The sequence below is a fragment of the Rutidosis leptorrhynchoides genome, chromosome 8, assembly GCF_046630445.1.
Source record: "Rutidosis leptorrhynchoides isolate AG116_Rl617_1_P2 chromosome 8, CSIRO_AGI_Rlap_v1, whole genome shotgun sequence".
NCBI lineage: Eukaryota > Viridiplantae > Streptophyta > Magnoliopsida > Asterales > Asteraceae > Rutidosis > Rutidosis leptorrhynchoides.
This window is the reverse complement of record NC_092340.1, coordinates 7980058-8052146: the sequence shown is the minus strand read 5'-3', so window position 1 is coordinate 8052146 and position 72089 is coordinate 7980058. Positions and strand designations below refer to the sequence as shown.

General features: G+C 36.1%; 3 protein-coding genes and 1 non-coding gene across 4 annotated transcripts; 2 read left to right on the top strand and 2 right to left on the bottom strand.

Moving 5' to 3' along the window:
* Positions 1-18939: 18939 nt before the first annotated feature.
* On the bottom strand, positions 18940-19046 carry LOC139865268 (small nucleolar RNA R71). Its single transcript, XR_011764791.1, has one exon. It is a non-coding gene; the product is annotated as a small nucleolar RNA R71 (small nucleolar RNA).
* A 25186-nt stretch (positions 19047-44232) lies between these two features.
* Positions 44233-45309, top strand: LOC139863132 (uncharacterized). The gene is made up of 2 exons (XM_071851782.1): positions 44233-44430; positions 44533-45309. Exons 1-2 carry the CDS (start codon positions 44233-44235, stop codon positions 45307-45309), a joined length of 975 nt encoding a protein of 324 aa, XP_071707883.1.
* A 51-nt stretch (positions 45310-45360) lies between these two features.
* LOC139863131 (uncharacterized) lies at positions 45361-46388 on the top strand. Its single transcript, XM_071851781.1, has 2 exons — positions 45361-45443; positions 45740-46388. Exons 1-2 carry the CDS (start codon positions 45361-45363, stop codon positions 46386-46388), a joined length of 732 nt encoding a protein of 243 aa, XP_071707882.1.
* A 22335-nt stretch (positions 46389-68723) lies between these two features.
* On the bottom strand, positions 68724-69705 carry LOC139863130 (uncharacterized). Its single transcript, XM_071851780.1, has 3 exons — positions 69465-69705; positions 69088-69272; positions 68724-68894 (listed from the first exon to the last, which is right to left on the bottom strand). The coding sequence occupies exons 1-3, from the start codon at positions 69703-69705 to the stop codon at positions 68724-68726; spliced, it is 597 nt and encodes a 198-aa protein (XP_071707881.1).
* Between the last annotated feature and the right edge of the window lie 2384 nt (positions 69706-72089).

Sequence of the window (72089 nt, the reverse complement as noted above, 5' to 3'; positions counted from 1 at the left end):
TCCATGAAAATTTTGAATTATCCCCCGATGCGCCACAAAAAAATTTACGTCTCAAACCTTCGAGTAGATTAATGACACAAGACGAAGCACGGAATATGGAGAAGGCATATAGCGGAAGACTACGAAGCACCAATTTGATTAGGGTTAGATGACCACCAAATGACATTGTTCTTGCTTTCCAATCCGCTAACCTAGATCGAAACTTTTATATGAAAGGATCCCAATCAACACGTTTTTTCATTTTTCGACCGATAGGAAGCCTGAAATATGTGAAAGGGAACGAACCGCAACTCGACAATTAATGCAATTTGCCATTTGTTCAATTTTTTTTTTTTTTTTTTTTTTTTTGGACTCCAATTCCAAAGAGACAACTTTTTGAAAAATTTACCTTCAAACCTAAAAAGACTTCAAAACTTTTTAGGAGCTTGAAAAGATTACTAACATTTCTTTTACTCCATTTGCCGAAAAAGATCGTGTCGTCGGCATATTGAAGGTGCGATATCATTACTTTGTCACTCCCAATCTCTAAGCCTTTATAAAGACTTACCTCTATTGCTCGTTTTGTTAATAAATTCAAACCTTCCGCTACCATTATGAATAAATATGGAGATAGCGGATCGCCTTGACGAACCCCTCTTTGAAGACCAAACTCTTTTGTCGTAGATCCATTAACTGAGACTGATACCGAAACCGATTCTAGACACGCTTTGATCCAATTTCTCCATTTAACTCCAAAACCCATCTTTTCCATGACACAAAAGAGGAATTCCCAACGTATGCTATCAAACACTTTCTTAAAATCGACCTCGAAGATTAGACTTTTTCTTTTACGCGTTTTCATCTCATCAACCACTTCATTTGCCACGAGCACACTATCAAGAATAAATCTACCCTTAATAAATGCACTTTGTTCCATCCAGACTACTTTTTCAATGACTTTTTGTAACCTAGTTGCAAGCACCTTGTAGATTATTTTATAATAACTTCCGATGAGGCTGATGGGCCGATAATCTCCTAAACTCAAGGAATCATTTGTCTTAGGTAACAATGTTAGAAACGAAGCATTACACCCTTTAGATATACATTCATTTACCCAAAACCACTCAATGGCCTTCTTGAGGTCATCCTTTATGAGCCAAAAAAATTACTTAAATAAGCTCATATTAAACCCGTCAGGCCCTGGCGCTTTATTAGATTCACACCCTTTAATTGCTTTCCATATTTCCTCTTCTGAAAATGATGATTCCAACGCTTGAGCGTCCTCTAAACTATTCGAATTAAACTGTAATGTGGATATGGAGTTAAGGTTAGGCCTTCGATCATTTTGCTACTCGAACAGTTTGCTATAAAAATTGAAGACTGCCTTTTTTTTATAGATTCCGGATGTTCATCCTAAATCCCATCAATATGCAATCCCCTGATATTATTTCGGTTCAGCCCTCTTTTAATGGATGCATGGAAGAACGCAATATTCTCATCCGCGTCCGTTATCCATTTTGTTATTGCTTTCTGACGTGGCATGACACACTTTTCATTTTCAATTTGTATCCACTTCACACGAGCATTTATCCAGGAAACTCTTTCTTCATCAGTTAGATTTCCATTGTCTGCCTTTTCTTCAAAATTCATTACCACATTTTTCCAAGATTCCAAATCACAATCAATTGTACCTTATTTCTGCTTGCTCCAATTTCTGAGTGAAGCTTTAACAATTTTTTAACTTATCCCGAAATACACAATCTAGCCTTGAATTTATTACCGATTCATTCCACGCGTCCGTTATTGTAACGACCCGACTTCTTCGACTTATATTATTACTTGTTACTTTTACGAAACTGCGTATTTGTGCGTACTAAGTTAGATTAACTACTGGGATCATTAATTTTGTTAATTACTTTCGTTGATGCCTTTCAACATGTTTTTAAGTACTAGGTTACTTAACGTGATCCTTGATTTCATTTACGACCATTAGTGTCACTTATTGATTAAAACGAGCTACGAACTTGGTACACGATAAACTTTTGCCATGATTGGGATATTATGGCTACGTAAACGTAATTGTTGCTTATTAATGACAATTACTTAGTTTTATGGTTCCTTAATTATGCTTAGGTGTTTACTTGGGCTTACTAGTACCTTAATGGACTTAGCACCTTAATGGACTTCCATGGCCCAACCTACTCAACTTAGTGGACCATTTAATGGGTTAATTAGCCCATGAAATTAATAATTAAGTCTACGAAGTAATGAGACAATTATCATGCATGCTTGTGTACTAATACTAGTATTATGTCTCAAACCACCTAACATGTACAACCACCACCATGTACCACCATCCAATAGCAAGCCATGGTCCCCCCCCCCCCCCCCCCCCTTCTTGCTCCCTTGGCCGTCGGCCACCCCCTACACACACACCATCACTTTATTTTTTTTTAAGGCTTATTACATTCTCATTCACTTCATTTCAAACACACACACTTATCCTCTCAATTTTCTCTCTACTTTCTCTCATCATTTCTTGAAGAAAACTTAAAGGTTTGAATCTTTTTCTCTTCCTTTTTTTCTTCCCAAAACCGTAAATCACCATCATCATTATCTATTTTTAGATTTTGGTTTTTATAACTTCAATCCTCATGTGATCTTGCATTCTTTGATCTCTTTTATGATAAAGAAGCAAGAACAAGGATCAAAGTTTTGTAGCTTTTGATTCTACATGAACTTATTATAACTTTTAAGATCAAGTTACTTTATGATCTTCTTTATATTCAAGTATTGGAACTTTTTAAGTTCATTTCATGAAGATTCAAGTTTATGACTTGATATCTTTTTACATAAAGGATCCTTACTTGAACTTGTTTACTTTTAACTTTAAATCTATTATTATTGTTATGGAATTTGATTTGTTTAAGTTACTTAGTCAAAGATTACTTGTTAACTTTGATCTCATAAATCTTGTAACCAAAGTCTAACTTTGATGGTTCAAGAACAAGAAAGTTTAGGACATCAAAGTTTAGGCTTACTAGTTTATAACTTTCACACATGTAAGATTGATCTAAGATATATAACTTATGGTCACCTAACTTGTTAAAACAAGAATTTATTTATTTATGCTCACTTTACTTTACAAAATCTAAGTTTCATAGCTTATGGTTGTGTAAAGTGGAAAGTCTAAGTGTTTTGACTTAGGGTTTCACCAAGAACACGGGATCTAGACTTTTTAGTCTAAGATCTTTAATGAATAGTTAAGATCTAAGCTCTCTAGCTTAAGGTCTCGCTTATTTAGTTTAATTCAAAGTGTATAGCTTAATAAGACTTGTAATTGTGTTGAAACTAAGAAAAGTGATGCAACTTTGGTTCATCACCTTGCTCAAACTCTCACATGAGTTATGTTTTGATTCTTAGTCTTGATCATTTTGTGTTGATGGTAGAACCTTGGTCATAGTGATGCAAACACATCAACGAGTTGTACACTTGAAGCTATAAGCATCAAGGATGAGAACCGTGATGAGCATCAAGCACCAAGAACCCTACCGGAGCATTGTTTACTGTTTTCTGGATCTGATCAGTCACCTGGGCTACTGGAAAAGTTTATTTTCTGTTAGTTCGGTTCGAGTAGATGATTTTCTGTTTAGACCTCGTCTTAATCCGATATACGGTTTAGGATTTATAGCCTTCCGAAAGTCACTAAGCCCTTGTAACGTTGTGCTGAAATTTATGACCTACTCGCACTTAAACCGTCGCCACGGTCAAACGAAGACGAGTTAGGTTCTGAAAATTGGTCAGCGGTTAGAGGACTCATATACGGAGCCTTGGCCACTGGTCTCATGTCATTTCAGTTTGTATAGAGGTCATAGAAGCTGAACGAAATCAGTCTTTGTTTCGATCTCTATTCTTGATTTAAATCTTACTTTACTTTTTACGTATGATGTTGATGATGATGACACTTATGATTTAACTTACGTACTTTTAAACCCTTTTGGGACAACTTACTGACTTAGTAACTTTTGACTTAGGTTGAGGACCTTTCGGACCGACTTACTTGCTTACTTACCTTGTATCGACTTTTACCCCATTTTCACTGTGAGTTATAGCTTCCCTTTTTACTTTACTATTTTTGGGACTGAGAATACATGCGGTTTTTATGTTTTACTTACTAGGCACGAGTACTTAAACTTATATATGTGTGGGTGATATAACGGCATAAACTTTCCCCTTAGCTAGGTAACGTTTAGTCATTGGTTTTTGAACCTGTGAACGCGAATCTTAGATATGGATCCATAGGGTTTGACATCCCCACTCGGGCTAGTCGCGCTAGCATTTAACGGGTGTTTAATACTTCGAGAACATACGCACTCGCCAAGTGTACTATTAGGGTGTGATATTTACATTAAGTTAGTTACCAAGTGCCCACGGTTAAGCATATACTTTTCATACTGTTTTGAATACGAAATCTCGTGACCTACATTACATTACTGTTACAATTAAACTATAGCTCACCAACATTCGTGTTGACTTTTTAAGCATGTTATTTCTCAGGTGCTTAGATGTTTGATGCTTCCGCTGTATTAGTCTCGCTGTGTACACTCCCGCTGCTTTGATTAGAGATGTCTCTGCATGAAACTTTTACCTTGCATTCACAAACTATGTTACTTTTGAACAATGAATTTGTAATGACCCTTGGGTCTCTTACTTATGTTAATTGCTTTCTATTCACAGAAGTACACTATCTTTTGTAAAACGTTATCTTTTCATGAATGCACACTTGTTTTAAAACAGCATATAGTATTGTAACCGTGTGATGATCCTGTTGATGATGATCCGTACACGTTGATTTTGTACGGGGCGTCACAGTTATAATCTTCTCTACTTCTTGGTGCTCAAACCATACGTTAAATATCTTGAATGGTTTGGGTCCAAAATCGATGTTTTTATCACGAAGAACTATTGGACAATGATCTGAAGTATGTCTATCAAGTGCAATGGTAGATATATCTCCCCATGTTCCAAGAAGATCATCTGATACAAGCAAACGATCCAACTTACTCAACTTTCGTCCATCATCACTAATTCTCGTAAACCGTTTTCCAACTAAAGGAATTTCAATTAGCTTTGATGCTTCGATGAATTTGTTGAAGGTTTTAGCTCGTCTTTCTTTTAATTTGCTATTTTGTCTCTCACAATCGATACGAACCTCATTAAAATCGCCCCGATCACCCATTCAACACCCGAAAAATTAAGCAGTTCTTCTAAACTTTCCCATAACTCTCTTTTTTGTGGGTCTTTATGTGGACCGTATACGTTAACCACTACAGTTTCTTTTTCTTTCCCCTTTTATTTACCTTATATGGCCATGAAATGCTTCTTTTCGATTGCATCATCGACATTGAAGATACTTGGGTCCTAGATTATTAACATCCCACCTGATTTCCTCACTTTTGGTTTTTGAATATATTTCAGATTAGGCGAAACCCATATAAGTTCCACCCATTTATCCATTACTCCATTGCACTTTGATTCTTGAACCAACATGATGTCAGGCTGTTCAGACAACCTTAATTTCCTAAACCACCCTATCTTCCCTTCTTTCTTACCATCAGAATTGTAATCTGCCCTGAAACCCCTAATATTAATAGACATAATCTTCATAAAGACAAACAAAATTACGATATTAGCAGGAGGTTGATTATTGGGTTTTTTCATCCCAACACAATCCCATCTTTTCCTTGAACACATCTATGCCAATGCTTGTTGAAGAGTTCAAAGATGTGCCTTTTGTATCCTTTCTGTCTTTGAGTGACATCGAGTTTGAAAGTTTGTTTTTGGATTTTTGATAGTTGTGTGAAGAGGTATCGTTGCACTATCTATTGTGTTTCGATATCCCTCTGGTCGATCATTTGTAGTGAAGGAATCGTGATGAAGTTTTCCAATTAAACATTGAATTTTGTACTTGATCTTTTAGCTCTGTTTTTTTTCTTCTTTGTACCAGTTTGTTGTTGTACCCTTCGATCTACTAAAAGAAGAAATTTTTAATGGGGGTGTTTCAACTATTAAGTTTTCGATTGGCTTTCTTTCTGTGTTAAAAAGGTTGGCTACACAAATTGGACTGATAGGATTTACTTCCGGAGTGTTGTTTTGGGATATGGGCTCATTTTGTTTTGTGTTGTTGTGAGTTGGGTTTAAAAGAGTTGGGCTATCGATAGTTTGGTTTATGGTGTTAGAGTTTATGCTAATGTGGTAAAGGTTAGTGAAAAGTTGGGTAGGACTAATGTGATTTGGGTCATGGTTTGAGATAGGTTTAGTTGAATTATAGTTTTGGTTTTTTGATTTTGGTTTAATGGGTTGGATGGGTTTTGGCTGGTGTCGAAGTTGTTTGATTGTGGGTTGTTGCGGTTATTGGGCCGATTATTGGTCATGGGTATTTCATGAGCTTGGGTGACATTTATTCGGTTATTCATCAAGTAAGACGGTTTTAATTGACTTGTACCGTTTTCAAATTTTGCCTGGGTCCCATCAAAATCTTTTGGGTTTCCAATCGAAGTTTCCTTTGGTGTATATTTTATATCTTTTTTGAGCCTGACGCCACATGCCTCTGACTTTGTGTCATCTTCTACCTTTGAACTAGAGCTAACATGATTATTGTTGTTTTTTTAGGAACACCCATTGAAATTGTATGTAGTTCCAACGCATTTGGACCCCCGATCTTCTGCCATAGTCGCCGTACTTTTTTTGGCCAGAAATTCAGTTTTCGGTATGGATTCGTCGTCAGAACTTACATCTATGTTCGAACCTTCGTTGGATTCCCAGCAACTATTCTCATCATCATCTCCCATATATAGTTCCACAACATCCTGGATTTCCTCAGTGACTCTAACATAGAATATGGTGGAGTATGCTTTAACTCTTACTATGCCTTGGGAACCTTAACAAGGGCTTTTCCAGCGATTAAGTTCTGATTATTTTCATTTATGTTGCAATTTTTTGTTTCATACCCGGGACCCCACTATTCAGCTATCATCTTGAAAGTGCTCTCTTTCCAACCTGCTATTGGAACACCATAAATACTTAACCAGCATAGCCGTTCTGGTGATAAACCCAAGTAAACCCAATTGACCCTTAAATCCCCCTTCTTTGATGTCAAGCATAGACCGAACCTGACCCGATTAATCTACGCCTGATCAGTCATTTTTCATATGTATCTTTAGAGAGCAGCTACCCCAACTCCGAATTTCACCTACAAAACCCTAATTTCATCATCCATTGGTGTTTAAGGGTGGATTCAAGGAAGTTAGCTCAAGATTCATCTTAGATTTACTCTAGATCTTCATCTTTTAAATTTTAGGTTGTAATCTCTACTTTTCTTTATTTACTATGCTTATTATTAGTTTGTTCTTAGCCATGATTGGCTAATTCTCACGTGTTTGCTTATCTATGAATCTCTAATGCTAGTGTTTGCCCCAAAATCAATTGAATAATGTTGTTTGAATGAATTACATGATCATGTGTTATTGTGTTAGCTAAAGATCCATTGTTATGAGTTTGTTTTAGGCTTTACTTTGATTACATATGTGAGTAGCTCTCTTAGTGATTTGAGAAGTGAATCAATATGTGCTTCAACACCTTGAGTGATTTAGACAACTAGCTTAGGAATTGTAAGTGATTGTGTTCCTGATCTAGGTTGGTTTTCAATTAGCCTTTAGTTAACATGGTAGTGCCGATCATCTTAAGTGATTTCGATAGTTGGGGGTTTTAAGTGATTTCAACCCAAGCATAATCTCAATAACCAAATCATGCTTAACTTGATCTTAGAATACAATGCTTATGTGAATTCGCGGAGTATTATTTGATTTAAGGTTTAGTAGTCATGCCAAACATTTAATAGTTCAACAACTAGTGCGATAACAATTTGGGCATAAAGGGGCAATCCAAGCATAAATAGGATAAGATAAGTGAACACTTCTTAATCAATTTGATTTAAGTCTTGATACTTCGTTACTTGTTTCTTGCTACTAGTTTACTCGTTAAGTTTAAGCTTGTTTAATTGTGCAAGTTTTAGTTGTTAAGTAAAATCAATCAAAACCGCCAATTAAAAAAACCCAGGACAATCGATAGTTTCAAATATTCGACTTACACCGCTCTCTTAGGACGAACTTGATAAGAATACTTACATTGAAGTCCTATAATAACCGGGTTCTAAGTGCTCGTTAGTTTTGTGTGCTTATTTGTAATGTTTGAATCATATATAAATTTTGAGGGTAAAAGATGTATCGTTGCACAACACCATCACCCTTTCTTAGCGCCGCTGTCGGGTAGCGGTTAGCTTAGTTGGATATTTGGTTTAAGCTTTTGATTGTTCGATCCTTTAATAGGGATTTATCCTTGCGAAAGTTACTTGTCACGTTTTTATATATTATATTTGTTTGGAAAACCTCTTGTGTTTGTGTTGTGATTGAAGGATAGGTACCTTTGGTGTATGAAAACAAGGTCTCACAAGGATCAAGAGTTCACACAACCATTCCCCGATCCGAAAAAACACATGTGTCACACCCCCTAAAATGGATCAGGGGTAATTATGACCAATCATATCATAACACAGTTGTATAAACGAGAACGACTCTATATGAGACTTTTTAAATAAAACCTTTGTTAATAAAACAGCGGAAGCAGTAATACATGTTTACATTATTATTAAAACGTAAAATAAATGTTTATGAACTAAAATATAATATGCGATGTGGACTCCATGCAAGCATCAAATCTATCATCACAAAGTTGCAAACAGCTAGCTCAATCATCACCTGAGACAAAAACATGCTTAAAGTGTCAACCAAAAAGGTTGAGTGAAATTCACAGGTTTATAAATAATATCCAAAGATTTAGACTACAAGATTTAGTTTAAAGTTGATTGATATAAAAATATCAATCTAAAAGTGTTGCTGCATTTTGTAATATCGCTACTAAACAAGTTTACCCTATGACACCTTGTACTGTCAGTGTCGTGGAATCATTATTATGTAACCAAAGACCAACGGTCTAATGGTTAGAGACGTTACTCTCAATAGGCTTACTCACAATAATTAAGTTTGCATTTATACGTAGCAATTAACGATATTACGGTAGGGATTTAGCATGAATCAAAGCAAGACAGCATAGTTAACAGTTGAGTACTTGTGTCTAAGCGTAAAACAGTTTAAAAGCAAGCATGTGTCTCACCCCAAAAGTTATAAAACATTTATGAAACAGTAAAAAGTGGGGCTATGAAGTTCACCTTAGTAGCACAAAAGAGTATTCCACGAAAGAATAGAACGGAAGGACGTGACCGAGATCTAAACCTAGAGATAGAACGTATGATCAGACATTGCCTAACAGACAATAGTATATAGTACTATATTGATAGTAATGGATCACTAAAGAATTTCCATTTTCGGAAGGTTACTATTTATGGAAAGTTTCCACTTATAGTAATTTTCCAATTTTAGAAAGTTCGGGTTAATCTTTAGCAAGACGTTGTATAACTTTACTTAAACTTCGTTGCTATCAAATAAGTCAGGAATGACCAGATGTAACCGGGGGCCCAGGACTCTTGACCAGAATCTAAGTCATGGCATTCGAGATCCACAAGCTTACCCATAAATGGCAACCTAGACATCATTCACTTACGACCGTGAGTAGTGAGGAAGTTCACATGAATTGTACATTATCTTTGATTAACCTTCACTTTAGGTTTATATGTTATTATATGTGTTATATTATATTTATTAATGTATTAACAATTTGATTATCTTATATTATATACTATAAGTTATTATTATTAAATTAGTATAGTTATAAAATAAGTATTTATTAATAATGTATTGTTATTAACTTACATTATAAGCATTATACTTTATTATATAGTATACTTAGTTATTAACCGTAAGTTATAATAATAATAATATTAATTTAGTATATGTAATATACTTATGTTAATCGAAAATCATACTAATATATGTTAATTCGAATATTAATTCATTAAATATTATATTTATAATTTTTGTAAACTTAGTTAATTATACAATTCAGTAGGATATTTTATAAAAATAATTTTATCAAGTTTTTATATTTATTTCTCACTTTTCTTTATATATATACTCGGTTTATATTAATCAAATTTAATTAGATAATAAATATTAAATCGACCTAAATAAATAATTTTATATTTTTTACAGGTTCTATATTATGTAAAAATGTTATAAAAATTATTCAATCAAATTTTATATCAAAATATTATGTATTTAATGTTTTCTAATTATTTAACCATTGTAATCGGCCTATAATTAAATAAATAGGAAAAATAATTTAAAATTAATTTTTATATATTTTTTTAAAGTATCTAGTGATGCTACTAATCATATAAAAATTTTATAAAAATATTTAATACACGTTTGTATTTATTTTGTATTTTCTTTATTATTTCTCTCAGTTTAGAATAATGCAAAAGTAAATTCTTTTTAAATACTAATCATCCCATTTATTTAATTTTTATAATTTTCACTTGTTTATAAAAGTATAATAATCTCAAAAAAAATTATAATTATTTTTATTACTGTTTAATATTTTATTACGAATTATATATTGTTTTTATGTTTAAATACTACATAATTCGTATTTAATTATAAATAATATTCCATAAATTATCAAAATTATTTTTATACATAATAATACTTATAATACTAATTATAACATGTAAAAATAATTTATATATATTAAATTCGAATTTTTAAAGAATATACAAAAAAATAAAAGTAATTCGATAAAAAATATAGAAAATACCTCAAGTACTTTCCCAAGTTTGTGAGAGAGTTTTTCCAAAGATTTGATACAAGTTTTTATGAAATGGAAGTGGGTATTTATAGGAAAAAAATGGTTGGTGAAAATAAAAAAATTTAAATAAAATAAAGGTGCCAATTTTGACAAAAAATAAAAACATGTTAAAAATGTTTTTAATAATTTTTTGTTTTTGAAAATATTTAGTCAAAATTCATGGGCTCATTATTTAATTTATAAAAAAAATCTCTTTTTTTATAAGCTAAAAATATATATATAATGATTAAAATAACTTATCATTTAATTAATAATTATGTTTCATATAGTTTTAAATATAATACGCATTAATATTAATATTAACTAAAGTTATTTTATATAATTAGTGTAAACTTTAGTTAACAAAAAGTGTCGACTAAAAATAAATATTTGATCAATGTCAAATTTAATTATATATTACGTATGGATAACAACCCTATAGTCAAATTAGTCAATTCAGGTATGGAAATATGAGGGTTGTTATAGTACCTACCCGTTAAAAGAAATTTCGTCCCGAAATTTAGTTGTTGCCATTAATCGGTGTTGTTCGTACATAGACGAGGATATTTACGTTTTATTTGGTTTTCACGTTCCCAGGTATGCTCGGGGCCTTGCGTGAATTCTAACGGATAGAATATTGTTCTGTTTCAAGAATTAAAATCATACAAACCATAATTTCTACAAGTTCTTCTACGAAGTGCATTTTATTATAAATGCGGAGATCATTCAAAATGATGATGTTATACAAGTCATTTCAGTAAATTGGATATATAAAATGTGTTATGAATAATATCGAGCTCATTTAAACCTTGAGCGTTTATGCCACCACGCTAGGGTAGACAAAATAGAGAGGAGATCATGAAAATCATAGTCGTGAAATTTGATAGAGATTGTCATTCTTTACAACAAGAATGATGAATATGAGTTGAAAATATTGTTTTATCAACATTGGGTAATATGGATAAAACGATTCGATTATAGGAAGAGTATAAATGAAGTTATCTTAAAAGTTTGAAATAAGGAAATATCAGTTTGCCTTAACTTTTGACACAATTAAAGGTGATTTCCGGAATTCAAGGGATTTAAAGGAAATCTTTATAATCTGTATAAGATTTGATTCTCCGGTAATTAAGGAAATTAAAATTGCCTTGATTGTTGTGTCTAGAATTTTGCTATAAATTAGCTTCTTCTGTTTCATTATCTTCACCACTTCTATACTTTCTTTCTCGATTCATACTTCCAAAGATTGTGAAAATGCTCCATCCAGTTCTTATCCTGGATATTTTTCTGACTATCGTTTCTGTCATTCTTCTTTTTCATTTACCCCCAGAGGAATCTGTTTACTTCTATAATTACCTTGAGGTTATAGTGTTTTTAATTCTCCCGTGTCTTTATGTTGCTATACGCATTGATATACACGGTTTGTAATTTCCGTGTTGTTATCGGGCTTTATATTTTCCCTTATATGTCGGAGCTTTATGCTTTTGTTTCTTCTTCCCGACTTCAAGTCACGCGAATAATGGTCCAGAACTCGTAGGTATGAAGTTTCGAATGATCATAATTTATAAAGTAGAAAGGAAAGGTAATAGCACGATTTGATTTGTCAAATTACCAGAATATTCGAAAAAGACCGAATCATCAAGAAAAATATTTTCTTGATATGTTTAGAGGTTAAATAGAATGTAAGAGTCGTGTAACATGGTGAATGGTGATTTATACAGTCTATGAATCATCATCGTCCATTAAAAATTTAGCATGACTTACTATAATATAATCACGTTGGCCTGACGTCATTATATTATACTAACTCATGCTTTAATTCCCAACACTTCTTCAAATCATTCATAATTTAAACTTGAATTTTATAGAATATAGAAACTAATACAGTTTCCTTTATGATGTGATAAAGATATCGCAAAGAGATAATTAATTGCGGACAAGAATCGTTATGATGATATCATCAGAAATATAGAGGATATTTATGATGATATTTTGGAATTTCTAAGTTCGAAAGTTGATGAAGAAATTTTTTTCGCAAGCTTTTAACATGACTTCGGAGCAAGATATTCTCTAAAGAATTCATCGGATCCAGAATTACCTGGATTCTTTGAATATAGGGTTTGGTCCCTTTATTTATCCTTGATCTCCTCCATGGTTAGCTCAATCCGTTTTTCAGTTCCAAATTTTCTTTTGAGATTTTCCAACGTACCATTCTTTATTATAAAACTTTTGGCCATTGAGACCATCTACAATTTTGCTGTTTCCTCTGCATTTAATGCAGCCATATTTGAATCATTGGTTATCAATCCGAGATGGTTTCAAGAAATTTCTATTTTAGATGATTAAACGCTGATTGTAATCGTCAACGGATCTAATGGTTGATGAATAGGCGTTGTTGATTTCAAAAGAAATGAACGATAATTTCGGTGGTTTGATGTGATAATTCATCATAGAATACGAATGAATATAATTCATGAATGTAGTGATTTTTTTAGAAGGATAACACCTGCTAAAGCTTTACTTGGATTCTGATATGTCAAAATTAGAATAGATAATTGAATTTGTATGAAGATGGTTGTTCTTTTTAGTGAACGGATACATATATCTTGTGGATGTACAGTTACTGATTATTGAATCAGAATTTGTAGAATGTACGGTGTAACATATTAATGTGAAATCTAAATATTTCTCAGGTATTACCTACCCGTTAAAATATTTTCACAATTAACAGTTTGTACAAAAGAATTACAATCTTTATGAAGATATACGTTCATATATGTATTCTTCAGATAGGTTTAATGAGTAATATAATATTAAACTCATTTAATTTGCTGTTGAAACGAGAGTAAATAATCTCCAAAATCTTAGAGATTTCATAATTGTCGCGAAATATTTCGCTAATGAAGTTATGATTCAATAGTTCATCGTTCATTGTTATAGATATACCTTGGTGTATGATGTTGGTGCTTGTGTAATCCTTGCGAAATTCACAAGACACGAATAATGTTTTTCTAAAAAGTTTCGAGTATATCAAAAATGGAAGTATACAATCAATCTTGTATTTGAGTAATACACTTGGTTTATTATGAAACGAAGTTTATTGTGTTGAAGCAGTGATTAACGATTGTTAAGTCGTTAACAAAGGATATACATCATAGCATATTGTGATATGAATTAACCAAGTAGTACATACTAGTTAAGATTCACACGTAATAGCTTAGTACGAAAAGATTTATTATTGTTCCAATCCATATATATAAAGTATACATATATAGTTCTTTAGGAAGAATGAGTCAATACATCTTAACTCATTATTACTAATATTCCTTGGTATCTATGGGGCGTATGATGTTGATGTTCGAGGTACTGAGTGTGATGTTGAGGCGTGGGATGCGGATGTTGTTGTTAGTGAAACTGATGCTGTTGGTGGTGATGCTGATGGTACTGGTTATGCTGCTGGTGCTGCTGCTGCAGGTGTTCGTAGGTTTCGCACCATATTCTCCATAGCCACTACTCGAGCGCGAAGCTCGTTGACTTCTTCTATTATTCCGGGATGATTGGCGGCTCGGACAAGTGGATGAATAAGATCTAGAATTTTAGATATTATATATTCGTGACTGGATATCCTGGAAATGAGGGTGAAAATAGTGTTCCGAACGGGTTCGCCGGTAAGTGCTTCAGGTTCTTCACCAAGAGGTGAATTCGGTTGGTGGAAGGGATTACCTTCTTCTTGTCTCCATTGATTAAGTTTACTATGAACCCATCCCCAATTCATCCAAAATAGATGATAGCTGATTGGTTCGTTTGTTCCGGTTACGCTGCCATTGGAGCTCGAGGAATCGGTTGAGAAATCCATATTATGTGATTTGAATTAGGGTTTGATATGAGATTAGTGTTGAATACTGGATGATATATTCATCTCCTTGAATATGTATATGTAGCAAAAAGATTTCCGTAATTTACGGAGGAAATTTAGGAAAAGTGTTAGACAAAAATTATTGGGATAGATACGATAAGATATAATAAGATATGATGTATCTATACTCTAATAATGGTAGTATGACGTGTCTAGATGATAAGTATGTAATCTGATAATCTTTTGATTAAAGATTTTCAATTCGTAATGTCCTATTCAGGTCCAGGGGCTTGAGCTATATGATCCTTTAAATCAGTAATCCAAATGTTTTCTATTATATAGTTTCGTAGACGTCATCCGTCAGGAAAATTCAATGATCAAAACAACAAGAAAGCAAAGAAAGTAATGAATATGAATAGTGATGACATTATAATGTCTTTGAGATTCTCGATAACTCAATAACATTTTCTGGTTCGCAAACCGATGCATAAAGGCATAAGGCATATAGGTACGTGATATAACAGGGAGTTATATACGTTTGAGTATGAATAGTAACAAATATAGGAGTTTCAAAATTCATGGATAATATTTCATGTAATACATATGTAATACACAAACCATGATAGATGACTTAGGAATGTCAAGAATTTCAGAAATCGTAGTGTCGCATTTAAACGCGGTGGCGTAATTGGATAGTACTTAGAAAAGTGAACAGAGTTCTTAGATTGACTTGGAATTCTAAGATAAGTAAAGTTTCTAAAGTATAGTGTTACATTTAACAATTAAAGGCAACAATTAAAGGCACTATAGCCAAGGAAAGTTGTAGTCCTACATTGCTAAGGTACCTAATTGTATAAGGCACACTTAAAATGCAATCCTGGTTCTCTACAACAGCACTGCTCTGATACCAATCTGTCACACCCCCTAAAATGGATCAGGGGTAATTATGACCAATCATATCATAACACAGTTGTATAAACGAGAACGACTCTATATAAGACTTGTTAAATAAAACCTTTGTTAATAAAACAGCGGAAGCAGTAATACATGTTTACATTATTATTAAAATGTAAAATAAATGTTTATGAACTAAAATATAATATGCGATGTGGACTCCATGCAAGCATCAAATCTATCATCACAAAGTTGCAAACAGCTAGCTCAATCATCACCTGAGATAAAACATGCTTAAAGTGTCAACCAAAAAGGTTGAGTGAAATTCACAGGTTTATAAATAATATCCAAAGATTTAGACTACAAGATTTAGTTTAAAGTTGATTAATATAGAAATATCAATCTAAAAGTGTTGCTGCATTTTGTAATATCGCTACTAAACAAGTTTACCCTATGACACCTTGTACTGTCAGTGTCGTGGAATCATTATTATGTAACCAAAGACCAACGGTCGAATGGTTAGAGACGTTACTCTCAATAGGCTTACTCACAATAATTAATTTTGCATTTATACGTAGCAATTAACGATATTACGGTAGGGATTTAGCATGAATCAAAGCAAGACAGCATAGTTAACAGTTGAGTACTTGTGTCTAAGCGTAAAACAGTTTAAAAGCAAGCATGTGTCTCACCCCAAAAGTTATAAAACATTTATGAAACAGTAAAAAGTGGGGCTATGAAGGTCACCTTAGTAGCACAAAAGAGTATTCCATGAAAGAATTGAACGGAAGGACGTGACCGAGATCTCAACCTAGAGATAGAACGTATGATCAGACAGTGCCTAACAGACAATAGTATATAGTACTATATTGATAGTAATGGATCACTAAAGAATTTCCATTTTCGGAAGGTTACTATTTATGGAAAGTTTCCACTTATAGTAATTTTCCAATTTTAGAAAGTTCGGGTTAATCTTTAGCAAGACGTTGTATAACTTTACTTAAACTTCGTTGCTATCAAATAAGTCAGGAATGACCAGATGTAACCGGGGGCCCAGGACTCTTGACCAGAATCTAAGTCATGGCATTCGAGATCCACAAGCTTACCCATAAATGGCAACCTAGACATCATTCACTTACGACCGTGAGTAGTGATGAAGTTCACATGAATTGTGCATTATCTTTGATTAACCTTCACTTTAGGTTTATATGTTATTATATGTGTTATATTATATTTATTAATGTATTAACAATTTGATTATCTTATATTATATACTATAAGTTATTATTATTAAATTAGTATAGTTATAAAATAAGTATTTATTAATAATGTATTGTTATTAACTTACATTATAAGCATTATACTTTATTATATAGTATACTTAGTTATTAACCGTAAGTTATAATAATAATAATATTAATTTAGTATATGTAATATACTTATGTTAATCGAAAATCATACTAATATATGTTAATTTGAATATTAATTCATTAAATATTATATTTATAATTTTTATAAACTTAGTTAATTATACAATTCAGTAGGATATTTTATAAAAATAATTTTATCAAGTTTTTATATTTATTTCCCACTTTTCTTTATATATATACTCGGTTTATATTAATCAAATTTAATTAGGTAATAAATATTAAATCGACCTAAATAAATAATTTTATATTTTTTACAGGTTTTATATTATGTAAAAATGTTATAAAAATTATTCAATCAAATTTTATATCAAAATATTATTTAAAATATTATTTATTTAATATTTTCTTATTATTTAACCATTGTAATCGGCCTATAATTAAATAAATAGGAAAAATAATTTAAAATTAATTTTTATATATTTTTTAAAGTATCTAGTGATGCTACTAATCATATAAAAATTTTATAAAAATATTTAATACACGTTTGTATTTATTTTGTATTTTCTTTATTATTTCTCTCGGTATAAAATAATGTAAAAGTAAATTCTTTTTAAATACTAATCGTCCCATTTATTTAATTTTTATAATTTTCACTTTTTTATAAAAGTATAATAATCTCAAAAAAAAATTATAATTATTTTTATTACTGTTTAATATTTTATTACGAATTTTATATTGTTTTTATGTTTAAATACTACATAATTCGTATTTAATTATAAATAATATTCCATAAATTATCAAAATTATTTTTATATAATAATACTAATTATAACATGTAAAAATAATTTATATATATTAAATTCGTATTTTTAAAGAATATACAAAAAAATAAAAGCAATTCGATAAAAAATATAGAAAATACCTCAAGTACTTTCCCAAGTTTGTGAGAGAGTTTTTCCAAAGATTTGATACAAGTTTTTATGAAATGGAAGTGGGTATTTATAGGAAAAAAATGGTTGGTGAAAAGAAAAAAAATATAAATAAAATAAAGGTGCCAATTTTGACAAAAAATAAAAACATGTTAAAAATGTTTTTAATAATTTTTTGTTTTTGAAAATATTTAGTCAAAATTCATGGGCTCATTATTTAATTTATAAAAAAAATCTCTTTTTTTATAAGCTAAAAATATATATATATATAATGATTAAAATAACTTATCATTTAATTAATAATTATGTTTCATATAGTTTTAAATATAATACGCATTAATATTAATATTAACTAAAGTTATTTTATATAATTAGTGTAAACTTTAGTTAACAAAAAGTGTCGACTAAAAATAAATATTTGATCAATGTCAAATTTAATTATATATTAAGTATGGATAACAACCCTATAGTCAAATTAGTCAATTCAGGTATGGAAATATGAGGGTTGTTATAACATGCACGGGGTTTATAATCATAGAGAAGCAAGGGTATTAAGGAAGAATTTTGAAGCTTTGCCATTTTGTTTAGAAGACATGGATCCTAACGGTCAACCGATTCTCAATGAAGAAGGTAATCCAATCAACCATGGTCCACCGGTTAATCAAGAGTTATTAAATGATCCGAACGACACACCGATGTGGAACGCTAGATTGGTAGCACCAACAATGATAGCACCGGCTACTACAAAACCACCAATTGAAGCGGATAATTTAAAGATCGAGGGTAACTTTTTCATGTTGATCAAAGATAGATACTTTCATGGGTTGATAGACGAGAATCCATTCGAACACATCCAACATTTTAATGATCTTTGCGATATCTACAAAAACAAGGATGTCACAGATGACGCTTTTAATTTAAGGGCATTCCCCTTTACACTTTAAGGGGAAGCGAAAGTTTGGTTAAGGAGCTTACCATCTGATTCCATAAGAACTTTCAAGAGTTAACCAATGAGTTTATCAATCACTTCTTCCCACCGTCAAAAGTAGAACGACTTAGAATGGAGATTAATGGGTTCACCCAACGGGTTGATGAATCATTGTATGATGCGTGGGTACGATTCAAAAAAATGTTAAAGGAATGCCCACCGCACGGTTTGACGAAGTAGGAGTACATCAACACATTTTACCGGGGTACTAATGCTTTGACGAAGCAATATCTTGATTCTTCATCCGGTGGGGTATTTATGTATAAATCACAAAATGCGGCCGAAATCTTATTCGAAGACATCTCAGTTAACACATATGAATGGGCACCTTCACCGCGAGATTTGACAAGGAAAAATGTAGCACAAATCGAGAGTGATAATGGGCAAGTGACGCTTGCAAGCTTGAACAATCAATTTCAAACGTATGAGAAAGAGTTGAAAAAGCTTAACAAACGATAGTCACAATGCAAGTAGGTTGTCAATGATGCGAGGGTCCACATCTCACGAAGAATTTTTCTCAAATTACTCAATGCAATCATGTGGATCTAGATGACGTTCCCATGAATTCGGATGCTCATGTGAACTACGTGAGCAATCAAAACTATCAACGGGGAGGAACATTGAACCAGGGCTACTACAATCCTAATAAAAAACAAGTGTCATTCAACAACCAAACCAATACACCACCCGGATTCACAAACCAAAACCGAAACCAAGGTTACAACAACAACTATAACCAAAACCGAAGCAACAATTTCTAAAACGAAAATCAACAACCTTACAACAATCAACCTTATAACAACCAAGCCAATTCGAATTATCAAAACAACCAAGGTTATAGTCAACCACAAAATAACCAAGGTTACAATCAACAACCTCAACAAAACATTTAACAATCCCAACCTTTGAGAAGTTTAAAAGAAATCATGCAAAACTATATCAAGAAGGTAGAATCAACAGAAGCTTTCTTAATGAAAGAGAACGAGCTCTTGAAGCAACAAATACCAAACCAACAAGCCTCATTTCAAAACCTTGAAAGTGCCGTTGGAAGACTTTCCAATCAAGTTGCCGAAAGACCACAAGGAACTTTACCTTCAAACACTCAAGTTAACCCAATTAATAATTACAACAATAATCGTCAATACAACCTAAACTAATAAAACAACAACACAAGAGTAATTCATATCGAAGGCACCAACCAAAATCCTAACTACCCAAACCGAAAAAAAATGTCAACGCCATAACCACTCGAAGAGGTTTAACCACTCAAGGGATTGATGATCCCCATCCACAACCCTTTATAACCCATGAACCACTACCAAGTTTTATTGAAGAGGAAACCGTGGTTTGTAAGGAGACGGGTAAAGAAAAGGTAAACTCAACCGAGGGTACGGGTAATGATGAATCGGGTAAGAAAAAGGGTGATGAGTCTTCAAAGGTTACGAGACCGGTACCATATCCAAAAGCTTTAAAGAAGGACAAGTTGGTGGCTCAATACAAAAAGTTTCAAAAAATGATGAAAAACGTCTCGGTTAACTTGCCGATAGCCGATGTGCTCAAAGGAATGCCAAACTACGGTCGGTTCATCAAGGAGCTAATATCTCAAAGGGGCAAATATCATGACGAAACTTCATTCTTTATTGAAGAGGAATGCAACAAGTTTCTTGCATCAAGGCCAAGGATTCCTAAGAAGTTAGGAGATCCGGGAAAATTTGTTTACCCTTGTAAGTTCGGTGAATCAGAAGTTATCAATGCACTAGCGAACTTGGGTGCAAGCATTTTAAACCAACTCGAATTAGGATAAGATTGGCAAATCACTCGTTTGATACCGCTATTTGCATCACCGAGGACATCTTGGTTAACATTAACACCTTGGTGTTCCCGGTTGATTTTGTTATCATGGAGATGAAGGAGGACCTTCAAGTCCCCCTCATCTTAGGAAGACCATTCTTGGTGACCGCCGACACCATCATCTTAGTGCAACGCAACCAACTCAACATTGGAGTTGGTGAAGAGCGTGTGACCATCAATAGCCGGGAAGCTATGAAGTAACTGAGTAACACCGATGATGATGAGTGCTATGCTTTTGTCCACATTGACCTTTATGTGCATAACGAACTTGAAAAGCTTTTAAAGGTAGATACCTTGGGGTTCGACCAAACTTGTGATAATGAAATTATGGATTTAGAGGTCGATTTTAAGGAATTGATGAATGTTAATGTTGATGAATTTGAAAGTGAAAATGAGACCATTAGGGAAGAGTCATTTGAGTCTATCCCTCATGAAACTAGATTTCGAATCAAGTCTTCATGGGAGGAGCCTACCACTCTTGAGCTTAAAGAGCTCCCCGAGCATCTTGAATATGCTTATCTTAAGGAAGAAAACCAACTTTCGGTGATAATTTCTTCGAAACTCACCCAAGACCAAAAGACCCGACTTGTTTCACTACTTAAGTCTCACCATAAGGCCATAGCATGGAAGACCACAAATATTCCGGGGATCAATCCATCATATTGCACGCACAAAATCCTCATAGAGGAGAACTATAAACCGATTGTCCAACGATAACGAAGACTTAACCCAAACATGAAGGAGGTTATCAAAAAGGAAGTGATCAAACTATTGGACGCGGGTCTTATCTACCCAATATCCGACTTGCCATGGGTGACTCCCGTCCAAGTGGTAACCAAAAAGGGTGGGACCATGGTGATCTTAAACGACCAAAATGAGCTTGTCCCAACCCGAACCATCACGGGATGGCGCGTATGCATAGACTATAGGCGTCTAAATGATGCCACGCAAAAAGACCATTTCCCACTCCCTTACATTGATCAAATGATCGAACGTCTAGTCGAGAGAGAGTTCAATTTCTTTCTTGACCGGTTTTCGGGATACTTTCAAATCCCGATAGACCCCGAGGATCAAGAGAAGATGACCTTTACATGCCCTTATGGCACGTTTGCTTATCGAAGAATGCCCTTTGGGTTATGTAATGCCCTAGGGACGTTTCAAAGGTGTATGCTTGCTATCTTCTCCGATATGGTTGAGGATACCATGGAGGTTTTCATGGATGATTTTTTGGTTTTCGGGGACTCTTTCGATCATTGTCTTAAAAATCTTGATAAAATGTTAACTCGTTGTGAAAATACAAATTTGGTTCTTAATTGGAAAAAGTGTCACTTCATGGTCAACGATGGGGTAGTTTTGGGACACAAAATTTCTAAGGCGGGAATCGAGGTTGATAAAGCTAAAATTAGCGTGATAAAGGACTTACCTAGATCATCGGATGTGAAAGAAATCCGAAGTTTTCTTGGGCACGCGGGATTTTATCGTCGGTTCATAAAAGATTTTTCAAAAATCGCCCGCCCTATGACCAAATTATTAGAAAAGGACTAACCTTTCTTGTTTGATGACGAATTCATCGAGGCATTCAACTTGTTAAAAGAAAAACTAATTAACCCACCGATTCTTATCTCTCCCGATTGGGCAAAGATTTTGAATAGATGTGCGATGCGAGCGATTATACATTAGGTGCGGTTCTTAGTCAAAGAGTTGACCAACACTTTAGACCGATTTACTATGCAAGCAAAACCCTAAATGGGGCCCAATTAAACTACACCACTACGGAGAAGGAGCTTCTTGCGGTAGTATTCGCTTTTGATAAGTTTCGATCTTATCTTGTACTTTCAAAGACAACCATCTACACGGATCATTCCGCGTTAAAGTACCTTTTTCAAAAGCAAAACACGAAACATCGTTTGATTCATTGGGTGCTACTTTTGCAAGAGTTTGACATAGAAATTAGGGACAAAAGGTAGCCGAGAATGTGGCAGCCGACCATTTGTCAAGGTTAGACAATCCCGGACTTCAACCCTTAGATGAGTCCAAAATTCGGGATACTTTCTCGGATGAACATTTAATGAGAATTGACCTAGTTGATGAAGTCCCATGGTTTGCCGACTTTGCAAACTACTTAGCGTCAAATGTTTTACAAAAAGGCTTGTCTTACCAACAAAAGAAAAAGTTTTTCAACGATTTACGGTATTACTTTTGGGATGACCCACATTCTCAATCGGGGTAGCCAGTGGTTAGGAGATGCGTTTATGGGCAAGAAGCTCGTGATATTTTAAGAAGTTGTCATAGTGGGCCAACGGGAGGCTACTTTGGTCCGAATCACACCGTGAAAAAGGTGTTCGATTTCGGGTTCTATTGGCCCACTATCTTCAAGGACGCACACGAGTTGGTTAAGCGATGTGACTCTTGCCAAAGGTCGGGACCTATCTCCAAGAGAGATGAGATGCCCCAAACCGGCATTCAAATATCCGAGGTATTCGATGTATGGGGTTTAGATTTCATGGGTCCATTCCCGAACCCAAATAAGTGCATTTATGTCTTGGTGGTGGTAGACTATGTTTCAAAATGGGCCGATGCCAAAGGCTTGCTAACCAACGATGCAGGAGTAGTTGTTAAGTTTTTAAATGGGTTGTTTGCTAGGTTTTGTGTGCCAAAAGCGTTGATCTCAGATCGAGGGACACATTTTGCTAATATTCTTATGGAGAGAGACATGGAAAAATATGGTGTAACACATCGTTTCTTGACCCCTTACCATCCCCAAACTAGTGGTCAAGTCGAGAACACGAATCATGCTTTGTAAAGGATTTTGGAAAAGACGGTTAGTAATAACCCTAAAATTTGGTCAACCAAGCTAGATAAAGCATTGTGGGTATTTAGAACCGCTTACAAGACACCCATAGGAACCACACCGTTTCGTATAGTGTATGGGAAGGCATGCCACATCCCGGTTGAGGTAGAATACAAGGCATTTTGGGTAATTAAGGAGATAAATCTAGACCTAGAAAGAGCTAAGTAAAAACGGGTGACGCAATTGCATGAATTAGAGGAGCTTAGGTTAGAGGCATATGATAACTCTTTGGCATACAAAGAGAAAACTAAGCATTGGCATGATGCCTGGCTCAAAGGTCCTAAAAAATTTCTCCCAAATGATAAGGTCTTAGTTTTCAACTCCCACTTTAAGTTCTCACCCGGTAAGTTGAAATCTAGATGGACGGGTTCATACATTGTTAAGAGGGCTTGTCATACGGGTTATGTGGAGTTATATGGGAATGGGAACACTTTCAAGGTAAACGGTCATAGATTGAAGGTTTATAGGGATGCCATCAATGCTATTGAGCTTGATGAAATCAAGCTCTACCTAAAATAACACCTTTGCGCTAAAACGGGTCAAGTGATAGACCCGTGATCAAAACAATTATGTTTGTGTACATTTGTGCATTTAGGATTGCATTTGATTTAGACTTGTATGATTTTGTTTTTAAATAGGTCGCATTTGCATGTAGTTGTATTTCATGCATTTGGATAAATTAGAAAAACTGCAAAATAGCTTTTGAATGAGTTAAATTGGATTTCGAAACTACAAAAATTGCAATCAGGTACAAAAGCAGTGCTTTTGTCCTAGGAGCGGTGCTTTTGGTCTTCAAGAGCGGCGCTTCTGTTTCAAGAGCAATGCTTTAACCTGTGATTTTGGACCAAAATTGGACAATAGGCAGAAGCTACGCTTTCTCATTGAAAAGCGGCGCTTTTATTTTCTCAAGGGCGACACTTTTATTTGAAAAGCGGCGCTTTTACCTCTTCAGGAACAGCGCTCCTACTACAAGAGCGGCGCTCCTGGACCTGGGCAGTCAAGTTTTAAATACGACTCAAACACTTCATTTTCTCCACCCACTTCATTTATTCTTCAATATTGCGGCTAAGTCTCAGCAACTTTGACCCCTAGCACCAAATTAACATCTTTTGTGAAGATTTCTTGCATTCTTATCATCATCTAACATGAGTAAAGTAAGATTCATGCTTCATTAACACTTATCTTTAATTATTTGCATGATTCTTGTTATGTTCTTATTTCTAGATCTCTAAGCAATTGATGATGATTATGCTAAATTGGTGATGAACCCTTGTTATTATCATGATTCCTAACGTGATTTGCATGTTTCATTTTGAAAGTTCACACTTTGAATTTTTAGGGTTCTTCCTAATTTGGGGTTTTTCAAAGATGATGTTTAATTGAGGATGTAATGATACAATTAGTCATTCTATTCTTCTATGTTATGTCTAGATAAAAAAGAAACCAACTTTCATGCTTGTATGCGATTAAATTGAATTTAGGGTTCTTGATTCTTTGACTTTTGACTAATTTTGACCAATTGGGGTGTGATTTCGATTGAACCTTACTTGTTGATGATTATACTTGTTGATTTGGCTAATTGCTATACTAAAATGCATGCTCCTAGTTTTAAGCTTAATTTGACCTATTGACTTTGACTAGAGTTGAATTTTTTACAATTAAGTCGTATTGTTCATGATTGAATGTTGTGAAGCCCTTGTCCTGAAACTAAATGTAGGGGGCATGTTGTCCCATCAATGGTTGAATGTAATATACTTAATTGATGCTAATGTCATGGAAACGTTTTTGCGTGTATTGTTTGTTGAGTCTATTTCAGGGAAGTGATAAAGGAGAGGGATATATAAGATCCACCGATGCTCATGAATGGTTGCAAGTGCTTCTAAAGGATGAAACAATTCAATATCAAGTGGTTAATAGGCTTCACATGCTGGTATGTCCGGCCAAGTACATCAATTGGACCGACTTTGAATTGGCGGGGTTAGGTCATCAGATTCGGGATACGTTCACGGTAGAAGAGGGTAATAAGGTTATGTGCCCATGGGACTTTCTCCTTTACATGAAAGAAAGTGTCTACCCATTGCTAACCCGTGAGTTCTTAGCAAATCTGAGGGTTAATTTCAAGGTCGGCTCACCATGGTTCAACAACTACCTCACATTCAGGCTAGGGGGTGCGGAATGGCAAATGAACATGACCTAATTCATGGCATTCCTAGGTCTCTACACAGATTATCATCCCAATTCCACCTTCATGTACTTAGCAAAATGTGAAACCTTCAACCCAAACAAGTTTGATCCCAAGCAAGCGTGGAGTGAAATTAGTCATGTCAAGCTAACCCCCGCTAATCAAGTTCCTAGTGCGCTCAAAAGCCCCATACTTCGTGCATCAAAAGGTTCTTCGCCCAATCGGTCTTCCACTGAATGGAGGATGTTGATAAGATGACGATGTTCGATAATTGGTTGATTCATAGTATCCACAAGAAAAAGCACATTCACATCCCCAACCTTATCTCAAGTTATCTATTCGATGCAAGTGGTGAGAAGTCGGCGCTCCCAAGTGTTGGTGGACATTACGTGACTCGAATCACGAAGTTCTTAAAAGTCAATTTCAATGAGTCGGAGGAGATGCCCATGGATCACTTGGGTTATCATGAGTGCATTTGGAGGCGCATCTAGATGTCAAGCCGATACTCTATGGATATTTGGTAATCAATCTTCATTATGGTTTGTGAGCAATTTATGTTATGATTTGGCATGTAACTTAACTTAATTTGGTTATTTTGTGTGTGAAACTTGGAATTATCGATTCGGTGTGAGGTAGTATACTTATATTGCTACTCTCACACATGATCATTTCTATGTCTGTAATAATTCGACAATAGGCGTGTGTGGATATTCTTGTGGTTGTTTGTATTCTCTTACTTGTTGTGATTCTTAGTGGCAGGATACACTATTTGATGATTGATCCAAGCCTGACATTAAGTTCAGGCGTCATGCTCATCGACTTACATTCTTTGGTGATTAAGTTTCTCAAATGGTGACAACAAAGATCCTTTGATCTTAACCGGTTTTTACTTTCTTTTCTCTCATCTTTTCTATTTCAAAATGCCCATCATTTTCACTTATTCTATCATTTTAATGCAATGAGGGCATTGCATCAAAATAAATGTAGGGGGAGAGTTAAAATATCAAACCATTTTGAACTTTTTACATACACTACAAAGTTTCAAGCTTGCAATGTTGAACAATTTTTGGAACAAGTTTTTAACCATTACACTAATTCATATCATAAACACTAAAATGGTTAAAACTTGTAAAATTTTTAAAATTTTTGGAAAAGTAAAGTCTTTTCCTTGTTTTTCAAAACTTAAGGAAGTAAAGTCTTCCTTTTTTTTTTTCATTCTTGCAATTCACAAAGTGAAAGTAAAGTCTTTCACTTTTCATATGATTTTGTGCGAAAATAATAAAATCTTGAGAAAAATCAAACTTGTGCTTGAAAGTTAAAGTCTTTCATGCATGTGCACCAAAACCAAGTGTTTAAAGCATTATGCTTTAACACTTCCGGATGAATCGAGTCCATCCATTTTAGGGAGTCAAGTCTCCCGAATTTCGTCTTACTTGGTGTGGGAGACTTCCTAATCCACACCATTTCATATTGACATTGGTTGTCTCATCATTTCACGATGTTTCAACCGATGTATCATACCGTGGGAAGAGGAGCCACCGAGCTTCACCGTGTGCTATCTTCTTGATGAAGAGCAATGACTTCGTGCTAGTGTTGCTAGACAACACACGCCATAGCCAAAAGCTATGGCACCCTTATTCGATCAATTATAAAAAGGTAGTAACTACTTCCTACCTTTTCTCAACATAAGCATAAAAACTTGTTATGTGGAAAGTAGATGAGTGAATATAAGCTTCAAGCTTTGACACTCCCGGGAGAGTCAAGTCCTCCCAATGTCTCATTTTGAAAGTCAAGTCTTCCAAATTTGGAAGTATGGTCTTCCTAGTTATGTTTGTTTGAAATGACCCATATCCATTTACCAAAAACGAAGTACATTTTTGTTTTATAAGTTAGGTCCCGTTAATACATAATATTTCCAACCCTGTTTTAACCCAATACATAATACCATAACAACATGTTTAACAATTTATAACGACCCTTGGTACACAAATGACACATTACAAAATCATTTGTGATAATGAACCAATCATATAAATTACGGGTTAATATTCAACAACCCAACCCGATACCAAGAGCATAATTCTGGGGACTACCAAATCCCCCAATCCGCGTCCGAATATCCAAAAGCTAATCCTCTAAGCTTAAGCAACGTTTATCAATCCTAGTCTAGCAACTAGGTAACTCCGCATCAACAATACCTATAAAAAGGCAGACAACGAGAGGGGTAAGCATAAAGCTTAGTGAATGCAATAATTATACATATACATATATAATCTACTTACTTGCATACACTTACTCACATACCACATACATGCTAGCAATATAATTAGCATACCATCTCAAGTACGAAGCTAAATAACCTCCAATACCGCAACTAGCATAATCAATAGCATATAATCGAAACAATACAATATGCTCAAGGTTGGAGAATTCGGATCTCGGGGAGATCTCGTTTGAACTTTTTTAGGGAGATCTCGGCATCTCGGAATAATCTCGGGGAGATCTCGGACGTTGACTTACGTTGACTTTATAGTTTTTCTAATAAAAATATACATAAAAACATAAATATATGTATATTTATATACGTTTTTACGAGATTTTACAAAAATATCCGAGAAATGAGCGAGAAAATCTTAGCAATTACGAATTTTATAAGAAAATCTTACAAATTAACAAGAAAACCCGAGAAATTATGGCTTTGACTAAGTTTGACCCCGTTGACCAAGAAATCTCGGGAGATGAACATCTCGTCTCGGTTGCCTTCTAAAAACGAGATCTCGGGGGAGATCTCGGGGAGATGTCGGGAGATTTACAACACTGAATATGCTACACTACAACCCAACGCAAACAATATGGTTAACCATACACGTGTCATGGTGCTACCGGCTCCGTGGTTCACACCACACGCATTGTCATGATGCTACCGGCTCCGTGGTTCACATCATAACTCGAGTCATACTCTCGTTGAGGTGATACTAGCTCCGTGGTTCACACCTCAACACTCGTGCTATAGTGCTACCGGCTCCGTGGTTTACACTACAACACACGTACCTTAGTACTACCGGCTCCGTGGTTCACACTACAATACACGTACAATGATGCTACCTGCTCTGTGGTTCACATCATAACTTGAGTCATACTCACGCTAAGGCGCTACCTGCTCCATGGTTCACACCTCGATAACTTGTGCTATAGTGCTACCAGCTCTGTGGTTCACACTACAACACACGTACCATGATGCTACCTGCTCTGTGGTTCACATCACAGTACACTCGCACATACTATGGCACTTCCGGCTCCTTGGATCATGTGATGACCCGAAAAATTTCTACTAATTTAAACCAATTCTCTTTATGATTTAATATTATGTAAATATACATATATGTATGTATATATATATATATTATAAGATGTACAAGTAAAAACGACTTTCCTACAGTAAAACATTAATTGCTACAGTAAAAATGAATTTGCTACAGTAAAACACTATTTGCTACAGTGAAACCGTATTTTGCTACAGTGCTACAGTGAAAACACTATTTGCTACAGTGATTTGCTACAGTAAAACACTATTGCTACAGTAAAACACTATTTGCTACAGTAAAACACTATTTGCTACAGTAACACTATTTGCTACAGTAAACACTATTTGATGTCGACGAACTAGCAAACAAAAACGGAAAAGGCGGCCATGCGATCGCATGGCAAAAACACTGAAAACTCATGCGATCGCATGAGCTACAGTAAATCGAAAAGTAATATAAATACGCAGTTCGTTCGACGAATTTTTTTCAAATTAAACTCTCAATATTTATATTTATATTATAATTATAATTTTAAATTTAAGTTTAATAATAATAAGTTATATACGAGGGTGTTTTAATTCGGGTTTCAAACCGCTTTAAGCTAAGGAAATATTAGGTATTATTCGGGGTATTGTTCTTGAATCCAAGGCCAACCATACAGTCATCTACCATCATTACGTCTACGCAATTTGCCTACAATATTGAATCGCAATATTGAACTGTGAGTTATAGTCTCCCTTTTTAAATACTTTAAATATTTTTGGGCTGAGAATACATGCAATTTATTTTAAACGCAATAAGACACAAGTACATACAAAATTCTACACTGAGTTAAACCGAAAATCCCTTAGCTTTGGTAACTAGTAGCTGCCAGTACATAGGATATGGACTGGTGGGCGCGAATAATTGTATATGGATCCATAGGGCTTGACATCCCCGTCCGAGCTAGAGCGCTAGCCTTTTAACGGACGTATATTATTTGAGTTTAAGACACGTTGGTTTGCGCGTATTAAAACGAATGGGGTAATTATCACTATAGCGTTAAGTTTAGTTACCAGGGTGCTCTGTTACGTAGAATCTATTGATAAACTTTTGATGAAATCTTGTGGTCTATCTTTATATATGTTTATGACTCGAGCAATTAAACCTATAACTCACCAACATTCGTGTTGACTTTTTAGCATGTTTTATTCTCAGGTCCTTAGAATGCTTCCGCTGTGATGTGCTTGTTGCCTGCATGGAGTCTCTCATGCTTTGTACAAAGTTTATTGCATTCAAAATAAAACTGCGTTGTGTAATAAATAATTGGACTGTGATGTCAACCTGTAAATTAAAGACTTATGTATTTTGGGGTTTTGCTTATACCTAAGCACTCGCCCACATGTTTATAACTTTCTATGTTTAGAAAGTCACTTATTTTAATGAATGCAATATTTTATCAAAACGTATCATATAGAGGTCAAAATCTCACTGTGGAATCAATGATTAACGTGCCGCGTCAATAGCGATTTTGACGGGTCGTTACAGTTGGTATCCGAGCTTGAGGTCATAGGGAACCAGAAATTACATTAGTGTGTTTAACTGGTAATTGTTAGGATGCATTAGTGAGCCTGGACTATGACCATATTTGTTTTTACTGATTTTTGCTTATTATTTGGTCAAAAACATTATATGTGATATATTTATATGCTAACGTAATTGTTGTTTCAATTATGTGATAGATGACTTCTTCTAATCCTATCATTTTATACGACTCGGAATTGGACACTGAATCTATTCTATCCACAACTGAAAAGGGCGTTCCAATACCTATTAAAGAAGAAATTGTGTTAGCCGGGGAATCTCAACTCCCGGTAAACCCAGAGGAGGTTCCAGCTCCACCCAGCTTTAGTTTTCCGGAGCCACAGTATCGTTGGCATGGACCCATGATCCCTGGAGTAAACGAGGATCGTCCATTTCTAAACAAATATGGACATTGGTCCAGATATACCGTCGACGGGCGGGTTGTGCCGATTACGCCTGGCAGATTTCGGTTCATGACCACCGGTACATATTCTTGCAGTTCGTCATCATATTCTCCTACACATGACTCAGACAGTTCGTCATCAGACGAGATCAGTAAGGAGGAGGATTTCGCTAATGAAATAAAAGAGATCACTAAGGAGAAATTCCAACTTGCTATAGATAATAAAAACAACCACAATAATAAAATGTCCTTAATTATTAAAAAAGAACAGGACCATTCGATCCGTAACCACCCATATTGTATTAAACCCACTGAGGCAACGGGTACCTCAAAACCCCAACTAAAAATAAAATACACTGCCAGAATGTCTGTCGGACCATGTGCACACAAACAATTGGCAGAGAGAACCAAATGGGAAGAAGTTTCTGATAGTTCTGAATAAACGACCTCGCAACCATAAATCTTCCATGCGCTATTTTATTGCTTATGTGTGCTACTCTATCTTGTTATGTAAAATAAGCATATGTAAAATATCAGTATTGTATGGTATTGTATTATTTTGGTTTATTAATAATAAATGCATGGAATGATTATTTGTATTATTACTACTTCTTATTATTATTATTACATAATAATGTAGTAACTCGCTATAATTTTTCATAGTGGAATATTATTAGGATTTTAGTAGTTAATTCCTTGTACTAGCTATTATGTATGAACTTAACGGGTAGGTAATACCCTAGAAATAATTATAAAATGCTAATAAGAAGAAAAGGCTTTTATAATAATCGGTTCATATTATTAATATGCTACGATTAACTATTGACAACTCATTTTACCTATAATATTCTATATGATTAAATTATATCTGTTGTGTTTATTGAAGAAACATGTCTCAAATGTCGGATGCTGAGTTTGAGCAACTAGTCGAGAAACGTGTGAATGAAAGAATTGCTGCAACCGAAGCAGCAAAAGCAACAGCTGAAGCAGCAGCCAAAGCAGCAGCCGTAAACACAAATTCACGAAACGGATGCTCATACAAAACTTTTCAAGGATGCAAACCACAGACGTTTAGTGGAACTGAGGGACCAGTCGGTCTAACCCGATGGTTTGAAAAGATGGAGTCCGTTTTCAAAATCAGTAATTGTGCGAACGGAGACAAGTCAAAGTATGCTTCGTGCACGTTGCAAGATGGTGCACTTACTTGGTGGAACAATTATGCTAAAGCAGAAGGAATAGATACGGCATATGATATCTCTTGGGAAGAACTGAAAAAGATGCTAATCGAGGAGTACTGTCCTCGAAACGAGATCAGAAAAATGGAATCTGAGTTACGTAATCTGAAGGTTATCGGCGCGAATCTCAATAACTATGAAAAGCGTTTCATGGAACTAGCCTTGTTGTGTTCCGAATTGGTGCCAAACGAGAAACGAAAGATAGAAATGTATATTGACGGTTTATCGATCAATATCAAAGGAAATGTTACATCGTCCAAACCGAATACGATGCAGGAAGCCATGACAATGGCACACCAACTCATGGACCAGATCACAGAGAGTTCGATTAAGACACCAATTACCGAAGTCAAGACAACTGAAGGAAAGAGGAAATGGGAAGACTATAAGGGCAAAAGTACTCACCTGAAGAAATAAGAAACTTTTAAAGGTAACCAAGATGGGGCAACTGCAAGTCCAAACTATAAGGGACCCCATCCGTTCTGCAAAAGATGTTACACACATCATGCAGGTTATTGCCAAGTGGTCTGTGACAAGTGTAACAAGAAAGGACATGTGGCGAAAGATTGTTATGCCACCGTTTCTGAAGTAAAGACAAAACTGACCGATGTCAAGAAATGTTTTGGATGCGGGAAGTCTGGTCACTTTATAAATCAATGCCCTGATAAGGAGAAGAACAAAGAACCCGCACGTGGGAGGGCATTTAATGTTAGTGCCAGTAAAGCACGTGAGGATCCTAATCTTGTCACGGGTACGTTTACCGTTAATAATCAACTAGCTTCTATTATGTTTGATACGGGTGCTGATAGAAGTTATATGTGTAAAGACTTTAGTTTTAAACTAAAATGTGCATCATTACCTCTAGACGATAAATATACTATTGAATTAGCTAATGGTAAACTGATAAAAGCCGATAAAATTTGCCATGGTTGCGAAATGAATCTTGCTGGTGAAACCTTCAAAATCGATTTGATACCCGTAGAATTAGGAAGTTTTGACGTAATCGTTGGCATGGACTGGATGTCCAAAACAAGAGCGGAAGTTGTTTGTGCTGAGAAAGCAATCCGCATCCCTCGTAAGGATGAAACGTCTTTAATGATTTATGGGGAGAAGAACAACTCAAAACTGAACTTTATCAGCTGTATGAAGGCCCAGAAACTTATAAGAAAAGGTTGTTATGCTATTCTGGCACACGTAAAGAAGATCGATACGGAAGAAAGAAGCATTGATGACATGCCGGTTGTAAGAGAATATCCCGGAGTATTTCCAGAAGAATTACCGGGGCTACCTCCACACAGATGTGTAGAATTCCAGATTGATCTCATACCAGGAGCTGCACCTGTAGCCCGATCTCCATATAGACTTGCACCTTCAGAAATGCAAGAATTACAAGACCAGTTGCAAGAATTATCGGACCGTGGATTTATTCGTCCTAGTTTTTCACCTTGGGGTGCTCCTATTCTGTTCGTCAAGAAGAAGGATGGATCTATGAGAATGTGCATAGATTACCGAGAATTAAACAAATTAACGATCAAGAATCGGTACCCATTACCGAGGATTGATGATTTGTTTGATCAATTGCAAGGATCAAGTGTTTATTCTAAGATTGATCTACGCTCCGGATATCATCAGCTGAGAGTGAAGGAAGAAGATGTTCCTAAAACAGCGTTCAGAACCCGTTACGGTCACTATGAATTTTTAGTCATGCCTTTTGGATTGACTAATGCTCCAGCAGTATTCATGGATCTAATGAATCGCATCTGTAGACCGTATTTAAACAAATTTGTCATTGTTTTTATCGACGACATATTGATTTACTCGAAGAACAAGGAAGAACATGAGCAACACTTAAGACTGGTACTAGAGATACTCAAGAAAGAAGAATTGTACGCAAAATTTTCGAAGTGTGATTTTTGGTTACAAGAAGTACAATTTTTGGGCCATGTTGTCAGTAAACATGGAATTAAAGTTGACCCCGCCAAGATCGAAGCCATTAGTAAATGGGAAACACCGAAGACTCCAACACAAATCCGCCAATTCTTAGGTCTTGCTGGTTACTACCGAAGATTCATTCAAGATTTCTCTAGAATCGCCAAACCCTTAACTTCATTGACTCAAAAGGGAAAGAAATATGATTGGTCCACGGAACAGGAATCCTCATTCCAGTTATTAAAGAAGAAGTTAACGTCTGCACCCATTTTGTCATTACCAGAAGGAAATGATGATTTCGTGATCTATTGTGATGCTTCACGCCAAGGTTTAGGATGTGTATTAATGCAACGCACAAAAGTTATCGCATATGCCTCACGACAACTAAAAATTCATGAAAAGAACTATACGACGCACGATTTGGAACTTGGAGCAGTAGTTTTTGCACTCAAAATATGGAGACACTATCTATATGGCACCAAGTGTACAGTGTACACCGACCATAAGAGTCTTCAGCATATTTTTGATCAAAAACAACTCAATATGAGGCAACGTCGCTGGGTAGAGTTGTTAAACGATTACGATTGTGAAATCCGTTACCACCCCGGAAAAGCTAATGTTGTAGCTGATGCCCTAAGTCGAAAAGAAAGAGTAAAACCTCTTAGGGTCCGAGCTTTGAATATTACAATTCGTACTGATCTCACAAAGCAAATTCAAGCAGCACAGTTAGAGACTTTAAAAGAAGAAAATGAAAAAGGCGAAATGAGCAGAGGGTTAGAAAAACAGCTTGAAGTAAAAGCCGATGGAACCCTGTATTTTGCTGATAGGATATGGGTACCAAAACATGGTAATCTAAGGCAACTAGTACTAGATGAAGCACACAAAACGAGGTACTCAATTCACCCAGGAAACGGGAAAATGTACCACGATCTCAAGAAGTTTTATTGGTGGCCTAATATGAAGACAGAAATTGCTACTTATGTAAGCAAATGTTTGACGTGTGCAAAGGTTAAAGCTGAGCACCAAAAGCCGTCAGGATTACTGCAACAACCAGAAATTCCACAGTGGAAATGGGAAAGAATAACCATGGATTTCATTACGAAATTGCCAAGGACTGCAAGTAGTCATGATACTATTTGGGTGATAGTTGATCGTCTAACTAAATCAGCTCACTTTCTACCAATAAAGGAGACAGACAGTATGGAGAAATTAGCACGCCTATATTTGAAGGAAGTAGTTTCCAGGCATGGGGCACCCATCTCTATCATATCTGATCGCGACACCCGATTCACATCACATTTCTGGCAGTCATTACAAAAAGCATTGGGAACTCGATTAGATATGAGCACCGCTTATCACCCACAGACAGATGGTCAAAGTGAAAGAACAATACAAACATTGGAAGACATGTTACGGGCATGCGTGATTGACTTTGGAACCAGTTGGGATCGACACTTACCGTTGGCAGAATTTTCATACAATAACAGCTATCATACGAGCATCAACGCAGCACCATTTGAAGCACTTTACGGTAGAAAGTGCAGATCTCCTATCTGTTGGAGTGAAGTAGGAGAAAGACAACTTACTGGACCAGAAATTATTCAAGAAACCACCGAAAACATCATTCAAATACAACAGCGATTGAAAACGGCCATGAGTCGCCAAAAGAGTTATGCTGATGTAAGAAGAAAACCGCTAGAATTTCAAGTGGGCGACAAAGTCATGTTGAAAGTGTCACCCTGGAAAGGCGTTGTACGATTCGGTAAACGAGGAAAGCTAAGTCCTAGGTACGTAGGACCCTTTGAAATCACCGAAAGAATTGGAGCAGTTGCTTATAGATTAAAGCTACCGCAAGAACTTAGTAGTGTTCACGACACATTTCACGTGTCAAATTTGAAGAAATGTTTAGCTGAAGAGGATGTCGTAATTCCTCTTGACGAAATACGAATTAATGATAAACTCCATTTTATCGAAGAACCTGTTGAAATCATGGACCGTGAGGTCAAACAATTAAAACAAAGCAAAATACCGATAGTTAGGGTTCGTTGGAACGCAAGACGAGGACCCGAGTTTACTTGGGAACGTGAAGATCAAATGAAGCAAAAGTATCCACATTTGTTCACTGATATCGCTCATGAAACAGGTACTACTCAAAATTTCGGGACGAAATTTTCTTTAACGGGGAGGTACTGTGATGACCCGAAAAATTTCTACTAATTTAAACCAATTCTCTTTATGATTTAATATTATGTAAATATACATATATGTATGTATATATATATATATTATAAGATGTACAAGTAAAAACGACTTTCCTACAGTAAAACATTAATTGCTACAGTAAAAATGAATTTGCTACAGTAAAACACTATTTGCTACAGTGAAACCGTATTTGCTACAGTGCTACAATGAAAACGAGTTTGCTACAGTGATTTGCTACAGTAAAACACTATTTGCTACAGTAAAACACTATTTGCTACAGTAACACTATTTGCTACAGTACACTATTTGATGTCGACGAACTAGCAAACAAAAACGGAAAAGGCGGCCATGCGATCGCATGGCAAAAACACTGAAAACTCATGCGATCGCATGAGCTACAGTAAATCGAAAAGTAATATAAATACGCAGTTCGTTCGACGAATTTTTTTCAAATTAAACTCTCAATATTTATATTTATATTATAATTATAATTTTAAATTTAAGTTTAATAATAATAAGTTATATACGATGGTGTTTTAATTCGGGTTTCAAACCGCTTTAAGCTAAGGAAATATTAGGTATTATTCGGGGTATTGTTCTTGAATCCAAGGCCAACCATACAGTCGTCTACCATCATTACGTCTACGCAATTTGCCTACAATATTGAATTGCAATATTGAACTGTGAGTTATAGTCTCCCTTTTTAAATACTTTAAATATTTTTGGGCTGAGAATACATGCAATTTATTTTAAACGCAATAAGACACAAGTACATACAAAATTCTACACTGAGTTAAACCGAAAATCCCTTAGCTTTGGTAACTAGTAGCTGCCAGTACATAGGATATGGACTGGTGGGCGCGAATAATTGTATATGGATCCATAGGGCTTGACATCCCCGTCCGAGCTAGAGCGCTAGCCTTTTAACGGACGTATATTATTTGAGTTTAAGACACGTTGGTTTGCGCGTATTAAAATGAATGGGGTAATTATCACTATAGCGTTAAGTTTAGTTACCAGGGTGCTCTGTTACGTAGAATCTATTGATAAACTTTTGATGAAATCTTGTGGTCTATCTTTATATATGTTTATGACTCGAGCAATTAAACCTATAACTCACCAACATTCGTGTTGACTTTTTAGCATGTTTTATTCTCAGGTCCTTAGAATGCTTCCGCTGTGATGTGCTTGTTGCCTGCATGGAGTCTCTCATGCTTTGTACAAAGTTTATTGCATTCAAAATAAAACTGCGTTGTGTAATAAATAATTGGACTGTGATGTCAACCTGTAAATTAAAGACTTATGTATTTTGGGGTTTTGCTTATACCTAAGCACTCGCCCACATGTTTATAACTTTCTATGTTTAGAAAGTCACTTATTTTAATGAATGCAATATTTTATCAAAAAGTATCATATAGAGGTCAAAACCTCACTGTGGAATCAATGATTAACGTGCCGCGTCAATAGCGATTTTGACGGGTCGTTACAGATCATGCCATAGCATACAAATAAATACACTATATACATACGTGCATAATTATTCCACTCACCTTGGAATGCCCGCACAAGCCGTGTATTATGATCTCCGTCCTCATACCCAAGCAAATAGTTACCTATATCGCACATAGGCACAACATACATTTAAATATACATTCTCTAAAAGAGAATTCAACACAATCATCCCTCAGCCGAGATATCACACCTTGCTCTCCATAACCCGCCCATTTAACACCTAATGGACACAAACCAATCACCACTTCGGGTGGTAATTCAAACCCACTCTACAAAGTACAATTTAACCCAATTTATACTTTACACTAACTAGACCAACCTAGGTCCCGACACTATATTACTACTAAGGTAGTGATCATTTCAAATGCCATGTACACCAAAATCATAACACGTGCAATATTGACCCATATTGCTTTTGACTACCTTTGACTCATGTTAAAGCATCATTTTGACTCAAACTCACTTCTCATGTGTGATTACTTCCAAAAATGCCATTTAACGCCTAGCACAAGTGTTTAAACATCCATTTGACCACAACTAGGGTCATCATCAAATTTGACCCAATTCAATTTACCCATTTTGACATAAGTCCTAAAAAGCACAAAATCAGTAATGGCTAGTGATTGTATTTTCAAAACACCAATTAACACCTAAACCAAGTATTGACATACTTGATTCCCTAAAACTTGACTCAAATCTTAGTTTGACATTAAATCAAAGTCAACACCCATTTTGACTAGTAACTTGTTCTTAAGAACATCAAAATACTAACACATTTACAATATAGTGATTTAACACCCAAACCATGGCAAATACTTTCAAATTCGTCATCAAACCCTAAACTCACAATAATCGGGTTCACTTACACTAACAATACCCAAAACCCCTAAATATCATAATAAATGAGGTTTATAACCCTAACAAGCATAAACCCTAAACACAAACAAGAATCAAACACTACAATTCGGATTAGGGTTTACCTCAAGTACCAAAATGAGCTCTAGTAGCTAGAAACACCAACAAGAACCAAGAACCACTCCAATTTAGGTAAGAATCACCATCTTCATCACCATTTGAAGCTTCCTCTTTCTAGAACTCTCCTTTCTCTCTCTAAGATGTTTGGTGGGAGAGAAATGAGTGTGAAATGAGCTCATGATAAGGTTGGATAAGTTTTGTGGCCAAAAATTTGACTATAAAGTTAAAGGACCAAAACACCCTCCAAAATCCCCTTAAAAACGAGTTCAAGACATCAGATCTGCCACATTGTCGCATTTCCCGACATCAAGTCGCGTTTCGCGACACCCTAAATGCGAAAAAATCAATTGGAACGCGATGAAGTGACCAGGACTTGGGTTTTTAAGGTGTCGCGTTTTGACCATGTTTGTCGTGTTCTGCGACGTACCAGGACGCGACACATGTGCTCCAAACGTGGTACATACAGCTCTTCAACCGAATTTCAGTTTCCAGCTTCAATTTAAAAGTTCAGGGACTGAGGTTGACAGATTCTGATTCTGATGTAAATTCTGAAAATGCACAAGTGTTAGGTTGACTTTTAGTGGCGCTTTCTGACACACATTTACTGACACTTTCAGGAACATTTTCTGATGCACAAAATTCAGGGTGTTATAGTGTTCCAAGCTCAGGAGAAAAGTCTCCCAAGTCTAGCTCGATCCTTATTAAGGAAGTTAAAGTCTTCCCAGTGCTTCAAAATTTGGAATTGACGAACTCTCTTATTTAGCCACGTGAGGCCCTAATTCCATGAACCTATGTGAATGCTTTCGCCCTACTATGAGAGAAACCATAGAGTTGTGATAGAAAGTTTGATGAGTTCCGGTCATCCCGAGCCAACGGGCGACCAATAAAGGTGGGTACCCAGTCCCTTACCTTTGGCATACCCACCTTAACCCTATACTTGGAATTGACTGTTATCATTTGGAATTGACGACCATTATTTGGAGTTGACGAAAATAGGTGTTTTGGGGGCATGAAGGTGGAAGAGGGATAGCCATCACGGGTTGATGAGGTGAGCATACTTTTTGGAGGCATATTCTTTACATGATGTATTTCTTGATTAGTGATGATGTGTATGATATTCATGGCCCTTATTCATTTTGGGTGCATTTTGGATCTTTTGGGTACACCTTGAGTTTGTTTGAGTAGATTTGTGTTAGATTATGTTTGATTTGGAGATTTGATGTGATTGATTAGTTTGATGAGTTTATGGCTCTCCGGTGAATCCTACATATTTGGTCAAGGTCAAGGAGGTATAGGTTGAGTTTGTGAAGATTTTATACTTTGTGATTGATGTTTGATGACCTTATCGAAGATGAAGTTGACTTTGGCCGGGGGAATGATTGATCGGGTAGACTTAGACTTGAAATGTGATTGTGTTAGTATTTGAGGATTGAAGATTTGAAGGTGTGCTAGTGAAGAGATTATTTGGAGCTTGCTTTGAGCTTGTGTTAGTAGAAAAAGATGATGTTTGTGCTTGGTCCTAAGCAAGTGAAAGTTTTTGGAGAACACTCTAACCATCAAGTGCACATTCATGGAACGTATAAATTTGTGCCTAAACTTTTTGCGCTTTGGCATTGATCACTTATTTGCTCTCTATTTCCAAAGCTTGTTTTGTCGATTTATTTGCTTGAGGACAAGCAAAGATTCAAATGTAGGGGGTTTGATATCGCTCCATTTATATATGTTTTATCTCACGATATCTCCCTCACTTTGTTCGGTTTTTGATGATCTTGGAGCCTATTTTGTGTGCTATTGAGCTAAAAGGCAATTTGGGGGCTAAGGACTTGATTTGGTGTAAAATTGATCAAATCTTGGTCAAAAGTGACTAAGGAAATGGCAAGTGCAGAATTCAGCATCAAAAGCGCTGCTTTCAACTAAGAACGCCGCTCCTGTGGAGCAAAAGCGCCGTACCAATCTCAAAAGCGACGTTCTTATGCACGTTTGGCTCCATTTTCCATCAGTGAGCAAAAGCGTCGTTCCTACAGCCAAGAGCGCCGTTCCTATCCACACAAAAGCGTCGCTCCTAAAGCAAAAGTGTTGCCTCTAAATTAAGCCAAAAGCAGCGTTCCTGATCAAAAGCGTCGCTCCTCACTTAAGCCAAAAGCGCCGCTCCTAAGTCAAAAGCGATGCTCCTGTCGCTATTTCAGCCAGATTTTCAGCACTATAAAAGGAACAAGATTAGGTCATTAATGATACGTATACCCGATTGGCTCATGTTACGCATCACACTTGCACCATACGTGCACATCCCTCGCGCTCTGGCACTTAAGGCACAAGTAAATGTGCGCTAGTGTGCGCCAGATTAGGATAACACGGTATTTGAAGATGTCGTATCCTATACTTACCACGATCTCTGTAAAAGGACCGACAACTAGCAAAGAATAACAGTACTGTTCCGTGGTCCCCTCCCCTGAATGACCAAGTAGTACAGACAAGAAAGCAACGTGGAACACGTGGCTCCAATAAGCAAACGACACTGTAGCTATAAATAACGGACTCGAATCATAAGACAAATGGTCCATTCTTTGGGAACTTATACACATACTATTTTAAAGTATCAACGTAGGGACTAGCTGTGCTATCTAGATAGCGCAATTATAACTGTGCTACCGGTCTTATAGCATTTCACTAGATACTCTTGATATAGGTAACGTTCTATGAACACAAATCCTACAACTCAGCGCGAACCATCGTTAACTGGACTACCCGCCGATGGTGGGTCTATGTTTAACCACCCCCGCTGAGATCCTCATCTCGCAGGGGGTTATTCACGGTACTCCGGACCGGAGAGTTAAACCCAATTGACCCTTAAATCCCCCTTCTTTGATGTCAAGCATGGACCGAACCCGACCCGATTAATCTATGCCTGATCATTTGACGCCATTCGTGGGACACACAAGTTAAACGGTTTTGATTTGATCTTTTCTCTATATGTCCACTACTCATTTATTTTTTCTATACAGGCATCTGTTACGAAAAGATAAGTGCATTCAATGGCCAACTGCCGACAGCAGCTAGGAACTAAGTGCAAATCCGGCGCTGGCGGAAGCTCGGAGGCGACAGAGATATCATTTGCCGCCATCCGAACATTCAACACTTCCTGCGCGCCCATTGTAGTACAGGGATACTTACCCGAGTCAGGTCATGGTGTGAAGCACCTTCATGTGGACAATGGCAGTAGTGTTGACATCATGTACGAGCATTGCTTTCGACAGCTGCCCACAACGACGAGGCAGACCATCAAGCCTCCGACCACAGCCTTGTCTGGGTTTTCAGGAGAATCAGCGTGGCCCACTGGAATTCAAGACTTGAGGCTGGAGCTGAGAGACAGTAAGGACAAATTAAAAAGGCGCACTGAGAGCATAGAATTTTGTGTAGTGCGCTCGTATTCTAGGTACAATGCTATATTCAGGGAAGAACCTCCATTCAAAAATTCGGCGCTATACCATCCATAATCCACGGGACGGTCCGATTCTCAACAGAGCAAGGAGTCACCACCCTCGAATCAATGCCGCTGGATGCCTTATGCACATCTGTTACTGACAAATGAAGCGCTACTCCCGAAGAAAAAGGCGCGAATGAATGGTGGGTCGTAGTTAGGGATGGCAATGGATCGGATATGGATCGGATGACGCCATATCCATATCCATATCCATATCCATTTAGTTTTTGTTCATCCATATCTATATCTATATCCATTTAGTTTCAGGTCATCCATCCATATCCATATCCAGTGAATTAAGCGGGTTAATGGATATCCAATGGATATTTAAAAAATGTTATAATATTTTCTAATATGCAATTAAAATGAAAACGTAGTATAGCAAAAATAAATATAACATGAAATTATTAAATTCTATCCATAAAAATGTGTAACCTTTGTCAAAGATATAACAAAATTTGTTAAATTTATTATAAGACATAGATTATAAAAAATTAAATATGAGATTTGTAAGTTTATTTTGTTAGATATACATATTTTTTGTAATATATTATAGTTTATTCATTATAGGGTTGAAAACAAAATGTAAATCTAATGGTAAATGAGCTTGTAACAGTATATAAATAAGCATATATCTATATTTATGTATTTGTATAGGTATTTTCGGTTGTAATGGATATATCCATGGATGAAACTTTTCATTCATGTCCATATCCATATCCATTTATGTTCATCCATATCCGTATCCATATCCATTAAGGTTCATCCATATCCATCACGAAGCAGATGGATCATGTGGATATCCACCGGATCGGGTAGCCATTGCCATCCCTAGTCGTAGTTAATCCTGAATATCCAGAACAGAAGGTAAAGATAGGGGGAGTCTCACACACGAAACTAAAGAGAAACTGAGGAATATACTCATTTCCAATTCTGATGTATTCTGTTGGCGCGACGCCGATATGACCAGAGTACCGCGAGAGATAGCGCATCATTATCTACGCGCTAGTACTAATTTGACCCCTATCAAACAGAAAAAGCGACCAATGTCGCCCGAAAGAAGTGAATGGTTGCGCAGAGAAGTCGATAAGCTGGTAAAGGCTAACATACTGCACAAAGTGAACTACCAGACATGGGTGGCTAACCCCATACTGGTAGCCAAGTCCGATGGAACGTGGCGGCTCTATATCGATTTTAAAGATATCAACAAAGCCTGCCCCAAGGACAATTATCTATTGCCAGATATAGACTGAAAAGTCGAGTCACTCTCAGGTTCTAGGTTTAAGTGTTTCCTGGACACCTACAAAGGATATCACCAAATACAAATGGCGGAGGAAGACAAAGATAAGACCGCGTTTCACACAGACCAAGGGATATAATGTTACACTAAAATGCCCTTTGGACTGAAAAACGCGGGCGCTACTTATCAGCGCACTATAGATACAGTGTTTGCAAAACAAATTGGATGCAACCTTGAGGCATATGTTGATGACCTCGTCATTAAAAGCAACACCGAGGAGCAATTGCTAGAAGACATTCTCGAAACATTTAACACGCTCAGGAGCATCAATATGAAGCTCAAATCTGCTAAGTGTAGCTTTGGAGAAGAAGAGGGAAACTTCTTAGGGCACATCGTGACTTCCCGTGGAATCAAAACGAACCCAAAGAAAATAGAAGCAATTGAGAAAATGCCCTCTCCCAAAAAACAAAAAAGCAAGTTCAAAGCCTCAATGGGAAATTAGCAGCATTAACGCGATTCCTGTCTAAGGCCGCTGAAAGATCGCTCCCGTTCTTTCATACCTTGAAAGACTGCGCTAAAAAGTCAGATTTCAAATGGACCGATGAGGCAGAAAAGTCATTCCAATAGATGAAGGCGCTCCTCAAAGATCTCCTTACGTTAACAGCGCCTATCGCAGGTGAGACCCTGATACTTTACCTTGCGGTGTCTAAGGAAGCTGTTAGTTCCATCCTTGTTGTCGAGAGGGGAGATGCCCAAATGCCAATATACTTCGTCAGCAAAGCATTTTCAAGAAGCGAGTTAAACTATCTCCCCATAGAAAAACTCGTATATGCGTTCGTCGTCACTTCCCGTCGTCTACGCAGGTAATTCCAAGCGCATCCAATTACGGTACTCACTGACCAACCTATTCAACTACTACTCTACAAGCCAGAGATATCAGGGAGATTGACCAAATGGGCGATAGAGCTGGACGAGCATGAAATCGCGTACTGCGCCAGAAGCGCTATTAAGGGACAGGTCATGGCTAACTATCTGGCCGAAACAGTCGCTGATATGCCTGTAATCTGTGACCCCGAACAACTCCTCGCGTCTTCTCCTAAACTATGGGAGCTCTATACCGATGGTGCATCAAGCTCTGAGGGAGCTGGCGCAGGTCTAGTTCTCACAGGTCCACATCGAGAAGAGCATACATACGAGTCACGGTTCAACTTCAAGGTGACAAACAACGAGGCAGAATATGAGGCACTACTGGCTGGAATGCGCATAGCCCGGGAATTAGGAGTAAAAAAGCTACAAGCCTATGTGGATTCACAATTAGTCGCTAATCAGATAATTGTCACACTCGACGCCAATGACAAATCCATGCAATCATACCTGGCTCTGGTCCACTCACTAGCTGATACATTCGTGGACTTCATAATCAGTCAAATCCCTAGGAGTCAGAACAAACAGGTAGATGTACTCAATACGCTGGCAGCTCTCACCTTCAACCATTTGGAAAAGAAAATATTAGTGGAGCAAGTTTTCAAGAAATCCACCGAGCCGGAGACAACAGTTGCGTCAGTCGAAGAGGAAGAGGCGACTTGGAAGACAGAAATCATAGAATTCCTGCGGACTGGGTCTTTACCCAAAGGAGAGAAGGAAGCAATGAAGATTAGGGTGAAAGCGCCAAATTATGAACTACGAGGGGAAATCCTATATTGAAAATCTTATCTAGGTGCATCCCTACGCTGCGTTGGACCCAAAGAGGCCGCTATGATTGTTGACGAGATTCACAAAGGATCTTGCGGGTTACATTCTGGGTCGAGGACAGTCACCGAGAGGATTAAACGGCTAGGGTATTATTGGCCCTGAATGTACGCTGATATGACAGAAAGGATAAAAGTTTGCCAAGAATGTCAATTGCACGGACCCGTTAGCAGGGTGCCACAACACCCTATGATACCCATCACGTCGCCATGGCCGTTCTACAATTGGGCTATAGATATGGTCGGACTTTCCCAAAGGGCGCGGGGAATGCTGAATAGTTAGTGGTTACTATCGACTTCTTTACCAAATGGGTGGAAGCGAAACCCCTACGCACCATCACTAGTAAGCAGATCAGAGATTTTTTCTGGGAAAGCATTGTATGCAGGTTCGGCATACCTAACGAAATTTTCAGTGACAATAGCACACAATTTGAAGGCAACCCCTTCCGCAGCTGGTGTCAGGATTTGAACATCAAACAATGTTTCACCTCCGTCGCGCACCCTCACGCTAATTGCCAATGTGAGGTTACGAATAGAGATATTGTACACGCCATCAAAGCAAGGTTGGGAATGAAGCTCAGCGGATGGGTGGATGAGTTACCCAAAGTCCTATGGGCACATAGAACAACGCACAAGAACAGCACAGGAGAAACACCGTTCAGTTTGGTATACGGTTTAGAGGCGGTGATCCCGGCAGAAATAACCATCCTAACAGAAAGAGTTCTGTCATACAGTGAGGTTGAAAATGACGAAAGGCTGCGCACCAATTTGAATTATGCGGAGGAGCGCAGGAAAATGCCCGCAATCCGTGAAGCAACCAACAAACAACGCATTGCAAAATATTACGACAAGCGCGTGAGGGCAAGAACTTACAAGGTAGGAGATCTTTTGTGGTGCAACAACCAAGCGAGCTTAAGGGTAATCCAATCAAGCGGACCTAGCATGCTACCGCACTTAAAAAATGCTAAATGTAATATAGAAAATAGGAGAATTGATCACTCACCTACTTTGTCTAGATTTACATGTAATTACTAAACAACGCGCCTTTATAGGTCGACCGTGTGGTGCATTATTGTAAAAATCATTTATTTCGATTATATTAAAGCATTAAGTCATTTTCGGTTATGATTTCATGTACCTCTCGGAGCTGAATAGCTCTATGACTTGAACTGCACACGCACAGTACAATACTAGCGCATTCTTGCCTACTTAAGGGATGACTTTCTCTAGCTCCCGCGCGGCAGAAGTCTGTTTGGCGACAGACTAGACTATTTTACCGGAGAGCGATGGTCATTGGGTTGACTGTAACAACCCAACTTTTTCCGTTTACTATCGTTACTTGTCTGTTAAGTGTTTACTTAGACTTGTGTGTTTAATACAATTAAATGCATACTTGTTCTTAGAGGATTACTTGAATTAATATTTTATATTAATTTATGAACATATTTCGGAAAGTGAAATAACTAGAAAACGTTACGACTAAGTTAATTGCCTAGAAAGCTTTTCAGTTTATGGAACTCAGAAAAACGACAAAATAATTATTTTCAATAATTATTGACTTTAAGAAAAACTTATTTAATTTATTATTTAATTAACGAATTAAAACCGGTGATTTCGTTTCAATGACTAGTTAACGTTCCGAAGACCCGGTACGGTTAACGGCTGTGATGACCTGGAAATTTTTGACCAAATTTAAACTTAATCTTTGTATGATTAACATTTTCGACGCGATAAGCAAAGTCTGTAAAACTGAATCTCAAAATTTTTGAACTACTTTCATATATTCAAATACCTTTCGATTATTCTTGACGATTCGCGAACAATTATATGTATATAGATACATATATATATACACTATAACTTGAAAACGTAACAATGTATTAATTGTTTAATACCGTACATTAAACTTATTGGTTTAAATATTTAATTGAATATATATGATACGTTGGAATATTAATTGTATGAATAACTTGCGACGTATATTTAAAACGTGTTTTTGAATGTTGAAAATATATATTAACTTGGTCATAAAATGATTTGTTATTATATATATATTAACAAAAAGCGAGACAATGATTTATAGAAGTAAATGACCAAAACACTCGAAAGTTTAAGATACACTTTGAATGATATAGTTTATTGATAATTTAAGACTATATTTTGACAAAGGTACGAGTCACAAAACTTAAATTGCGAGTTTTCTAAGTGTACGAAAATGCGTTCGAGAAACCGGAACCGGGACATAAGTCGAGTGACAACGTACGAGTCATCAGAACGAAAATTACAAGTCAACTATGCACATGAATTTAATATAATATATAATTAATTATTTAAATTATATATAGTATATATATTATAAAATAATATGTCGACAAACAAGAAAACAAAAACATTTTGAGCTGGATCAGGCGGCCATGTGATCGCATGGAAAATACACTAAAACCCATGCGATTACATGGGCATCAGATTCCAAAAAGTTGCCTATAAAAGTCCAGTTTCTGCTCGAGTTTTGTTTACACATACTACTCCTTCTGTAATATTATTATTATTTATTATTTATATTAATATTATTAATATTATTATTATTATTAAGATTATTATTATTATTATTTATTTTATTATTATTAGTAGTATTATTATTATTACTAATTATATCACTTAAAATACTACGACGAGGTCATGAGCGTGTCACTTTCAAAATGGGTTTTCAAGCGGGATAGAGCTAAGGAAACTATGGGTTATTACTAAGGAGGTTTTGGGTATTGTTCAAGTGTTTTGCTCGTGAGTCAAACTAGTATTTATCATCTCCGTTGCGTCTACGTACTTTTCTACAATATTGAATCACAATATTGATACGTAAGCATTTATATCTTATATATTATATATTAATAGTGTATCCCTGACTAGTGCTCGAGTATATAGGATTATGCATGGTAGTACGATTAATTTTGTCATTAAATAGTTTATAATAGATCACGAATTTAATACATATATTACTGATATAAGGTATATGATATGCATATTTTTGGAAAGCTGGCGAAAAATCAATAACTTTTCATTTAGAGATCGTGTAATTTCGATAAACGAATTAAAAGATATGGACAATTGAATTATGATTAACATTAATTGAAATTGCTTTTAAATCTGCAATTGATATTTAAACAACTTGTTTATAAGATTGATAATTTGGATTTTCAAATATTACTAATCGAGTAAATGAATTTCTATATAAGGCACGTCTCGATTTGTTGAACAATTGTCAAAATTGACTGTTTTATCATATTTTAAAGCTTTATAAAACTATAGTCTAATTATTCAAGAATTGGGAAACCATGTGAAATGTTAAACTATTTTCAATTACCATGATCATTCAAACTATAGTATAGATTTTAAAAGATCATATTGGGTCAGGTTGACTTTTTGAAATGACTTTTGATAACTTTTGTATGTCAATATCGAGCATTAGGATTGTGATACACTATGACCCAACCTAGCTTATTAGACATGTATTGATCAACATATGTTCTATAGGTTGAGATCTACGGTTAATTTTGCATTCCGAGTTTCGGTCACTTTTTGGTAAATGACCTTATGTGCTACTAAGGTGAGTTTCATTTGCTCCCTTTTTAATGCTTTTGCAATATATATTTTTGGGCTGAGAATACATGCAATTTATTTTAAACAATGGACACAAGTGCATACTAAATTCTATACTGAGTTTGAACCGAAAATCCCTTAGCTTTGGTAACTAGTAACTGCTGGTTATAAGAACTGGTAGGCGCGAGTAGTAGTATATGGATCCATAGGGCTTGATATCCCCGTCCGAGCTAGAGCACTAGCCTTTTAATGGACGTATGTTATTTGAGAAGCGTACACGTTGGTTTGCGTGTATTATTAAGATGATTATACAAAGGGTACAAATTATATATACGTTAAGTTTAGTTACTAGGGTGCTCAATTTTGTAGAATATTTTGATAAACGTTTCTGGATGGAACAACTGAAATCTTGTGATCCACTTTTATATACAGATTATGCGCAACATTAAAACTATGAACTCACCAACCTTTGTGTTGACACTTTTAAACATGTTTATTCTCAGGTTTCTAGAAGTCTTCCGCTGTTTGCTTATACGTTATACAAGCTATGTGCATGGAGTCATAGATGCTTTATTCAAGAAAACTTTGCATTCACAAAATCATCACCATGTATCTTATTTTGACTGCATTATCAACGGATGTAGTATTGTAAACTATTATATACGGTGATTGTCTATACATAGAAATCATCAGACATCGAAAACCTTGGATTTATATATTCATTTATGGTGTGCCTTTTCAAAAGAATGCAATGTTTACAAAACGTATCATATAGAGGTCAAAACCTCACTATGAAATCAATGAATGATGTATTCGTCCAAAGGGATTTGGAAGGATCGTCACAGTTAGTATCAGAGCGTTGGTCTTAGCGAACCAGGTCTTGCATGAGTGTGTCTAACTGATAGTGGTTAGGATGCATTAGTAAGTCTGGACTTCGACCGTGTCTGCATGTTAAAAGTTTTGCTTATCATTTCTTGTCGGAAATTATATGCTTATCATTCTTAAGTCTAGACACGTTTTTCTGCATTTATTGCATAAATAGTATATAGACAAAAATTCATATCTTAGCATATCTGTTACTGTAAACTTTTCCTGACATCTTCCGAAAATTTCTCCGTAATTTACGGAATTTTGGTATTATATATACATATGTAAATTATGTGTTGAAGAGTACCAATCTAAATTCTATAATCTATTTCATATCAAAAATCATCCCTCTAATTATACAAGATGGATCACGTATCAAGTTCAAATTCCTTAAACTCCGACAGCTATTCCGATACGGATATTCACCTGAATTCCGAAGACAGTGTAACCGGAATGGATCAACCAATCAGCCATAACCTATTCTGGATGAATTGGGGATGGGTTCGTAGCCTGCTTACTCATTGGAGACAAGAAGAAGGTGATCCCTTCCATCCACCACATTGCCCTCTTGGCGAAGAACCTGAAGCACTTACCGGCGAACCTATTCGAGACACCATTTTATCTCTCATTTCCAGAGTGTCTCGTCACGATTATATATTATCTCAAATTCTAGATCTTATTCGTCCACTCGTCCGAACCGACAATCACCCCGGTGTAATAGAAGAAGTCAACGAGCTTCGCGCTCGGGTAGTGGCTTTGGAGAATGTGGTGCAAAGGTTACAAGCACCAGCAGCAGCACCGACAGCAACAGTACCACCATCAGCAACACCAACAATACCATCACCACCACCAACAACAACATCCACATCCCACACCTCAACATCACAATCTGTACCTCGAACATCAACGTCATACGCACCATAGATACCAAGGAATACCAATAACAACAAACGATGAAGTATTGATTCATAACTTCATCGAAGAAATATTCTGCAGAGAATATGTAGTTTCTAAAAGTTTTAGAGATTATATATTCTAGTCCTAGTCGAAAGCCAGATGAGATTAATATTATGTTAACTCATTTAAATCATGATTACATCTAAAGAAAATATATATTTAGGTGTATTTTCATAAAGAATGTAATTAAGAAAACTCTTTTGTACAAACTGTTAATGGTGAGAATATTTTAACGGGTAGGTAATACCTGAGAGATATATAAATTCACTATTAATATGTTACATTCTTCGATTCTGATTCAACAAATCATCAACTATACTCACTACTTTCACAACAATATATATTCTTTTATAAAAATCAAAACAACCATCCTCATCCAAATTTGATTACATATTTTGATTTTGACAAATCAAAATCCAAAGTCAAGATTTAACAAAAGACATCATTCTTAGATTCCTACATCTTTCGAAGCTATACTTTGACTTCAAAACTGTGCTAGAACATCATAGAACCCAGAAAAGTATTTGTATCATTCAAATTCCTAGAACATCATATGAATATTACAATCTATGTTCAAATTCCTCGAAATTCCTGAAGACACTTCAAATAATGAATCATCGAGATGATGATCCAACCACATGTTACCGCAGTCTTGTACCTGAAAAACCCTCGAAATCAAAGTCATAGTTTAACACGTATCCGTGTCAGACCCTTTGGCATTTATTAGCTAAAATAACTTTTCAATCCCTTTTCAAAATAAACAGTTTTGTCACCACTCCAGTAAATCACCTTTAATTATTCATTCGAATAAGACTTATTATAACGATTACCCCTTCATCATTGTTACCGGGGAACCTTTCATATTCCACCACATTAGCAGTAAACTTATCAACAACTACATTGATCATTAAGCCTCTCTAAAAAATTACGATAATTATTCATTGAAACTCTATCAAGTACCCATATACAACTTGTAACAACAATTGTCATACCAACTACTGGGAATTAGCAAATCAGTATTTTGAATTTCGTAGCAATTTTTTGCCAACAGTTATATATATACATATAACGTTTACCTTCAAGACTTACAGACTTCGAATGTGAAGTTTCTGAAAAACACCCTAAACTACGAACTAGTTCTCGAAATCTTGAAAAATACTGATGAAGCAGCAAAAACTGTAAACGACTTTAACAGTCAAAAGTTTGATGATAAAGAGTAGTGTGTTGGAAAAGCACAGAAAAAGAGAAAATTTGGTACTGAAAAATGATTTGAGCAAACTATGAAGGAGGCTGTGGATAAATCACAAAGACTAAACCTGCCTTCAAAGAATCCAAATGATTCAGTGTCTGCTGAAGTCATTAACGAATACCTTGCTCCTGACTCTAAACCTTTATGAACAAGTCTTCTTCATCATCCTTCAATAATAGAAATTCTAAGATATCGTTGTATCTTTCATTATAAATATCTTCGATATTCCTGAAGATATTTTCACAACTATTCTTATCTGAAATCATTTATCTCTTTGCGCTATCTATATTACATCATGAAAGAAACTATTTTAGTTTCAAAAATCTGAAAAATTCAAAAAAATTGATGTTTGAAGTAATGTTGGGAATTGAAGCATGAGTTAGTATAATATAATGACACTTGATCAACGTGATTATATTACAGTAAGTCATGCTGAGTTTCTAATGGAACGTGATAAAGGTTTACAGATCATACCATCATCATGTGCCATGTTACACGAGTCTTACATTCTACCCAATCTCCAAACATATTAAGAACATATCTTCATGATAGTTCTATCTTTCCAGATATTCTAGTAATTTGACAAATCAAGATCGTGCTATTACGATTACCTTCTTAGAACATTAACTATGTTCATCCAAAACTGCATACCTACGAATTCTGGACCATTATTCTTTTGACTTGAAGTCAGGAAGGAAAAATAAAAGCATGAAGCTCCGAAATATAATGAAGAATAAAAAGCCCGATAAAAACCCCGAAATTACAAACCGTGTATATCAATGCGTATAGCAATATAAAGACACGGGAGAATGAAAAACACTATAACCCCAAGGTAATAGTAGAAGAAAATAACCTCCTCTGGTGGCAGATGAAAAAGAAGAATGAAGGATACGATAGCCAAGAAAATATCAAGAATCAGAACTGGATTAAGCATTTTCAAAATCTATTAGGAAGTATGAAATAAGGAAGAAGCTTATAGGAGTGGTGAAAATAAATGAAACGGAAGAGGTTAATTTATAGTAAAATATCAGACATAGCAATCGAGGCAGATTACGCATTTAATTAAAGAAGATCTTAATCTCCTTAATTTCCGAAGAATCAAATCTTATTTAGATTATGAAGATTTTATATTCCTTAAATTACGGAAATCAATCGTTAATATGTCAATAGTTAAGACGAATCTCTATTGTTCATTTCACTCTTTTACGATAACTTCTCTCATACGCTTCGAATAATCGGATTGTTTTATCCATATTATTCAACGGTGATAAAACTCTATTTATCAACACATATACGTCATAAAAACATTTTTATTGTTAGTCATGACGACCTCACTCAAATTTCGGGACGAAATTTCTTTAACGGGTAGGTACTGTGATGACCCAGAAATTTCTGACCAAATTTAAACTTAATCTTTGTATGATTAACATTTTCGACACGATAAGCAAAGTCTGTAAAACTGAATCTCAAAATTTTTGAACTACTTTCATATATTCAAATACCTTTCGGTTATTCTTGACAATTCGCGAACAATTATATGTATATAGATACATATATATATATATATAATATAACTTGAAAACGTAACAATGTATTAATTGTTTAATACCGTACATTAAACTTATTGGTTTAAATATTTAATTGAATATATATGATAAGTTGGAATATTAATTATATGAATAACTTGCGACGTATATATAAAATGTGTTTATGAATGTTGAAAATATATATTAACTTAGTCATAAAATGATTTGTTATTATATATATATATATTAACAAAAAGCGAGACAATGATTTATAGAAGTAAATGACCAAAACACTCAAAAGTTTAAGATACACTTTGAATGATATAGTTTATTGATAATTTAAGACTATATTTTGACAAAGGTACGAGTCACAAAACGTAAATTGCGAGTTTTCTAAGCGTACGAAAATGTGTTCGAGAAACCGGAACCGGGACATAAGTCGAGTGACAACGTACGAGTCATCGGAACGAAAATTACAAGTCGACTATGCTCATGAATTTAATATAATATATAATTAATTATTTAAATTATATATATTATATATATATTATAAAATAATATATCGACAAACAAGAAAACAAAAACATTTTGAGCTGGATCAGGCGGCCATGCAATCGCATGGAAAATACACTAAAAACCCATGCGATCGCATGGGCATCAGATTCTAAAAAGTTGCCTATAAAAGTCCAGTTTCTGCTCGAGCTTTGTTTACACATACTACTCCTTCTTTAATATTATTATTATTTATTATTTATATTAATATTAATAATAATAATAATAATAATATTATTATTATTATTATTAAGATTATTATTATTATTATTTATTTTATTATTATTAGTAGTTTTATTATTATTACTAATTATATAACTTAAAATACTACGACGAGGTCATGAGCGTGTCACTTTTAAAATGGGTTTTCAAGCGGGATAGAGCTAAGGAAACTATGGGTTATTACTAAGGAAGTTTTGGGTATTGTTCAAGTGTTTTGCTCGTGAGTTAAACTAGTATTTATCATCTCCGTTGCGTCTACGTACTTTTCTACAATATTGAATCACAATATTGATACGTAAGCATTTATATCTTATCTATTATATATTAATAGTGTATCCCTGACTAGTGCTCGAGTATATAGGATTATGCATGCTAGTACGATTAATTTTGTCGTTAAATAGTTTATAATAGATCACGAATTTAATACATATATTACTGATATAAGGTATATGATATGCATGTTTTTGGAAAGCTGGCGAAAAATCAATAACTTTTCATTTAGAGATCGCGTAATTTCGATGAACGAATTAAAAGATATGGACAATTGAATTATGATTAATATTAATTGAAATTGCTTTTGAATCTGCAATTGATATTTAAACAACTTGTTTATAAGATTGATAATTTGGATTTTCAAATATTAGTAATCGAGTAAATGAATTTCTATATAAGGCACGTCTCGATTTGTTGAACAATTGTCAAAATTGAATGTTTTATCATATTTTAAAGCTTTATAAAACAATAGTCTAATTATTCAAGAATTGGGAAACCATGTGAAATGTTAAACTATTTTAAATTACCATGATCATTCAAACTATTGTATAGATTTTAAAAGATCATATTGGGTCAGGTTGACTTTTTGAAATGACTTTTGATAACTTTTGTATGTCAATATCGAGCATTAGGATTGTGATACACTATGACCCAACCTAGCTTATTAGACATGTATTGATCAACATATGTTCTATAGGTTGAGATCTACGGTTAATTTTACATTCCGAGTTTCGGTCACTTTTTGGTAAATGACCTTATGTGCTACTAAGGTGAGTTTCATTTGCTCCCTTTTTTAATGCTTTTGCAATATATATTTTTGGGCTGAGAATACATGCACTTTATTTTAAACAATGGACACAAGTACATACTAAATTCTATACTGAGTTTGAACTGAAAATCCCTTAGCTTTGGTAACTAGTAACTGCTGGTTATAAGAACTGGTAGGCGCGAGTAGTAGTATATGGATCCATAGTGCTTGATATCCCCGTCCGAGCTTTAGCACTAGCCTTTTAACGGACGTATGCTATTTGAGAAGCGTACACGTTGGTTTGTGTGTATTATTAAGATGATTATACAAAGGGTACAAATTATATATACGTTAAGTTTAGTTACCAGGGTGCTCAATTTCGTAGAATATTTTGATAAACATTTCTGGATGGAACAACTGAAATCTTGTGATCCACTTTTATATACAGATTATGCGCAACATTAAAACTATGAACTCACCAACCTTTGTGTTGACACTTTTAAACATGTTTATTCTCAGGTTTCTAGAAGTCTTCCGCTGTTTGCTTATACGTTATACAAGCTATGTGCATGGAGTCATAGATGCTTTATTCAAGAAAACTTTGCATTCACAAAATCATCACCATGTATCTTATTTTGACTGCATTGTCAACGGATGTAGTATTGTAAACTATTATATACGGTGATTGTATATACGTAGAAATCATCAGACATCGAAAACCTTGGATTTATATATTCATTTATGGTGTGCCTTTTCAAAAGAATGCAATGTTTACAAAACATATCATATAGAGGTCAAAACCTCACTATGAAATCAATGAATGATGTATTCGTCCAAAGGGATTTGGAAGGATCGTCACAACGGTACTCGAAATGAATCACGCGCATATGAGTAATTAAGCAAAACCAAGACCAGGACACCACTAGGTGGGCCATTCGGCCGAACCTACCCCACACACCCCTTATGGACTAAAACTTGGGCTTATGTTTAACTAGTGACTTAATTAGGCCCTAATTACTAACTATAAAAGGAAAAATTATACTAGAAACCCTCATTTGTTTCCCCTACTAGTCGACACCCTCTCCCTCTCCCCCCTTTGTTGGCCATCGACCACCATCACATCACCACCGCCTTCAAAAGTCAAAATTAGAAGAAACCCCGTGCACGAACGTTGTTCCTTGCGTCGTTCCCTATGCGTACGTATAAGTGATTTGATATTTTAAGGTATATCTGAAACCCTAACTTTATTAATTCAGATTTTAGTTCAATTACATAGTGTAATCAAGTATAGTGCTCAATTAATGGTGATTTATGTTATCGTTTATCGTTTAATTGCTCGATTGATGTTGATTGCATGAAAAATGAATTTGTATTTTAATGATCTGATAAAATTGACAAGTGGACTAATCTTGTAATATGTTTAGATGGATATATATCAAAAAGTTATTAATTTTAGACTTTGATTTTGCGTGATTTTGTTATCGTATGCTCACGATATGCTTAATCGAAGTTTTGACTAGGTTATGCTCGTAATACGAATTTTCTGACTTTAATGCTTTGTGATATAGTTAATGAAAAGTGTTCTATTGTATTCTTTGAGAAAAATCATGCATGTTAGACTTAAGATTTACGTTAAACGCTTTTGTAATGCTTCCTATATGTTAAAACGAAGATTCGTATTGTTAAGTGAGCTGAAGCTGTTTTTAAAGTTAAATAAAAATTGCTGGAGTTAACTAGAAATTTATTGAGACCTTTATCTTCTGGAATATGTTATTTTAGGTGTTCCTTGATATTTTTCATTTGTATACAAACATGTGAAAACATGATGTGTATATTTGTTGATCAAAACTGGAAGGTCTGTAAAGGTTTGCTAAACTGTACGAATTGGCTAAAGGAATATCCTTGATTATTTTATTACTAATATTTTGAGATGTCTGGAGTAATCTCCAATTGGCTGTTCATCAAAATCTATTTTCTATATTTTTTGAGAAATGTTACAAACCTGATGCGCGTGCTGAAACTGATTTAGTAAACCATAACTAGACCCCTTCTGATATCTGACTTTTAAATATCGTATGAGGCTTTGATGGACTTTTTGGAATCAATGTTAAGTCTAGTTGTGATCTGAAGTTGGTCATAATTTTATGAGTTATGTGCTATGAGCTATAGTTGTATCTTTCTACGATGTACGTATTTTGAAGGCATGCTTTAAACTGCGAATGTACAATTTTCTTAACTATGTGTTGTAAAGTGATACTTGACCTAGGTTTGACATGTTGACCATGTTTGCATGATCTACTGAGATGTTTAGCTTTAGTTGACCACTTTGACCGAGTTGACTTTTGGTTTGACTTTGGTTAACTTTTGTTGACTTGCTTGGATTAGTTGACTTTTACTTGTTCGTTGAGTCCGTCTGAGCACTAGGACTTTGCGTACACTATGGGTTGACATAATATGACCTATATGTGTATACTTAATATGACTTACGTGATTAGGTTGCATTGTTTGGTCGTGATTGTTCGACTACAGTACATTTTGCTAAGATATTTCAAGTGCTTTTGCAAAGGTGAGTCTACAGTCCCTACTATGTTTTTACAGGGATGCGATACATGCTTTTTACAAATTTTTTACATATTAGGCACAAGTAACTTAAACATATACATATGGGTTCAGATCAAAAATCTATTAGCTTGATTATATTAGTTACTTTGTAAGCTCGACTTATAGGGACGGTACCGTTAGGTTTGACAAACCTCACCGCAACATAACTGGTGCTTATTTTGTCGTTACTTGTACACTTGATCGGTGTATGCTTAGATAGGGTAAAAGGAAGATGTGTAGCTCGGCTATCCGCAAAGGTTAAAGCTTTATAATCAAGTGCTCATGATAATGTATACTTTTCTTACGATGTTTTCCAGAAAATCTTGTGGCCTAACTTACGAAATGCTTTACTAAACCTGTAGATTCACTCAACGTTTTCGTTGACATTTTGCATGTTTTATCTCAGGTTCATAGAGGTAGTGCTTCCGCTAAACAGAAGTTGTCATGCTGTCTGCTGCTAGAACTGGATGATGTCCAGCATATATCGTCTTATTTCAAGAACAAATATTCGCATTTAAACTATTTACTTTTGAGATGTTTTGGGTTCATATACGATAGTCATTTATGTCAAATACTTTTCAGTTACGTTTTTTTAATTAAATGACTTTGCTTTGATAATTAATGCGAATACTTTTCGGAAATGTCTCATATAGAGGGCGTGACCGCTAAACTGTGGGACCAAAGTTAATACGTCGTTAGTGGATTCTGACAGGGTATTACATTAACCTAGTTCCACCCGAGCAGACCTAGGGATCTGTAAGTCATGACTATAAACAAAAAAGCGTTGGTCACGCTTGACCACAGTCCCAAAGTTAACGTTTGAAAAACTCTTAGACGCAACTATAAGCGCAAAATCTGTGTGTGCGTTGAGTGCACATCAATGCACACAAAGATTAACAGCAACATGCCAAGAGTAAAAATAATGATGTTATCATTAAGAAAGTGATAATATAAAGCAATCGATGTACCACAAGTTTACATCACGATAATATATTTTTAATTTTTTATTTTTCAAAAAATACACATGATACAAAATGTTACACGCGTCATAACACATTATGACATTACAAAGTAAGACTATAATTTAGAATCTACTAAATCTTACGCCGTCACTCGCGAATCACGTAACAACTCCTCAAGCCGGGGAATAGGAATGTGACACAAGGCTCAGTAAGCCTCCCTAGCAGATTTACGTGCTTCGGGTATAAGGCAATCCAGGATAGCTTTAGGAAGAACGGTGGGAACCTGAATATGCTCCTTCACAATGTCCCAAAAGTGGAGGCGCTCAACATCCTGTATAGCTTTCAAGGCATCCTCGTAGCGATCATTTACGGCATCGCTATTCAAAGCATGATCCACTATACGAGGAAGGCCTGCCTTTAACACTCCTAACTCATAAACAGCCGACTTCGCTCGCTGCTCTGATTCAGCGCACTGTGCCCTAAGTGCACGAATAGTTTCCTCATGGTCGCTATTCTGGCAGTTTGCACAATCTAGTTATGCCTGTATCTTTTTATTGGCGTGTTGCGCATTGTCAAGCCTACCGTAAAGGCTCATTATGGTGTCCCTCATTATAGACATTTCGTCGCCAGAAGACCCACTGCTCGGCCTGGGGCTCTGGACATTCTTACCTTTAGCAGAACCAGTAGAATTGAGGCGCTATTTTTCGACAAAGGAGTCACTATCAACCTGAATAGGGGACGGGTGAGGTTTGTTCACGCCCCCTTCTGCACTACGCTCGCGCCCGTCATCTGGGTAGGAATAATGATGATGAGTAACGTCAACGCATTAGAAAAGTAAGCATCAAAAGAAACGTAGAGCATACCAGTATGAGCGCGCTTTGATGAAGAAGAAGCGGTCTGTCTTTTGCGCTTCCTTGGAGCAGGAGCGTCACTATGTGATGGAACATGTTTCCCACGGGGACATCGCTTGGGTAAATCAGCATATTGCGCCGCAACATTATTTTTCTTCTTCCTGCCCGAAGAACCAAAAGCAGAGGCTGCGGTAACAAGGCGCTTAGCCGAAAAACCTTTCCCCAATGGCATATGATCCACCACCACATACACGGAAGAAGAGAATTCAAGGTATTCGGAGAAGGGAATTGCTGTCAATAAAAGATAAAGATGTTAAGGAAGGAGTAATAGAAAAGAAAGTAAAAAGTTCTGCATACCTTGCAAATGGCGACTAAAGTGAGGATAGTAGATGGAATCTAGCCAGTGCTTGGATATTCCCCAGCATACAGCACGTTTTTGCTATACATACATAAGGGAAGCGCGCGACCCACACACTTGTCCAACATTGACTTTTTGCTTGAACTTAAAGGTGGCGCTGCATTTAAGCTCCGGTCAAAACCATATTGCCATGAGCCCACATTCGAAAACTCTAGAGGAATGAAGGTATCATCTACGAAGAAGTAGCGTTCTTTCTAGTCCTGTGGACTTTCCTCTAGTGGTTCACCACTAAAGAGGACATTGTCGCAAAAAGAGAACCAGTCCGTATCGAGCCATTCAAAACAAAATATATTCTTGAACAAATTCACCGTAGGAATAAAATCATGCGCCCTACACCATATCTGGAACACAACAAGGCGAAAAGCGCTGTCAGGGTCTAGCTGACCCATACCAATGTTAAAATGAGAAAGCACGCGCAAAATGATATTCGTGGGCGGAATGCGCATATTCCCCGATCAAAAACCACGCTATATACGGTCACCTTCCCACCAGGGGAACGGTTGGCTCGATCTAAACGACCAGGCACAACGGGTGACAATGATTTCATTAGAGGATATTTCTTCACGTATGCTTTACATATTCGGTTGAGATGGATGAAGGAATAGAGCCAACATTGGAAAAATCAGCGCAGTAAGCCATGTTAGAAATGAAAAAATAGGAAAAATGAAAAATGAATAAGGAAAGCTCTATTTATAGAAGGGGAAAAGATGGTTGTAAATGATCTTGACCGTACACGTTTCAGAACACGTGCGAGGAAGAAGATTCGAATTTAAGGCAACGAAACATGTGATGTGACTGCTGCATTGTCACACATGCTATGGAGTTAATAGTAGTTGAGTTCGACACCATGTGCAATGCTTGCGCATAATATCGAACTGGGGGGACTTAATGATACGCATACCCGATTGGCTCATGTTGTGCATCACACATGCACCATACGTGCACATCTCTCGCGCTCTGGCACTTAAGGCGCAAGTAAATGTGCGCTAGTGTGCGCCAGATTAGGATAATGCGCCATCGTTAACCGGACTACCCGCCGATGGTGGGTCCATGTTTAACCACCCCCGATGAGATCCTCATCTCGCAGGGGGTTATTCATGGTACTCTGGACCGGAGAGTTAAACCCAATTGACCCTTAAATCCCCTTCTTTGATGTCAAGCATGGACCGAACCTGAACCGATTAATCTATGCCCGATCAGTCATTTTTCATATGTAGCTTTAGAGAGCAGCTACCCCAACTCCGAATTTCACCTACAAAACCCTAATTTCAGCTTCCATTGGTGTTTAAGGGTGGATTCAATGAAGCTAGCTCAAGATTCATCTTAGATTTACTCTAGATCTTCATCTTTTATATTTTGGGTTGTAATCTCTACTTTTCTTCATTTACTTTGCATTAATTACTTGTAATAACTTTAAGATGATGATTGTTTATGTTTCTATGCTTATTATTAGTTTGATCTTAGCCATGATTGGCTAATTCTCTATTGTTTGCTTATCTATGAATCTCTAATGCTATTGTTTGCCCCAAAATCAATTGAATAATGGTGTTTAAATGAATTACATGATCATGTGTTATTGTGTTAGCTAAAGATCCATTGCTATGAGATTTTTTTAGGCTTTACTTTGATTACATATGTTGAGTAGCTATCTTAGTGATTTTAGAAGTGAATCAAAATGTGCTTCAACACCTTGAGTGAACTAGACAACTAGCTTAGGAATTGCAAGTGATTGTGTTCTTGATCTAGGTTGGTTTTCAATTGGCCTTTAGTCAACATAGTAGTGCCGATTATCTTAAGTGATTTCGATAGTTGGGGTTTTAAGTGATTTCAACCCAAGCATAATCTCAATAACCAAATCATTCTTAACTTGATCTTAGAATACATGCTTATGTGAATTTGCGGAGTGTTATTTGATTTAAGGTTTAGTAGTCATGCCAAACATTTAATAGTTCAACAACTAGTGCGATAGCAATTTGGGCAAAACGGGGAAATCCAAGCATAGAGAGGATTAGATAAGTGAACACTTCTTAGTTAATTTGATTTAAGTCTTAATACTTTGTTACTTGTTTCTTGCTACTAGTTTACTCGTTAAGTTTAAGTTTGTTTAATTGTGCAAGTTTAGTTGTTAATTAAAATCAACCAAAACACTCCAATCAAACAAACCCTAGGACAATTGATAGTTTCAAATATTTGACTTACACCGCTCTCTTGGGAAGAACTTGATAAGAATACTTACATCGAAGTTCTATAATAACCGGGTTCTAAGTGTTCGTTAGTTGTGTGTGCTTATTTGTAGTGTTTGAATCATATATAAATTTTGAGGGTAAAAGATGTATTGTTGCACAACACCATCAGTGACATGACCATTTTACCCTGGGGTATGGCGTAATTAGTGATTTTAGTAATTATATGTTTATAATTATTTGGTGTTTTAGTTGAGACCAGTTTGTGGCAAGGGTCACAGAACAGGTTTGTTTATTTAAGTTTGTTTAAAGTGTGCGCTCTTGGTTAATCGATCAACAATCACCCAGATCATATCATGTCCTTTATGGGTTCGGGGTAACTTAGTTACAAAATCCATCGTTATATGTTCCCATTTCCATTCTGGAATTTCTAATTGACGTAATGATCCATAGGGTTTTTGATGTTCCGCTTTAACTTGGGCGCATATATGACATTTTTCCACAAAATTCGCGATGTCTTTCTTCATTGTTGGCCACCAATACATAGTCTTCAAATCATGGTACATCTTTGTACTTCCTGGATGAATGGATAATCTTGATTTGTGCGCCTCATTCATAATTAATTCCCTCAGTTCTCCGAGTAGAGGAACCCATATTTGATTGTTGAAGGTTTTTAATCCACGAGAATTGTCAATTAAATCCTCTTTTCTCTTAACTAAAAGCTAGGATTTTAAGTGTTCATCCATGAAGGCTTCAAATTGAGTTATTTCTAAGCGTTCGATCAGATTCGATACAATTTCTATTCGCATAAATTTCACATTTTCAATGGATCCTTTTCGGCTTAAAGCATCAGTGACTACATTTACCTTACCCGGATAATAGTGGATTTCACAATCATAATCTTTTATTAGTTCTTGCCACCGTCTCTACCGCATATTCAACTCTTTCTGAGAAAATATATACTGTAAACTCTTGTGATCTGTACAAATAACGCAGTGTATGCCTTGTAAATAATGTCTCCAGAGCTTTAAAGCAAAAACCACCGCTGCCATTTCTAAGTCATGTACCGGATAATTCTTTTCATGAGTTTTCAAATGCCTTGAAGCATATGCAATAACCTTCTCTCGCTGCATTAACACACAACCCAAACCCGCATATGACACATCACAATATACCATAAAATCGTCGGTACCCTCGGGTAACGCTAATATTGGAGCTTGACACAATAGTTGCTTCAATGTCTGAAATGCTTTCTCCTGCTCATCACTCCATTGAAAAGATACATCCTTTCTAGTTAACTTTGTTAATGGACCAGAAATCTTAGAGAAATCCTTGATAAACCTACAGTAATACCCTGCCAGACCCAGAAAACTCTTAATTTCAGTCGGAGTTTTCGGTGCATTCCAATTCATTACCGGTTTTTATTTTGGATGGATCCACTTTGATACCTTCTTGACAAATAACATTACCCAGAGACTGAACTTCACATAACCAAAATTCAAATTTGGAAAACTTGGCGTAAAGCTGTTCTCGTTTCAACAATTCTAAAACTTGACGTAGGTGAACAACATGCTCAGACTCTGTCTTTGAATAGATCAGAACGTCGTCAATAAATACTATGAAAAACTTATCAAGAAACTGTCAACACCCCCGATTCATTAAATCCATAAAAATTGTTGGAGCATTCGTTAACCTGAACGACATCACCAGAAACTCATAATGACCGTACCTAGTACGAAATGCTATTTTCGGAATATCAGATTCAGCAACACGAACCTGATGATACCCGGAACGTAAATCTATTTTCGAAAAGCACGAAGCTCCTTGAATTTGATCGAATAAATTATCTATCCTCGAAAGAGGATACTTATTTTTCACGGTTCTTTTGTTCAATTCCCGATAATCAATACACATTCGGAGCGTACCATCTTTCTTTTTCACGAATAACACTGGAGCACCCCACGGTGAAGAACTCGGTCGTATAAACCCACGATCTAGCAAATCCTGAATTTGCGTCATCATGTCGTGAATCTCGGACAGAGCTAACCTATAAGGAGCTTTAGCCACTGGTGTAGATCCTGGCATCAACTTAATTCTGTATTCTACTTCCCTAACTGGTGGCAAACCCGGTAATTCATCTGGAAATACTTCTGGAAGTCACGCACTACTGGAATATCAGCTACCATCTTTTTCTCTTTCTTAGCATCAATTACATACGCGAGAAACGTATCACATCCCTTTGCTATTGATTTCCTAGCCTTCATGATCGCAATCAAAGGACAACCAAACCCACCCCGTTCGCCCAAGGCTATAACACGTGTCTCATCAGATAAAGGGAAAGAAAACAGTTTCTTATGACATTTTATACTTATCTTATGGCAACTCAACCAGTTCATACCTAGAACAACATCAAAGCTAGGTATGAGCATCACTAAGCAAGTCACCAGAAATACGCTCCCATCTATTTCTATACTTATTCCAGACATATATGTTGTAACTGGAACGGTCTTACCACTGGCTACTTCCACTTCTAATGGTTCAGGTAATATAGAAACAGGCAAGTTTAACTTATCACATAATCTAGTAGCCATAAAAGAACGATTGGCTCCGCAATCAAACAATACACGAGCAGGTGTAGAGTTAACCAAAAACATACCGGTGATAGCATCGCCGGCAGTAGTAGCTATGTATACCGACATCTGGAAGGCTCTTGCTTTAGGTCTTGGAGGAGTCTTACGCTTCTGTCCAGTTGACGAAGCTGAAGATCCCCCAACTGACGATGTCCTTGCTCTTGTCCCTACCCCAGAACTCATCTTTCTTGGAGATGGACAATCAACTGATCTGTGCCCTGATTTATGGCAATTCTAGCAAACATTTTCTTTGAATGAGCAAGCCTGAATATCATGACCCATTACTCCGCAGTGCATGCACCTCTTTGTAAAATTAGTACAAGGACCCGCATGAGTCGATTTACAACCATTGCACCACACCCTCTGGTTCGAACTACTGCCACTTTGGGAAAATATTCCCTTCTGTTGACCACCATGAGACTTCTTTGATTTAAAACTACCTTGAGTTGACGTTTGCTTGGGTTGCATCACTAGTTCGTTTTGAATTTCTCTGGCCGCCTTAATGTCTCCTTCCACCATCTTGGCTATTGCAAAAGCTTGAGGTAACGAAGTTGCCATTCTTACCAGAGACCTGTATTCTGGCAAGATCATTTCCACAAACTGATCAATCTTAGATTGTTCATCCGAAAGCCACTGTTGTACAAAGCGAAGTTTGTCAGTGAACTTCTCGATCACTTCATCAATTGTCATCTGTCTGGTCATCTTTAGATTCATAAACTCTCACTTCATTCTTGAGATCTCATAAGGAGTGCAATATTGTTCGCACACCTTAGCTGCAAATTGTTCATAAGTCACCTGGTTCAACATTTCCTTTGACATCTGAGAAGTTATTGAATCCCACCAACCCATTGCTTTCTTTTTCAACAATCTACTGGCATAAGTTACACGTAATTCAGGCTCACATTGACAGGCTTACAATGCTTGGTATACCTCACGTAACCAATCAAAGGTTTCTGTCGGATTAGAACTACCGACATAATATGGAGGTTTGCATTCAAGAAATTGCTTAAAAGTACACTTTTTCTTAGTTTCAGTTGTTGGTTGCAGGCACATTTGAATCACGTAGGGATACATAACTTGACCCAGGTTTTGGTATCCCTGCTGAGGATGTGACTGTTGCTGAGGTGGTGTTTGAATTTGTGGAAATGGCAACGGAACTTGGAACTGTTGTGGTTGTGATGAAGTTCCCCCTGATGCAGACCCAAACTGAGGTACAGAAAACCCTGAAGGTGCAGTATCATCATTACCTGTCACTGTACCCGTAGAAACAATACCTTCTAGCTCAGTTATCCAGTCCTGGGATTCTTTCAATCGACTCTCCAATCGTTGGATGTACTCTTGCTGATCAGTGTCTGAGTCTTCCCCTTCAGGTGGAGCTCTGAAGATTCCGGGGGTAGGTGGAGCTCGGACATCCTGTCTTTCGTCAATCATCTTTCACATGTACAACACATCCACTCACAAAAGCTTAGTGGATAATTCGTTAGTACCTACAGACTATCATACCATTCTCTACATTCACTTAGCCTGTCTCCCAAGGATATGTTTGACACACTATCGAAGGTTTGAGAACATGACATCCATGTGTACACGTTGCCAAACCTGTGCTCTGATACCAAGTTGTAACACCGTCCATTTTTTTTTAAATACACAGCGATAACTTTATACATATAATACTTAAGTTTTTCAATACCACACGATTATTATAATTTATCAGGCGTTACATTAAACAACTATTATTTTGTTATACAAAAGACATAGAGTTTGTTCTTCAAACATATCCATCAAAATAGCAAGCCCCTCCCAAAATCCTAGCATACAAGTCTACCTGCAGGGGAGGAAGTGAGGGGTTAGCACAAGGCTAAGTGAATGGCACAATCCTAATAGGTATAAGCATATAGCATTAAGCTAGCTAATACACAAACAAGGTCTTGATAACAAGAGGATCGGCGGCCTGGCCGAGCCCTTAACTCCAATTGATCAAGCTGAAGTATACCGATAATTCCAATTACTGTCTCCCTCGCATAGTATCCAGATGCAGGGGGTGCATCATTCAACTATACTACGCGAATAGTAATTCCTGAACCAGAAAGACTCATTTCTGCCTCTTGCCCAACTTACAAATTTGGCATAGCTACAAAACGATAGCTGCCCTACATGTAAGCCAGTTGCCGCTACAAAACCCGCAATTAGCAATATCTCTACCAGACTACTAACCCGTAGTCGGCATCTAGGGTGGCTACAACAAGTCACAGAATATAGCACAATATATCATATACTAAGTATTCAGGTGAGTAAGCCAAGATAAAGTAGCATAACCCGCTACTAAAAAATTATAAACATTAGGATAGTCCCACTCACCTAGAAATACAAGAACTCAGTAGTCTTATTTCACTGAGCCTTCACCTTTTCATTTATCACCTGAGAATATCATTTCTCTAGTTAGTAACCATTTCAATCAGATTACACATCAGAAGGAATAAACACATCAATACAGTAAATGAGTTAGAATAGCAGTTGACCCAAACATACAAACACTGTCACTCGCATGGGTGGGGTCTCACTCGTGCGACAGAATAGCTCACTTGTACGGATGAGTATCCTCAATCGTACGACTTAAAACCTACTCCTACGAGTGACTTTAAAGTCCACTTGCACGATTTAGTAGCTTAAACACACGGTTGGACACTTCACCCGTATGGGTGAGGGCTTCACTCGCACGGTTGAGCAAGAACAGCAGCATAACTGCTATTCGAGCTTTTTCCACCCAACTTAAATTTTATTTAGTGTTTTAAAACCTTATCATTGACAAGTAAATCTCAAGACAATTCCAATGATAGTTTACTCGTCAAAAACGGAGTTACGGTTTGAAAGTTACACCCTTTTCAATTTTACCAAAAGTTGACCACTGCTCATCCGCGTGGCTGAGGCATCACACGTACGGTTGAGCCCTCCACCGCATGGTTGAGCCCTCAAAATTGTGCTCAACCACGTGGTTGAGCCCTAAAAAGTGTGATTGCTGAAAATCAGTTCCAGCTCGCTGTTTTCGCATTTTTTGCACCCAAAACTCGATTTTAGCATGTTTTGGTCGATCCAAGGCTTAATAAAATTACGTAACACATATATAAACTATTTCTAACATCAATCAAGCATAACAAACACATATAATCAAGAATCAAACTCAAAAATCATCAAAACCCATTTTAACCCAAAACCCACTTTAAATCTAGCAAATTCAATGATGTTTACCTTGTTTTGATCCTTGAAAACACTTGAATCTTATAAAAAAAATCACAAGCTTTGATCTTGCACTTTTGATTTTATGAATTTAAGGATATAGAGTGTGTTTTAGGGTTGAGGTTTCTAAAAAAATGGAAAGAATAGAACGTACGGTGTATATATTCATTTAGGGGTTTCTTCACTATGAGGAAGCCCCATTCCCCACTACACACGGGTATTTACCAATTATCTAAAATACAATGTACCTCATTAGGTGACCCTAACAAGGTCCAATTCACATATTGAAACCTGTTCTGTGACCCTTGTCACAAAGCGCACACAACTAACTAATCAAATAATTATTAACCCATAATTATTAAAATCACTAATATTAATAAATTAATATTAACTAAGGGTAAAAAGGTCATTTACCGCTAGGCACGATTCGAGGTTGTTACAAATCTACCCCCTTAAGAAGATTCCGTCCTCGGAATCTGGTCCAAGTCAAACAATTGAGGCTATCTAGCCTTCATTAGCTCTTCCGTTTCCCAAGTTAAATTAGAACCCAAACTATGTTTCCATTCTACAAGTACCATTGGTATCTGTTTCTTACGTAGCTTGGTAACCTTTCTGTCAACAATCCTGACTGGTTCTTCAACTAACTTTTTATTCATGTCAACCTTTAAATCCTGCAATGGTAGAATCTAACTTTCGTCGTCTACCTTACACTAACGAAGATAACATATGTTAAATGTATCGTGAATGCCCGCTAACTCTGCAGGAAGATCTAGAATCACGGTTTGATCGTTCAATATCTGCCTGATGTTAAATGGACCTATATACCTTGGGGCTAGTTTTTCGCGTTTACCGAACCGAAATTACACCTTTCCACGATGATACTTTCAGGTACACATGTTCACCCACAGAAAATATCACTGGTCGTCGATGAGGATCTACGTACATTTTCTGTCTATCTCTGGCAGCTTTTAACTTTTCTCGAGCTATTGTAACTTTATCAGCGATTTGTTGTACAATTTTAGGACCTGTAAACTGTTTCTCTCCAGCCTCTAACCAACAAGTCGAAGTCCTGCATCATCTACCATACAACATCTCATAGGGTGGCATGCCGATACTCGAATGATACGAATTATTGTATGCAAATTCTATCAATGGTAAGTGAGAATCCCATGACCCACCATATTCCAATACACAGGTTCTTAACATATCCTCTAACGTTTGAATAGTTCGTTCACTTTCACCGTCTGTCTGAGGATGATACGATGTACTAAGATTAACACGAGTACCCAAATTTTGTTGTAAACTCTGCCAGAAGTTAGATACAAATCTTGAATCCCTATCTGAAATAATAGATAATGGTATCCCATGCCGAGCTACAACTTCATTTATGTACAACTGAGCCAATTTACTCAACGATGTCATTTCACTAGCAGGCAAAAAGTGTGCGCTCTTGGTTAATCGATCAACAATCACCCAGATCATATCATGTCCTTTCTAGGTTCGGGGTAACTTAGTTACAAAATCCATCATTATATGTTCCCATTTCCATTCTGGAATTTCTAATTGACGTAATGATTTATAGGGTTTTTGATGTTCCGCTTTAACTTGGGCGCATATATGACATTTTTTAACAAAATTCGCGATGTCTTTCTTCATTTTAGGCCAACAATACATAGTCTTCAAATCATGGCACATCTTTTACTTCCTGGATGAATGGATAATCTTGATTTGTGCGCCTCATTCATAATTAATTCCCTTAGTTCTCCGAGTAGAGGAACCCATATTCGATTGTTGAAGGTTTTTAATCCACGATAATCATCAATTAAATCCTCTTTTCTCTTAACAAAAAGCTCGGATTTTAAGTGTTCATCCCTTAAGGCTTCAAATTGAGTTATTTTCAAGCGTTCAATCAGATTCGATACAATTTCTATTCGCATAAATTTCATATTGTCAATGGATCCTTTTCGGCTTAAAGCATGAGCGACTACATTTGCCTTACCCGGATGATAGCGGATTTCACAATCATAATCTTTTATTAGTTCTTGCCACCGTCTCTACAGCATATTCAACTCTTTCTGAGAAAAGATATGCTGTAAACTCTTGTGATCTGTACAAATAATGCAGTGCGTACCGTATAAATAATGTCTCCATAGCTTTAAAGTAAAAACCACCGCTGCCATTTCTAAGTCATGTACCAGATAATTCTTTTCATGAGTTTTCAACTGTCGTGAATCATATACAATAACCTTCTCTCGCTGCATTAACACACAACCCAAACCTGCATATGACGCATCACAATATACCATAAAATCGTCGGTACCCTCGAGTAACGCTAATATTGGAGCTTGACACAATTGCTGCTTTAATGTCTGAAATGATTTCTCCTGCTCATCACTCCATTGAAAAGATACATCCTTTCTATTTAACTTTGTTAATGGACCCGCAATCTTAGAGAAATCCTTGATAAACCTACGGTAATACCCTGCCAGACCCAGAAAACTCTTAATTTCAGTTGGAGTTTTTGGTACATTCCAATTCATTACCACTTCTATTTTGGATGGATCCACTATGATACCTTCTTGACAAATAACATGACCCAGAGATTGAACTTCACATAACCAAAATTCACATTTGGAAAACTTGGCGTAAAGCTGTTCTCGTTTCAACAATTCTAATACTTGACGTAGGTGATCAGCATGCTCAGACTCTATCTTTGAATAGATCAGAACATCGTCAATAAATACTATGACAAACTTATCAAGAAACTGTCGACACACCCGATTCATTAAATCCATAAAAATTGCTGGCGCATTCGTTAACCCGAACGGCATCACCAGAAACTCATAATGACCGTACCTAGTACGAAATGCTATTTTTGGAATATCGGATTCAGCAACACGAACCTGATGATACCCGGAATGTAAATCTATTTTTGAAAAGCACGAAGCTCCTTGAAGTTGATCAAATAAATCATCTATCCTGGGAAGAGGATACTTATTTTTCACGGTTCTTTTGTTCAATTCCCGATAATCAATACACATTCGGAGTGTACCATCTTTCTTTTTCATGAATAACACTGGAGCACCCCACGGTGATGAACTCGGTCGTATGAACCCACAATCTAGCAAATCCTGAATTTGCGTCATCATGTCGTGAATCTCGGACGGAGCTAACCTATAAGGAGCTTTAGCCACTGGTGTAGATCCTGGCATCAACTCAATTCTGTATTCTACTTACCTAACTGGTGGCAAACCCGGTAATTCATCCAAAAATATTCTGGAAAGTCACGCACTACCGGAATATCAGCTACCATCTTTTTCTCTTTCTTAGCATCAATTATATACGTGAGAAATATATCACATCCCTTTGCTATCGATTTCCTAGCCTTCATCATTGAAATCAGAGGACAACTAAACCCACCCCGTTCACCCCGGGCTATAACACGTGTTTCATCAGATAAAGGGAAAGAAATCAGTTTATTATGACATTTTATACTTGCCTTATGGTAACTCAACCAGTTCATACCTAGAACTACATCAAAGCTAGGTATGAGCATCACTAAGTAAGTCATCGAAAATACACTCCCATCTATTTCTATACTTATTCCCGACATAGATGTTGTGACTGGAACGGTCTTACCACTGGCTACTTCCACTTCTAACGGTTCAGGTAACATAGAAACAGGTAACTTTAACTTATCACAGAATCTAGTAGCCATAAAAGAACGATTGGCTCCGCAATCAAACAATACACGAGCAGGTGTAGATTTAACCAAAAACATACCGGTGATAGCATCGTCAGCAGTAGTAGCTGTGTCTACCGACATCTGAAAGGCTCTTGCTTCAGGTCTTGGAGGAGTCTTATGC

What these genes read in the sequence shown, in the direction of transcription:
- LOC139863132 (XM_071851782.1), top strand. Translation starts at nt 44,233, where the DNA reads ATGAAGGCGCTCCTCAAAGATCTCCTTACGTTAACAGCGCCTATCGCA. An exon ending in ATCTCCCCATAGAAAAACTC is followed by an intron (nt 44,431 to 44,532) that starts GTATATGCGTTC and finishes CTACTCTACAAG; the next exon opens with CCAGAGATATCAGGGAGATT.
- LOC139863131 (XM_071851781.1), top strand. Translation starts at nt 45,361, where the DNA reads ATGATTGTTGACGAGATTCACAAAGGATCTTGCGGGTTACATTCTGGG. An exon ending in GAGAGGATTAAACGGCTAGG is followed by an intron (nt 45,444 to 45,739) that starts GTATTATTGGCC and finishes CATTGTATGCAG; the next exon opens with GTTCGGCATACCTAACGAAA.
- LOC139863130 (XM_071851780.1), bottom strand. Translation starts at nt 69,705, where the DNA reads ATGATCTGGGTGATTGTTGATCGATTAACCAAGAGCGCACACTTTTTG. An exon ending in GTATCATCCTCAGACAGACG is followed by an intron (nt 69,273 to 69,464) that starts GTGAAAGTGAAC and finishes CTTGTTGGTTAG; the next exon opens with AGGCTGGAGAGAAACAGTTT. An exon ending in AAGTATCATCGTGGAAAGGT is followed by an intron (nt 68,895 to 69,087) that starts GTAATTTCGGTT and finishes CTACCATTGCAG; the next exon opens with GATTTAAAGGTTGACATGAA.